This window comes from Centrocercus urophasianus, unplaced genomic scaffold (assembly GCF_019232065.1).
Source record: "Centrocercus urophasianus isolate 14NV4802_14NV808 unplaced genomic scaffold, USGS_Curo_1.0 seq_12, whole genome shotgun sequence".
NCBI classification, from domain to species: domain Eukaryota; kingdom Metazoa; phylum Chordata; class Aves; order Galliformes; family Phasianidae; genus Centrocercus; species Centrocercus urophasianus.
The window spans coordinates 42,307,032-42,379,120 of NW_024884364.1; the positions used below are offsets into that span (position 1 = coordinate 42,307,032).

General features: G+C 37.4%; 2 protein-coding genes across 6 annotated transcripts in view; one reads left to right on the plus strand and one right to left on the minus strand.

Annotated features, from left to right (window-relative positions):
- Positions 1 to 1,454: 1,454 nt before the first annotated feature.
- On the minus strand, positions 1,455 to 35,352 carry MBTPS2 (membrane bound transcription factor peptidase, site 2). Of its 3 annotated transcripts, none has more exons than XM_042809719.1 (11): positions 35,201 to 35,352; positions 30,400 to 30,548; positions 28,633 to 28,771; positions 24,658 to 24,761; positions 22,257 to 22,384; positions 18,921 to 19,039; positions 17,807 to 17,987; positions 15,266 to 15,360; positions 13,181 to 13,376; positions 12,984 to 13,048; positions 1,455 to 1,473 (listed from the first exon to the last, which is right to left on the minus strand). In XM_042809719.1, exons 1-10 carry the CDS (start codon positions 35,273 to 35,275, stop codon positions 13,017 to 13,019), a joined length of 1,218 nt encoding a protein of 405 aa, XP_042665653.1. In that variant the 5' UTR covers positions 35,276 to 35,352; the 3' UTR covers positions 1,455 to 1,473; positions 12,984 to 13,016. The 3 variants fall into 3 exon arrangements, with proteins under 3 accessions (XP_042665653.1, XP_042665652.1, XP_042665654.1); XM_042809718.1 differs by lacking the exons at positions 1,455 to 1,473; positions 12,984 to 13,048 and adding exons at positions 1,972 to 6,248; positions 7,407 to 7,482; XM_042809720.1 differs by lacking the exon at positions 1,455 to 1,473 and adding an exon at positions 7,404 to 7,482.
- Positions 35,353 to 50,290: 14,938 nt separating this feature from the next.
- The window catches only part of SMPX (small muscle protein X-linked), a 39,727-nt gene continuing 17,928 nt past the window's right edge, over positions 50,291 to 72,089 (plus strand). The window contains exons 1-4 of one of the 3 annotated variants that reach the window (XM_042811055.1): positions 50,291 to 50,356; positions 55,056 to 55,145; positions 58,795 to 58,945; positions 69,964 to 70,150. In XM_042811055.1, coding sequence (XP_042666989.1) covers positions 50,318 to 50,356; positions 55,056 to 55,145; positions 58,795 to 58,932 — 267 coding nt within the window. In that variant the 5' untranslated portion in view covers positions 50,291 to 50,317 and the 3' untranslated portion in view covers positions 58,933 to 58,945; positions 69,964 to 70,150. Of the gene's footprint in view, positions 50,357 to 55,055; positions 55,146 to 58,794; positions 58,946 to 60,050; positions 60,910 to 69,963; positions 70,151 to 72,089 lie in introns of those variants that run through there. The other 2 variants (XM_042811054.1, XM_042811053.1) reach the window with 2 other exon arrangements.

Below are 72,089 nucleotides of genomic sequence, written 5' to 3' on the forward strand. Positions count from 1 at the left end.
GGCATCCCATGTCAAATATTTCACTGTAAAACAAGCCAACAGAAGTCCGCAATGCAAGAAGAGAAGAATTACGTAGGAGGTAGCCAAGACTGAGGGTTGTGCTCCTAGAAGATGGTCATTGTGTACCTTGGGCACATTACAGTAAAGTTAGCTTTGCTCAGGAACAGTGTGCAGATGTCCCTCTGGATGCACTTCTAGTATAAACCTAACTATTACTGTGATAAACTGGTAAGTAAGAAAAAGCAAATTGGCAGTATTATTAATTTTAGGAGGTGGTCAAGTACTAAAAAGAGTAGTGGGGAAGCTTTTTTGGTACCCAGACAGAGAATACAGATTATGTATGAGAAGAACATAAGAATGTAGGAGAAAGAACATAGTAACTGCCATAAATACAGAATTATGTCACTTTACCTTATTTTTAAAAACAGATTTAAGCACATTCACAATCAAACAATGAATTTCTTTGCAGGATACATTTATCACACACAGTAAACAATACTTATTGTTTGGTTGATTAAACAGAGAAAAAAAAACACAACAAAAAAATACAATACATTATTCAAAGTTCTACATACTATTTGTTAACTGACATTTTGAGAATGAAGCTTTTTTGTTTTTCTTTGTAAAAGTGATCATGAACAATGCATAGTGGGAACAAAGGGTCTAGAAATCTAACATTCCACAGCTGTGAGTCAGCATGAGAAATAAGGCTATGCAGAGGAAAAAACATCAGTGGGTTTCAGAACAATACCTATTCCATTGGCAGACTTCAGATAAGAGCATATGAAAACTAAAACCAGAGTTTTGGACAGAAAAGAGGAATTAAAAACATTAACACACAACTGGAAAAGGAAGAAACTACATTTCTCTTGTGATGACTTGGAAATAGCCTTTGAACTTTGGAACTAATTGTCAGTGAAGGTCAATTGCAGCATGACGCTGCAAAACAAACCCTGGATGAACATCTACAGGTGAGAAATGTCAAAGACCATTTTTACTCAGTCAGCTGCAAATACCTCATCCATTCATTCAGTGCACACTTATCAATGGACCAACAAAGTATAAAAAAAGGAAGTTGGAGCACCGCTCATTGAATGATTTAACAAAGGGCTAGCAGATGTATCTTCATGCTCTGAAATGTTAATTACAAGGTTTGGGGTGGTTTTTTTTGTTGTTGGTTTTTTTTTTTTCCCATGCTTCATGCCAATGCAAATGCAATGAACAGAATTGCAGTGTTTTATCTTGCTTCTTCTTCCTATCCTTTCACACTGGGTTCACTGTTGGTGGCAGACCCTACAACAGTGCTTTCCAGATGCTTCACTAATACAGCAGATGTACCACAGGTAACTCAGCCACAATAGGTAACAAATCTGGATGTAGTGTTACACACATTTCAGGATAAAAGGGTATAAAATAACAAATCTTACCTGAGTTACATTTAGCTTCCTTGCTCACAAAGTGAGACAGGACTACCTGTGGGAATTAATGTGAATGCAAATGTGTGGAATGCTTTTTTTCCAAATAAAAATGCATTTCTAGAGTTAAAATCACAACTTCTTAAAACAAATGCAGCTTAGGCTACATAAACCTTCATAGCTCTTCTTCATCTGTCACAAATGATATCCAGATACAAATTCATACCTTTCAGATAAAAGATAAATCATTAAAAAAAAGAAAAAAGAAAAAAAGAAAAAAGAACAAACCACCACCTAGAAACAACTACTTGCTATATGGCATCATTCTGTAAAACATGTAGGAAACGGCAAATTTGGATTGGTGATGCTCTGAACTGAACAAAAATACATCCTTTAGCAAGGTAATCAAGAAACCTGGGACAGTCTGATGCCGTAGGAAGGTCTGCTCTTCTAAAATTTCTTCTGTATTTTCTGCACAGCCTCATTCATACCAGTTATCATTCTGAATAGCACAAACAGCAGCAGTGAGAGAGTGACAGATTCTAAATTTGACCTCTTTTAACCACTTTGGAAATCTTTATTTACCGTGCCTATAGCTGAGGCTTCTCATAAAGCAGGAAATGCATTTTGAACATCAGCTGAATCAAACTTAAGCAGCTGTGGTTACATTATGTCCATCACATGTCTTTCAGTAAGAAATCCCTACAGATCAGTTAAGGGAGGAGAGCACAGCTCCAGTTTTAAAATCCAGAAAGAGTCAGGGAATTCATAAAGAGAAAGAAAAATACCTGCATTGCGGAATATGGAGGATAGCTCTGTTATCTCTGAAAAAGCAGCAATACAAACTGTGGCTCCATACGTATCTACTATATGTATTTCTGTATATACACACATAGACAAAAAATTAGAATGACCACTTAAAAATGTAATTGTCAATACAGTTGGTTGTTTTGTTGTAATAAAAGAGCGAGTTAACACATTTTCCACTCCAGCTCATCCAGCTCATAACTTTGGACTGAAAAATCTGCAGGTTTGTCTGCAATTTCCCTAGCAAAGTTTTTCGATTTAAGTTACAAGGAAGCAAGCTGGTTTTAACTTCAAAGCTAGCAATGAGCGTGTAACATCCTATGTTCTAAGAAGTTACCCGTCATCATTGTCACACCATGCATTATGAGACCATGCTATGGAAGTCCTTGCTGATATTAAAAAAAAAAAAAAAAAAAAAGTCTCCTGAAAATAAAAACAACAAATCAGAACAATAATTGATTACAATTATAGAATTCTGACAATTTTCAAGTAAAAACTATGTACAACACTTCCCAATTGCTGACATTACTTCTTCCATCTGATACAGATTTTTAAAAATTGTATATATATAAATACTAGCATTCATCCAATCATTAAGAGCGTTCTGTTTTACACTTGAGAAAATAACCCCTATAACGATATCTATATATTCTTTATTACAGAATAAGCTCTATTCTGGGAGGCTAATTCTGAGAAGTGAAAAAGATTTCATTTTAAAGAAAGATTGCCTTTTAGTCTTCATAAAAATATAAATAGAAGAAACATTGCAAATAACCCAGAATAAAAAGGCATCACGCAGAACATGATGTGCCCTTCTGTGTTCTCCCTTGCTAAACAAAAAAAAAAAAAGAGTAGCAACAAAATAAAACAAAACCAACCATTCCAGTAACTGTATGTAGGTAAAAAATGGCACTTGCTTTACAGAATGCAATCCATACATTAAGATTATAGGATAATAAAATGGATCCACTAAACAACTTTTTCTTCACAGGATGGTCCACCTTAGCCATTACCTTTTTCCACAGTTAATCTAAGGTACGTGCTGGGTCACCAAAGTGATCTCAGTTTGCTTAAACCCTTGATTCAAAGTACCTACGCCTACCTAAATCAAACCCCATGCAGTAGAACAGAGAAATAGACCCATTAATTATTTTAAAACCCTTACATCACTTACCTCTACCACAGAAATTATACATGGCCTTAACAGTGTACTAGCTTGTCTCTTTTGGTAAAGCCATGATCAACAAGTCTTCTCTACCCTCATTTTGATTATGAGGTAAAACTTTCAGATTGAAATTCAACTTAGTCCAAGTTTGATTTTCAGAGATCACAAAGTGAAATCAATAGGATTTTTCATTTGTTAAATCATGTTTTGTAGCACATTAGATGACGAGGAACAATCTGCTAGCATCCATATAGTAGATGCAATGTATGTATTATTTAAAAACAACTTCTCTTTGAACTCCAGGAGGAGTTATTATGCAAAACAGATCATCCCAAGCAGCTAGAGTCAGCATGAATATATAAATCAAACTTGAAATGCTTTTCATTGGATATTTTTGAAATCACTAGATGCATTTGTTATTCCTCTAGAAATTAAGATAGCTCTACAACTCTGATACATAAACAGTATCTTTTTTGAAAAGCTAATATATCTGGTCTTATTAAATTGCACGAGAGAGCAAATTCATTTTGTGCACTATCGATTGGACAAGAAACAGAGACAGTGGAAACTGGCATGGTGCTTGGAAACTGGAATGGTGCTTGAAAAGAAGAGCTCAGATTAGTAAGCAGCTACTTAGGTGAATGAACAGCCTTCTAGAACATAACTTTAGCTCCAGCCTCTGTAAGAACCAGGTTGCTCATGTCACTGCTGCTTATGGAGAGAGGGAAGAAAGGCACATCAGAAACTGCTACTTTGAATCTTCTGCAAGCTACTGAAAGTGACAATGATCTAGGCTTTTCCTGGTGGCTCCTAAGAAGCCAGTTGGCAGTTTGTAATAGTTCTGTTTTCCTTTCCTGCACTGGATGACTTCTGAAGTCCCCAGGAGGACCAACTCACACTGAATTGGCTGAAGGATTTATTCAGATGCCTAGGCTTAAACAACTGAAAATCAGAGGCACAGGCCTGCATCCCACAAAGCTGAATTCAGGAGGCCCAGCTTATGCAAAGGCTACTATGCAAAAATACCGTAACACATCGGTAAGCAAATGTTAATATCAGAGTTATGTATCCATGCAGCAGCACCAGGAATAGGGCTCAACCCTGCTGTTAAAATTACCCTTATGGCTCTAGCACCAAGATAATGTGTTTTAGCTGATGATGAATGCCTCACAACCCCTGCAGGCCATTACCCATTAACTTATCTTCCACTTAAGTTCATGAATGGAAAGGCCATCTCCTTAAAGGAACTCTGAGCTGCAGAAGCTCCTGTTGGGAGCACTGGGTGAGATACAAGCTGCGGATGATTTTCCAAAATTTCCATATTTCAAATATGCAGGCTTCCAAACCAGAGCAGCATTATTGGAAATATGAGCCTGTATTGAGACAAGTGTCTCAATAAATCTGATTTATACAAAACAGGAGGACACAATGGTCAGTGTACAATCCTACTGAGATACCAAACATTACAGGTTTAAAGGGCTTCAGAATACGTCAGACATACTTGAGTCAGCAAAACAGTTTCCTCTTCCATTGCTCATTTAAAAACAAATATATGGTCCACAATAACTTCAGAAAGCAAAACCAAGTGTTAGAAAACTTAGATTCAGAATCATGTTCTTCCTCTAAACAATCCTGATCCCAGAGCAGCTTCAACAACACTTCAATTACAACACAGAAAAGCAACCCATTGAAAGACAGAGAAATGTCAGTGAGTTACCAGGCATACAGCATGCATAGCATCAGAAGACAGACACTATACAAACAACAGATTTCACTTTTAACTGTATGCAGTACTATTTTCTGAGTAAAAGGACACAAATATTATCACTCAGCAATAATTTTGCACAGCATTCTATAGCACTGAAAAATTAAATTTCAGTTACTGGTCTAGCTATTGTTGACAAATATTGCCTTTATGAAATCTTCAGCTGTGCAGAGTAATATGCAACCAAATGCCTAAGTAACACAGACACCTGGGCTTTGTTATCCTCCCACATATCTCATTCTCAACAGACACTGGCATTTCCCCTCTACATCCTGAGGACAGTATGCTTCCAGTCATTTTGGCCAGCTGTAAAGGAAAGATACTAACCCATATGGCCTCTCTCTCATTAATATATGGCAACCATTTAATTAGTTTTACACCATTTTGAGATGAAGACTTCAAGGCGTCTAAGAGTCCCATTTGGTAGAACACCAGATTAAAAAGCAGAACAGGCACTCAAGATAACACTGACTGAGAAACAATCAGAGCCCACATTTTTTTTTTACATTATTCAAATTATAAGATTTAAGTGTTTTCTCTTTCCACTTTACAAATGTCTGAGGCCAAATAATTCCCTTATTCTGAGATTTAAGTTAATAAATCAGGTTTTTCCAGTGAAGTTTTACAATGGAACTTCTCTGAAATTAATACAGTGCTTAAGTGGTACATTAAAAGGTTCTTCTTCTTTCTCTTATTCTTCCCAAGACCACAGACACAACACTGCACAGATTTAAGTTACATCAGGAGCCTCTAGTGATTGTTCTTTCAGTGTCATTTTAAGGGAATTATTTCAATTTGAGTACTGAACAAGTTTTAAAAGGCATTAGATTCATTATGTCCATGTAATACAAGGATTGATGAATATCCGGTGTCTTATCGTGCTGTAACCATCCAAAGTCCCAGTGCAACATTGGCAGCCAAAAGTGTACTCCCAGCAAGCAAAATTAAAAAGCCAACAAGCTCTCTGTTTTGTTTTTCTACAATCAAGGAGCTCAGAGTGGCTTCCAGGAAAGAATTTAATATCCACTGACCATCCAAAGCGAAGCAGGGTACAGCATTGATAACTGCCAGTGCTCCTGACAGTGAAATTAGGTATCTGATTGACAGTAGTTAAGGTCCATTAATAAAATCCAAGAAAATGTGAAACCAAAATCAACAAAAAATACATTTTTTATATCTAGTGTACAGGGAGAAACATTAAGTTGCCATTCTATTTCACGGAAATTATATAAGGACAATGAGTTTTACACCATAACACAATGGCTCAGAATACTGCCCTTATCAGTTCATGTTTTTAAGTGAAAAACAAGCGTTAGCTTTGGATGCTTTAATAATACTGTCCTTTTCACAACTCAGATAGGAGCAGGAGACAGCAAAACCATGCTTTATATGCCCATCTTCCTCCCTTGCCTTGTGTGGTTTTGGAGCAAGGTTATAGATCTGACATTATGCCTGAGGTAAGAAGGTATTATAGAGCTATGATCTAAGTATGAAATAATGATTAGGAATATTTTCCAAAGCACTCCCTTACTGGAGTAAGTAAACGGCTAAAATATGATTGAAAATCTGGCCTCCCTCCTATTTAACTGTTAGCCAGAAAAGTTAAGTGAATTTCTCTGCATGCAAGTGCATGTGAAATGAGTAAGGGTAGATAATTTCTATGGTTGGTAAAGCCTTGCTAAGGCTAAGCACTCTTAGATTAGTCATATTCAAGCCCATTAGCCTTTATTTGTGCATATATACAATCTCATTCATTAATAAGCATGTTTAAATGCACTATTACTCTGCTTTTTAAACAGAAAAATTTTCTACTGAAGATAAAAAAACACACCACTATCAACAAGAGCGAAAATGAACAAATATACTCTATCACTTAGTTGACCATGATGGCTCACGAAAGGTTTTAATAAAACTCTGACATAGCAAAGCTAGCAATAACATTTGTCCTGCCATAAATTCAGGATTACTTTGACTTTCTTGTCAAAACTGCTAAAAATCACTGTCAAGGAATAATAAAGAAAAAAAAAAAGCTGACCAAAAATATCCTGCTAAGCACAAGGAAGTGGGAGATTGCATTTGGGGCTTGGCACGTAGACAATAATCAATGCAGAGATGGGATAAATATGTCAAAACTCTACAGAAATGTTTCAGAGCATCCTGTCTAAAATGATAGCCAACTGAAATTTTGCAGGGTCACCGAATTCTATACAGCTTCCTTCTTGTCTTTAAAGAACAAACATACTTCAAAGGATACTTGCAAAATGTCTCTATCACCACTGGCAGATCAATGCTTAGAAAGTTATGTCGTGGTACAAAACTGCTGAGACTTACTGAAATGAAAATATGAAGATAGACAAAAAGAAAAAAAAAAATCAAAGCCATTCCAGAAATTTAACATTGTGAATTCTAGATTATAATTTTGCTGAACAATCAATTTGAAACGACATTTCTTCCAGGGTAAAGAACCAATCTAAATACGGTTTTGCTTTTTCTATTTCGGTTTTAGAAGACGCAGTGCAGCCATTAATTCTCTCTTAAACATACTAACATAGTAAAGACACTCCACAAAATACATTCAGCATTATTATAGTAAAAGTAGATCTAAGACATGTATTTTCAGAGACAAGAGGACATCTGTACTCATGAAGACCATATGGTGTAATTTAAGCTCTTTTCAAAAACAACGAAACATGTAAAAGGAGATTAAAGTTACCAGGAATTTTAACATATGCAGTCCATATATATATATATATATATATATACATACATTCATACTGTTGGGTGCACATGTGCTCTTTCTTTCAAGGCCCCCCAAATATTTTTCTTTCAGAAAATTCTCATGTTCTGCAGCTCAGCTCATATTGCATGGAAGGGGAACAAACAGGGAGCACAGATCCAGCGTCACTCTGAGAAAGGAAAGGCTGGGAAATGATGCACAGTGCATTGCACTTCTTAAGACCAGTTAGCCAGTGCATAAACAGCTTCTTCTGTCTTCAAATGATACCTTAAAATGATTCCAAGATGTAACTAAATACAACATAAAAACCCGGGTGTGATACTCAGCATCCTTCATATAAAGTATGGAAGACTGCAGTGCCAAGATCCACATGACCTTGAAGCACTCTTTTGGCACTGTAACTTCTTTAAAGATGTAAATGAAGTTTCAGTTGACTGCAGGTCAAATGCATATGAGAGACTTTCTCCTCAAAGAAAACAGGTAGCTTGAAGTCCCCCAGAGTGCACCCGGCTTGTACCAGGATGCTCCATCTGGGTTTTCTTAAAAGTAATCTTGACACAGTCTTTCAAATTAAACAGTTGTCTGTGTCTTTCAGCCTCAGGGACTGTATTAAAGCCTTAGTTCTTTGACAGCTAAAAGAGAGACTCCCTTCCTACCATAAAACTCCACTCCTAGCACAGTGAAGTTATCCCTAGAGCATAAAAGTTCAGATAAATTAAGATAGAATTAGAAAATTGTCTTAAGAATTTACCACAGTAAATGCAAGTGTTGCTCTGTCCCTAAAGAATAATTTTGCACAGAGTTGAGGCAAACCAGTGGCCCGAATTCCCCCTATCAATGTGGGCAAAAATTATCACCATAAGAAATACTGTCTCCACAGAAATAAGTAAGTGCTCAAAGCACAGATTAATGAGAGTTCCGAGAAGAAAAATTCAAGTCCTACTCTAAAACAAGCATCCCTTGGGAAAGGAACAGTTGAACCCATCCTTTTAGACATTTTAAAACCACAGACTAAGAGAACAATGGAAATTGCAGTGCTAGAACATAATATAGCATTACTGCTGCTAAGTGTATCTTCACTAAGAGGGAAATCAAATTTCTTCAGGTTCAATGAATAATTCCAGGAGACCAGAACAAAGGGAAGAGTATAGTTCCAAAGGAACACCAGGCAGAGAATTAGTCTGCTCAGTCAGATAAGCATGCTTTCTTCTCTTAATAGCGCCCTTCCGATGAGCCAGAAGGGCTAACGAGTACCACAGGGAAGCACACTGTGGGATGGGGAGACCTTCATAGCATGGGATGCCCAAAATAGAGTGATTTTGGTGTGGCAACAATCAGAGAACTTCCCAATACAAAAACCGTCTCATCTGGACCAAGATGGTTTGAAAATCATGTTCAGTCTTACCTTAGCTGAAGAAAGACCTTTGATTTAGGGGATCTGAGAGCAGGTAAGGTCTGTTGGACTACTTTGTGAAGAACATACAGACAAAAATCCTGGACATCATCCAGCTCAGAAAACCAGAGGCATCCAAGTCGAGTGATATCCAAGGCAAACAGTTCATTAAGTTGAAGGCTGGTATCAGAACATCTGATCAGATTTCTTGTTCATGAGCCAAAATACAGTATATTCAAAGGTTTCAAAAGAGACACACTGCAATATACCGTATTTGCAAAACCTGACTGCCTCTTGACAAACACCTAATGGTATCATCATCAGAACGGTTCACTGATCCAACAAACTGATACAACAAACTGCTTGTTGTCTCTAAGACAACATGGATCAAACCTCCAAAATTTGCTGCTGAAGCTCGCTCTCCAAAACAGTAAGAAACTCTTCAGTAAGTTGCTGGAGTGAGCTCTAGACACTGTAAGATGAAGTAAGGGATGTAGTAGACCAAATCTAACAGCAGGAGACAAGTCTTTCCCTTAAGGGAGACAAGAAAAGTTATAGAAATTATGGAAATTTCCTAGGCTTGTCTTCAAAAGGCACTGCTCGAAAGAGGAAAACAGTAGCAAAGCTGGGTGAGCAAGAACAGTCATTGCTTTCCCCACTTGGTTTGAACGACTCTTTGACCTGGAATTAAAATGCCTTTTGTTGGCTAATGCTGGATGGTGTTGCAAGTACTGAGAAGACTGTACAGAGGACATACTTTTAATTAGAAGGATTGGGAAACTGATTGAAGGTATTAACAATGGTGGATCAAAGATTTTTTAAAAATCTCTTTATGGAGAAAAATAACACACGCTACAGCATAAGGTATTTCTGTATGGTGTCCACAAAAACAATGCATGTAGCCCTTCACATTAGGGTAGAAAGCAAAGAATAATCATCCTTAATGATAAGGAAACAAATGTTAAAAGTTAAAACAAGTGAAACCAAACTCTTCCAGACAGAGATTATGGCAGTTGTTGCCTCCAAAAGCTAGAAAGTGGCTTTTGTGGGAAGGCTTGGATGAAGCAGAAGTAGGTGAGTGGTCCCATTTTGGAGAAGCTATCTTGAAGGTTAGTTCCACATTCTTTTCATGAAGGAAACCTTGCAGTTTGTTGATCCCTCTTCTGATGAGCAATGCAGATACAGTAACATTCCCTCAAGCAGTGTGAATTCCAAACAGGAATGTTAGCCTTCAGATTTTGCCCAAACAACAAGAGCCAGAGAAGGAAGCCAAGATTTTGCAATACCAGAAATGACATGAAGGAATAAAAGAACCCCACACATTGAAAATAAAGAAGAAATATTGCAAAGCTGAATGGCAGTAATGACAGAGGATCTCCATTTCAACCTTGTATATCATCATCTGTCCAACAGAAGGAGAACCTCTAAAGTATAATATGCCTGCAGTAAGCAAAGACTGAAAGTGTTGAGTTATACCACACAAATTAAACCCACACATAAATTTAAATTAGATAACATTAGATGCTCTTTACAGAGAGAATGCCAATTCAAAAGATTAATCAATATGTCCACACTAATAATTCCTTTTTTTTCCCCCAGTTTCAGCCAGACTTCCTGCACTACAAGTTAATTTAGGAGTGATTGTTAACAGTTATTTTATATTAGAAACAAGAGCTAAATAAAGATGTTAATCCACATTAACAAAAAATATTTTTTAAATAATATTTTACTTTGCAGAAAGTGGAAGGTTTAACTGGATAGCTTATTTCTTGTAAGTAGCTAATAAGGACATAAATTTTTATAAATATTGGATCCTGAAGCTGGCTTCGAATGAAAGTATGAGATAATTACAGCTCCTCAATAAATCAGGACTATCATGACAGCAATGCAAGCCTAAACAAAAAACAATACACACACTATCTTAATATTTTTCAAACATAACTTTTGAGGCATTACTAGAAAAAGTATAAGTAAAGTACACATTTCTGCTACTTTGATATTTGGTTGTATGTTAAATGTAGCATTATTCTAAAATGTAACGTTTCTGGCAAGCAAAAAGATTATACTAAAAAATGAGGAATATGGTTAAAATTTCTTTCTATTTCAAAGTTGGCACAGTAAAGAAAGAAATTATTTGTCCTCCGTAGCCATAAAACAAAAGCAAAACCCAAAATCAAACGAACATACCATATTGCAATCATCAACTCTAGAAAATCAAAGAAAAAGAAAACAAAAAATTGCAGGCCCTAATCCAATACTGTGCAAAGTAAGCCTGAAATATTTAGATGTTGTTTCACTGGAATGCATGTAAACCTGTGATGGTACACTAATCAACCTGATGCCCAGCCCAGCCCAGGATCCTTTAGCTCTGGTGTTTTTAAAAGTTTGTTTTAAAGTCACTGTTTAGCTTTCAAATTAACACATTTGATATGCAATTCTAAGATATAGAAAATATTTTAACGTTCTATTTCTGTAAATACACTGTAACTTCTTAAAGTAGAACTGCCTCTCTACATGAATTCAATGACACTGTTCTCCTTTCTGAAAAACTAACAGATTTGACTGTTTAGCAGAACTATCACTTAATAGGAAACACTGACTAAAATTCCATTGCTCCAACATGTTGGAAGAGAACAATATCAATTGTTAGAGTACGTATTGTTAAGCCAGAGTTGAGAAAGGGAACTTAATTATCAAACACTATTCTTACAAATTATGATTGCATGTGGAATAGATGTCAAATACAGAATTGTGTGTTGATGTCACACAGCTGAACAATGCTTTTCTTCCTAAATGACAAGAGGGCAGAAATAACAAATTGAGAGATCGCATTTTGTGCTTACATGAGGGTATAGTGCATACAAATAGAAGTCAATTAATTTTTCACTGAGTATCAAAATAATACCAGCACAGAAAGATAAAAACTAGCAGATTAACTAAAGATATGTTTATGCAAGAACACTAATATGTTTACACAACCAGATTTCATCACTGTTTCTAAAGCTCTTTTGTATCACATTCTAATGCTTATTCAGAAAAGCATAATGCCTCTCTAAGGAGGTACTTCAAGATGCCTGAAGCAAAACCTCTCCCTGTGAGCCTGTTTGTGAGGAACAGACAAGTTCTTTAAAGGAAAGAACAGTACTTTAAATACTTAATACTTTTTAAAGTATTTAAGTATATGAAGCTTATATTCAAACTGCCACTCAAGCTACTAAGTGAGCATGTATATCAGTCTGTTTATTCTTCCCATTCTTGCTCCAGTGGCAGAACTCCCTTTTCTTTGTATACCTGGAAGAAGGATACAAGCTTGTCCAAGGGAGAGCCACAGTCCATTTCAAAATAGAGAACTGCTATAGCTACTTAATTTAGGGCACTTAAAAAAAAAAAAACCAAAAAAAAAAAAAACCCCCAGGAAAAAGCCATGTTTTGATTGCACTTGTGGCTTAGTAGTCATGGGAATCTGACACAGATACTTGGATACTGGGTGTGATTTAGGCAATCATGCTAACGTTCCAAGCAAGGTGTTGGAGCAAGATGCCCTGGAGATTTCACAATACTTCATCTTGAGAATTGTACGTGTTAGCAAAATGCTGGTGCCTAGTTCCCATGACTAAACTCAATGAGATCTTCAACAGTAATAGCTCTTGCATACTTTTCTGAATAAACAGCTATCTCATATCACATATGTTTTCTATTACCTTTGTAACTCATTGCACTGTGCACATTTCATTTTAGGCCTGAGAAGTCCATGTCTCTCCACTGGCTGTAACAAGAAATGGATTCTGTATTAAACACGTTGACTGACAAGTGCTCTAAGACCTTGTTCAAGCAGCCAGGAAAAGTAAACCATATAAGAACTCTTTCTTGTTAGATTGCTTTAGTAAGTTATACAAACCTGTGTACTGAAGGTGCATGGGGTGTCCTACAAACAGCATGTCCATATGGGGTGGATGTTTTACCCTGATTAGTCTTGTTTGATTCTCTAAAGAAGGAGTCACACAAAAGCTTGAAACAATGTCCTTCTGACAGTCTGCATTGGTTCGACAAACTTTGCTGGCCTCGATAACTTTTCGTGCTGGCAGACAGGCATACTGCAAAGGGCAGATATAACAATTTAAGGTATTTTCCAACACAACAGAAAAAGAAAAAAAAAGGTAATATATGCACATATATTCCTTCTTCAATCAACGCAAAGGTCTCATTGATATGTTACCAGCTCACAAAGAGCTAGAATCTGAGGGATTATTGTTTAGGCTTTTTTTTTTTTTCCAGATCCCGCAGAACATTTACCTGTTACATATTCAACCTCTCATTCCGCTTCTGGTGGAGAGGATCTACATGCATCCAAATAAAAGCTGACATGCACAACAAAAATCAAGCCATCTGAACATAAGTCAGGGATTCCTAGTAAACAAAGCCTGCATCAACGAACTACTGACTTACCTAGTTAGGAGATTTCAGCCTTCATTGATCTAAAAGCTTATTTGGCTGAACAAAATCTTATGTTCAGGAAAGCAGCAAACCACCTCGCCCAAGCCATGTCATTGCTAAGTGGCCTTTTTTACTGGATGAACACAGCACCTGATGCAGTGCTATGTTTCTGGTCCTACCTATGTAATACTCATTCATCCACAGGCTGAAAGACCAGATCTTTCTTGCATGCCACCGGCCAAACAGAGAACAGTAGAAAGGAACAAGAAATGGTTTTTCCCCACATGTCTCTCCTAAAAGCTCCGTGGTAATTTTCCTTTTGTTCTTAAACACAAGCAAGGAAAGTTCTTCATCTATTGTTTGCCTTGGGAAAGAAAAAAGAGGATTTTCTTGCTTCTTAGCCTGACAATTACATTGCTTTGTAGATACATGTATGTCAGACAGACACTCTGCATTAACCTCAATACAAGCTCTTTCTTTTCTGTTTAGGAGGAAGGAGCACATTTTCAAACACTGCTCTGTAGCATTGAAAACACTATTTATTTTGTAAAAAACTCACAGCCATTCTAAGGACTTATGTAAGACAGGATTTTGGATGCTTTTATTTCGTCACTGTTCCTAAGTACCAGATAAGAGCATCAAAGCTCAGTAGAACAATGATTTATCAAACACTGCTGAACTCCAGGATGTTCCCAGCCACTACCACATTTCAAGCAAACTGCTGGTCCATGCTCAACTCTTGGAACCTAAATACAACAAGAGGACACTGGAGTGGGAAGTTTACAATCAGAGAATCTGAAAATATAGCAGATATATTTATCCCCACAGGTTGCAACAATAACAAATTTACACCTGTAGAAAAGTTTACACAGTTGCAACTCATGCTCTTCCTTACTGTAAACAGAATTGTTAAAAATATTCCTTCACTGTCAATATGGATCATGCTTTTTAAGAAACATTTCCATACTTTGAAGACACTAAGGCAAAATCCTACTGGGAAACTTATGATGTTTCCATAAGATAAAATCAGTGTGATAAAAAAGGAATCAAATGAAGGCCTCAATGTTGAAAAAATTAATCTCCACAATCTTGACTTACATGGTTTTAATTTTAAACAGTGAACAGCACTGCCAACTTCACAGAAAATAACAGAACAGATAGTCTGGTGTTTTGGTTTGCCTGTAGTGTTCACTACCTTTAAAGACTGAAGCTCCAAAATACAAAATGTAGCCCTCTTCTCAGAAGTTGTTTTTCTCACCAATATTGTACATGAAATGGTGAAGATAGGGGAAGTGTCTTTCTGCCTAAATGAATGAGGGGTAAAAGATCTTTTCTGCTTCTTCGAGACGCTGCTTGACTGATCATGGGAAAAATTACAGTATTTTGACTTGTAAGACATACAGGGGGAAAGTAATGTACACATATACCTTTAATGCAAACTAGAAGTATTCTTAAGCACTTGAGCATGCTACATACAAGTTAGTGAATATTTCTAACTTCACTTAAATTTCAAATTTACCTAGCAGAATAAGCACTTTAAATAACTTACCCGATGGCTGTCCAAGTTATTGTTGTACGAAAAGCAAATGTCTGTGAGGCTACTGTTACTACAACATTCAACTGTGCCATCAAGTCTTCTATAAACTAAAGAACAGAAGCATAAGAGAAAAAGATCAGTATTATAGTATAGACAATTCCGAAAAAGAAATCAAAGTTTCTAAACAAAATAACCATTTTGTAGCCCTCAAGAACTAAAGTAAACCACAGAGCCTAGCCATGGTTCATTGCAACTAAAAATACCACCCTAACAATATCGTCTGATTTCAATCATCCCACGTGCTGAATTTTTCATCTTAATAATCTTCTTGAGATCTAGTAGTAGATCTAGGGGATCTATTACTTCTGAGCTCTATGAAAAAAAAAAAAAAATTTAGCTATTGCCTCCAACTTGTATTAAGGGCTGGCATAGAAATTTATGTCAGCTATTGTAACAATTTCACTGGCAGACTACTGAAATAACCAAAGCTCAAAGTGTCTTATTTTAAATGTAAAAGCCCTTTACAAGATTCAGGTTCTGAAAGCGTTCTGAGCCCTGAAAACTGCAGCAGTGAAAAAATGATGCTTTAAAACCTGGTACAGGATCTTTCTATTCCATTCTATGCCATTTAAATTGTAATTCAATCTAACAGTTAAAAAAAAAAAAAAATTTGAATAGTCACTGTAAGAACCTGTGTCACAGCAACACTGCAGATCTTTCCTTAGGTAGATCACACCTGAGATGTTGGTTGCTGATTTAATGCTGCATAAACAGCAGCCCATTAACGTGGACCATAATGCCTGGGGCTTACAGGTGTGAGCACTGTACCATACAATTATTTCTTCAAGTACCCTAAAGCAATCAGAGATATTTTTGAATAGTGAATGACCATGAAATTAGTTCCCATATAAACTAAATTGAAAACACTGCTTTTTTTTTTTAATTTCAAGAATGTCCCTCAGGTACTGTTTTTTTGTGTAGCTTCATACTCAAATAGTTTATCCTTCATTTGTTTTATTGTCAAATAGATAGGGTCCATTTGCTATATACATTTTTATTGATACTCTGTATTTATGTTAGTTGTGAACTGTCAAGGTTTTGACAAATGACAGCTACTACAGAATGAAAGGAGTTCATTTAATTTCAGAGGAATATTTCTTACTGCTGGAGGCTTATGGCTCTGAAAATGCAGACAGACTGGTCTGATTAGAATGCAGCAATGGGACGAACTGCTAACACAATACAGCAACCGAGCTGGATGCAATGTTAAGTCTCTAGTATTAAGTCCTTACTATTTTAATCTAAATAGCACCGATTCTGGTGCAAAATAGTCAGTTTTATTATCCATGACTCTGCAATTACATTTCAGAGAACAGTAGAATCTCAGAATATATAGCTATGGCATCTGAGGATAGGTTCTTACTTGCCATCCCAGCCCAGCTGAAAACATTTGCCAGAAATACCCTCACTTTCAGAGGGATGATCCAAACTGTTACATATCAAAAAGCATGATCTTACCTGTACTCCACTAGTTTCCATATTAAATATTTATCTTAGTTTCATCTGTAAGATTACTTTCCTTACGTGTTAAAAAATTAAAAATCCTACTTTTTCAATCTCACGTCAGAATTATACTGCATCAAAAAGCATGGGTACTTGGCTTGTCCAACCTCCTGTTTACTCCCATTATGATGAAAAAAAGGCAGTGACAATTTTCTAGCTCTGAGTATCATCATACAGGTTTTGCCCAGCTGCATCCCCTTACCTCCAGAATTCAGTCTCCATGGATGCATCCATAAATCAAACACTGGAGAGCTATAGGGCATGTCTTGAGACACTCAGCCAATTTAGCTCAACTGCTTATTTTTGTTTCTACTTAATTTTTGTTTATTGTTCTAACTTAGTTTAGTTCACATTTTTCTTCTTTGTTGGGATAAGTTTTTGTAGTAACAAGAACTTTAATGTATAAATGAAAACAGAAGAAAAGAGACTGACTTCTAAAAGCAATATATGCAGTCCAGACAAATATGAGTTCATGGGAAAAGATACTGTGAGGCTGAAGAAGCAAATGAAACATAAAACCTCTTTAGTGAGAAACACCAGATGAAATGGCCATAATAAAGCACATCATTGGGTTAAGCCACACAATTTGTAATGTCATGCTGATCAAAGCAATAAGGTGATGTATGGAATTTACCGATGCAAAAGATCACTGAGTTTATCCATATAACTGAACCAAAAATGGAGGAGATAACTGTAAATTGCTAATAACCAAGTCATACAATATCCTGAAAAGGCAATTCTCATTATTCAGATCATACAGGACATTTGTACAGACTGACTGAAAGACAAGAGAAATTATTTTATCTATCCCCTCCCTGCTTTTGTATTTCACAAAAAGAAAAGTCATATTGGTCACTGCTTCAGACATATCTTTATCAGGCTCAATTTATGAGACACCTGTCTACACTAAGAAACCCTAAATACAAAGTAGTTTTTAAGACATGATAAAACTACAATAGAAAATATTGAAGAGAGTATCTAAAACCATACCTCTAGCTGGAAAGCTTAGTTGTTGTAGAGTGGCTGCATTTATACAGTAGCCAATCTGTGATTTCTGCGAAAAGTCTCCCAGACAGGAATTCCAGTCTTCTACACCATAGATTGAGCAGTCTTGTAGACTAGTGACGATATCTCCCACAAAAAGACCTCTTGGTCCATTGGCAGGAGAATCCTGAGAAGAAACACTGAAGTCAGTCTTCTTATTATAGTTAAAACAACTAGGATCCATTTACAGTTGAATGGATGCTGAATATCCATTAAACACTGAGGAAGGGTGTCACTTTCAGACTAACAGAAGATCTAAGGTATCACTGGAACTCATCATTTTCACTGGTAATAGAGCAATACAAAAGTAATATATTCCACAAAGAAAAAAATATTTAGTGCATAAAGAAAACAGGCAGGTCTCCAAGTGTTTCAAGGGATTCCTTAAAATCGGAGCAATTTTCATCCAACTTAATATGCTGTGTTTTTCCTGTCATTTTAAGTCGAAGAAGCTTCAGTTAATACCCTAAATATTCCAGCAATGCAAGTTATTCTTATACTGTTAAAAGTATAAAGCACAATAAACATCATTCTCCATGAGTTATATCTGCTCATTTTTAGATCTAAAAGACTGAATTCTTTCAGTTCTGCTTTTCTTCAACAGTGCTGTATTGGATTAAGTCAGAAAAAAATAATTTGTTTCCAGAAAATCAGCAGAAACTCCACTTTGCTTCCAGCTGACCATGCAAGCATGAAAATCAAACTAATGTCCAACATTAAAACCAGACAGCAATAAGGAGAGTAATAATAGATATCTGAGTAGACTAACCTGATAACAATATAAAAAAAAAAAACAAAAACAAAACCACACAGAAATAAGCTGCAAACTCATCTAAACAGTCTTAGAGTATGCTTAGTAGTCTTTATTCATGTCATCTTTGTTCACTTACTAATACATAAAAAATGAGATGGAGAAATAAACTTCAAACAGACAAGAAGGACAACATATTGGATTCTGAAGAGCATTGCATTGGTCATATTTAATTGTAATAATAAGGGACGCAGGTACACCTCAGATCACAAAACATATAATATGAAACCAGTAAAGAACTTTTCTTACCTCTTTTACTTCAGTGACAAGTGCCCCAACACCCGTGTAATAAAAAGGGAAAAGAAAGGCTGGCAGCAGAAATAAAACCATGAAACTCACAACACCGAGAACAAAATTATGCCACACTCCTGAAAAGAAAGGAAAAAATTGTTTCTAAGTAAACACTAACAACAAAAAGGTGCAAGATTTTAATGTTAACTTTTAATTAGCTTTCCTGAAATTATTAATGTAAGAATGGATGAAAAATTAATTCATGGCAGAACATTCAGAAGAAAAATACTGGCTTCTGAATCATTTTTTAAACTACAGTTTCTATCTATAGAGATACCCATGTATCATAAATATTTAAAAAAATAGTGGAAAGAAATCTATTACTTGTCACCTTTTTCTGCAATAAACTCACGAAGATTCTTAATAAATAGGTTTATACATGAATACACACTGAATATACACATTGTCCTAGTCAGCAAAAAGTACAACATTTAGTTGCAGTTCAGTATTTTTCATGGTTATTTCCACTGTAAGAAGAAAAATAATGACATCTGTGTGTGCCAAACAAGGTTAGAAATTTATTTGAAAAAAGGCTTCTTTTACAAGACAATCTGGGCCTAAAACCACTCCATGAAATTAAGTATTCTAACCAGCATTTTCAAACATTATTTTAGCAACGTATTTGTAACAGCACTCTTGACAGAACGCTGTGCTCCATAGGATGAAACAAACCTCTGTAAGTCACATTTGCCTTCCTTCAGCATTAAGCACTATGAAAATTTGTTCATTTCATTTACGCTGTTGGAAAACATTTTGCAGATCAATGCAAGAAAACTTTTCAGTGCTGAAGACTCTGTATATCTTTCTTCTTCAACTTTGTAAGAGGGTTTGATAAAATTCTATATTTACAGTGCAGTGTTTCTGATGCTACACAAATGGGAAACATTGAAAGTACTCAAGTACTCAGTACTCAGCTGAGTTTGTTCCCATTTTCAGGAGTAGTTATTTCCTAAAGTAATTTCTACTTCTGAGAGTTTTTGATCATATCTCACTGATGGATAATCAGATAAAGTGTTTCAGCATTCAGTTATTTTTATCAAACACACATAGGCTTATATGCACAAACAAATGCAATGAAAGAAGTATTAAGAAAATATTTTAATTGATCTTTTATCTTTAAACAAAACAAAACCTTTATTTTTTTCCAGCTTAATGAACTCTAAACATCTAAGACAGACACAAAATTGTTTAGTAACAGTGTGGTCATTGGAGCATAAATTGGAGGGAAAAAAAGAGTTGATGGACGTGTTGGAGGGTGACAAGAAATACTTTCCAACAGCCAACAAAACATAGTCCTTAATAGAAAAATCTACACAGTTTGCTGTGTGGAGTACAGCAGAAAAGCCTAAAATAGAAAAGCTTCAAGTTCATCCCAAGTGATCCTTAGAAAAAACAAACAGCCTAAAAATGAGAATAGCTGTAGAGGCACACTGGACACAACCTTTAACATACCTTAAATCATACTTCAAAAAAATTTTAACTCTCTTTTTCTGTTAAAGACAAGACAAAATTAAACAAAAACAAAAACAAAAGCATTGATTTGTACTAACTACAAGCAAGTGATGTACAGCAGTACTTTTTAATTACTAAGTAGGGAATGAAAGCTAAAAATATGTCTCACAAAAATGCCTGTTCGTTATTGTTGAACTCATGATGCCATCTGCTGTACAAAAATATATTCCTTGAACTCAGAGTAGAAGTGAACTACTAAAGGAATATTCAGTATATTCTCTACTAGTTCTCACATTTAGCAGCCATATAAAATCCAAAATATTGTATCTGTAAATGCAGATCTTCAGTATACTGAAGATTTGATATTAGATTCATTCAATTGCTCTTAAAATTATGAAAAACAGAGTGAAATTTACTGAATATTATATTTTAGCATCATAAAACATCCTAGTGCTGAAATACACATATGACTAATTGTAAAAAAAACCTACATATATTGTTATAACAAAGTGAGAACAAGCCACTGATGCTAAGCAGACTTGCAAGGTGTTTGTTCCTACCTTGTATAACCCTATTTCAGGTTTTCTCAAAGTGATTACAAGCGTTCACTCTTCAAGCTATGCAAGCAATTCTTTTCTACTGCAGCTTATAAACTAATTTTTTTTAGATGGTTTTCCAGAAATAAATGCAAACAACTCATTTTAAGAATTATTTCTTCTCTTTTGGTTCTGTTTACATCAGCTGAAAATGGAAATTGATTAATTTCAGAAAAACTTGCAAGTATGCTTTGCTAAGTGTTTCTGTGCTAGTCTAAAATCCTCTTTATAAAGCTTTACAGTTACAATATTCAAAAAACAGTGTTAGTATGTTCATAGTACAACAGGCTGGCTGTTTTCTATTGCTCCCTGCAACAGAAAATTATATTTATGATGAACTGAAGCATAACATTAATTTCTCTACCTTTCCTTCAGTATGTTGGAAACCTTCTTTGTCTCTAGAAGTCAGTAATACAAGCAATTGAAGCATAACACCATCTCAGTATAACTTCCCACAACAATGGTGCTCTAATTCCCAGTATCCAGGGATTTCTCTTTAGAACAAAAGACATCAAATAAAAACCATTTGGAAGCTTATTTGGAGCCATTAGCTGCTATTCTCTTTGGAGATGTTTGTGGTTTAGCCTTTATTTCCTTCTGATAGCAGCACCAAAACCCAGTCAATTATTTAATAATGTAACTCACACTTTATTGAAAATCACTCAAGATACTGTTGAAAATCACATTGCTCCTATTGCAATTGTGGTCACACAAGAATGTTCACTTGTGACAGCAAACAACATTTAATACCACCAATCTTTGGTTTGAGCATTTTCCAGCTTGCATGCCCCACCATTTCACTATTTAGGCCATTCAATATGCAAAAAGAGTTAAAGGAGCTTCTGTACCTGAGCTGGTCTAAGAGCTTATGCTAGTGGGAGAGGATGATCAGAAACTACATTCCCAGTCACATCTATGAGCATTCTGAATCAGATATAAAACTTAATATTTTTCAAGGCAGGAAAACAGTACTCATTAAACTCCTAGAAACAGAACTATTCTGCCTCAGAAAATAAACATAATAAGGAGAGTAGCAATTAAAAACAAAATAATGACATCACAGTTTAGGTTCAGAACAGAATGACCATCTTTAGGTAAAGAGAAGTTTTTATGCTTCTCCATTTTAAACTACTTTTATGCTTCTAACTACTTTATGCTTCTCCATTTTTCTACTAAAGATTTACATATGATGCCTGTAAAGTAACTGTGCTAAGCAAAGACTTACTAAAAGAGCAGAAAATATTACCTGCACAAAATATTCTTAGCTGCTGGACTGGTGATATTAGTTGCAAGTGGGTTGTGAAGAGATCAACAAACGCGCCAGGATAGACAATGAAGATAAAAATCCCAAATCCATTAAATCGTACTTGTTCTCTTAAAAAGAAAAAAAAAAAAAAAAGAAAGAAAGAAAAATGAGGAGTTATTGTACACTAGGAAACAAAGAACTGTGAGATTCTTCATGGCATATGTATTTTTGCCTATGAGAAGAACAAAAATTATAATTATAAAGGTAACTTATTTTTCATAACATGAAGGACAGAAAGATAATCAAACTAGAGGATACCTTCTGCACTATCTGCCACTTTTATGCAACAAGCAGTTATGAGCCTGGTAAAAAATAAACACCAAATTCAATGTCTTTTCTGCCTCCTACACAACAGTAATGCATTAAATACGTTTTGTTTTGTTTTGTTTTTTTTGAAGTAATAGATACTTTAACATATAAGTTCATATTAGGGACATCTTTTAAGTAAAAAGTGATTACGTTTATGACTCAATTTCAAAGTAATCTATGAAAAATTACTTGGAAAAGCTATGTCTTCCCTTTACCAGGTACACCCTTAAAGGCACTTTTTTGGTGCTCTTTGAAGTTACATATTTTATTAGGGACTTGTAGAGGTGTGGCAATCACATTCAAAGACAGTTGTTGCAAACCGGGCACAAATCAGCTAATTCTTTTTGTTTGTTTATTTTTGTGGATGTAGCATTATATTTAAATCCTTTTTAAACAACACCAGCTCCAAGAATGAGAAGACAGAAAATTATGAATAGAATTTATGCAAAATGACCCAGAGTGAACACATGAATTCCCTGCATTCAGCTCTTAAGACCTACCCTTACTACAAATAAGAAATTTGCACTCTCATAGGCATTCCATACTTCATTACTCAGATAGAAGATGGACAGAGAAAAGACTTCTTTGGCATAAGCTTTCACTAAGCTAAGACTCAAATACTTTAAGCTTTTGTAGTTCACAGCCAATACTATCTTGAACTGAAATTGGCAAAAGCGTGTAATAGATTTCAGAGAGTCAAAGTGATTTGCCTGAAAACATTACTATCATAGATGATGATAATAATAAACAGAATTTTTCCACATACAACTACTTAGTAAAACCTGAGGGTTGACTGCAACAACACTACACACCCAACCTGTACTAGAGGAAAAATAACAAATCAAAACGAAAACGGAAAAAACAGCAGCAGCAGAAGCAAAAAACTTAAGCCTTCCAGATTTTAACCAACAGCAACTTTACATTGGACAATACCATCTTTTTCTCCTAAAAATAGATAAGAATCAAATTTTAACAAAAATATAAACTCAAGCTGAATATTCAAAGCCATCACCCCAGATCTTGAGTGAAAGCATCATACTACTCTTATACCATACCAGGTTACAAACGTCAGAAACAGCTCTACAGTTACTCCTGAATTCTCTGCAGTTAACCAACAGCACCTGAAGGAAATTTTCTTATCTCTTCCTGTTGTGGGATGCACAAGTGTAAGAGCTTCTTCTTCCACCGATAAAAATATTGAACATAAGAGAAACCAAGCTTGCAGACAAATGGATTATATGATACATGGGGACCCACATCATTCCTTTGACTGAGAACATTCAGGACCATAGAACAGGTAGTAACAGGTTTAGATGTGTCACGTCTTCCTACGCTCAAGAAAAATCAGTGAAACAATTTAGGATTTCATGCCCATGGGACAGCTAATGCCTCTGATGATTAGGAGAAACATGGAGGACACTGGAAAATCAGTTCCAGGAAGCACCCTTAACCATCCTATGCTGAAGTGCCATTTAAGTGTAATGATTAACCAGGTCAAATAACTTTTTTTGTGAAGTAATCATCACAGTTAAGTAATAATAAAAATCTCATCTGTGATCAAAACTTCACACATCATTGAGATTAACAGGGACAAATCACATTTGACTGAATTGCTGCTTTAGCCCTTTTAGATGCTACTTCGCAAGCTGTGTTTAACAACCAAAAAAAAAAAGTATTTTAAAGTACCATCATGCAAAAGCATGCAAGTCCTCTTCAAATGCCACAGCTCCAGAAATACAACTGCTGTGTGAAAAACAGGATCACTCAAAAGCAGAATTATTTTAAACCTGATGTGGTGTGGTATATTTACAAAGCAGAATTCCTTTCTCACAATCAGTAGAATACACTTTTTATGAAAACTTTGTTCTTTATCGTACTTTAGAAACTTAAAATCTAAGAAAGCTATGAAATAAAGAATAAACAGATTGTCAAGAAAAGCTGAAAACATGATAACAACATTTCCCTTGTAATTAAATACTCTGGAATATTAGGCTTTGTTGGCACATAGTAAGAGAAAAGTAGTTTGTATTACCGAATAGCTGCCACCCCATGGCCGACTTCATGTATCACACCACTGATGAGGATTGCAGAGAAGAAATAGGTCAGCTGGCTGACAGGCAAATTTACACCAGGCACCTGTTCATGTGGGCATGACAACAAAACAAAACACACTAGGTACAAAGACAAATTATTCTGTCTCTAGCCTTGCTGTTCTCACTCAGCTTTCTCAGCCCACCAACACAGTAAGAGCCACTCACACAGCGCTGCTGGTTTGTAACTCCCCTCAGTTTACTCAATATATTTTAAAATACATGGAATATATATTTGTATGTTAAAGATTGAAAAGCTCTCTAGGAGAAAAAGCCTTCACTCTTCCTATTCGGTCCCCACAACCAAGACAGAGTGTGTCCTACTTTATATTAAGCTCCAAAACTTTATAAACATATACGCAGCCTTCAGCTATAATGAGAGAGGCTTGGCACTGTGAGAAGTGGTTTAAATTGTGCTGTAGACAGTCAGCTATTGAGATCCACTCTCCAAATAAGGGAAGGGAAGGGAAGGGAAGGTGTACTGCACTTAAAACATGTGCACTAAAAGTTAAAAAAAAAAAAAAAAGTTACAGCCTTCAACTGGAATTGTCAGTCTCCCCTCTCTCTGTATATAATGTATGAGATCACTCCAAATTTAAAAGATCACAAAAGGATAAGTTCTCTCTATTGTTCAAGTTTTGGCAGTCTACATATGGCAAATTAACATTTAAAACAGCGCTTGCAATGGATATATTATTTTGATGAAGGTATAACATGCATGCCATATTGCTGTGGATTCCCACCACACCTCAGCTCTTCTGAGGAACCATCAGAAGGAGGAACCATCTTCTCTCTCCATGCTCTCCATGCCAGATAGCTGCTCAGTTCTCAGATCTTCTCAGCTGCTGTGGCTGAAGTAGCAAGGCCACACCACTTGAGCTGCTGACATGGGGGGCAGTTCAGTCATCCTGCCTACCCTGCTGCTCTCCCATTTCTAAGTAAGAAATACTGGGGTACTATCAGCTGCAGCATACTTGGAATTAATTGTGCTTCAGTGGGAGAAAAGAGATGCTATAGGCAAAAATTCCTCACCTGCCTCTAAGACTCTTCAAATGACCTCGTTTTACACAAAAAGCTGCAGCTCCTGGCTGCTGTTCCAGCAGCAGATTCAACTGAACAGACCCCAGTCAACTCTACCATTCAGTCCAGCTCATTTTTCAACTATATGCATTTTACTACCCATGCAAAACTCTGCAACAGCTTGATGAGACTAACTTGCTAAAAAAAAAAAAAAATCCTTCAGAGGACCATATTCACTAGTATTATACTGGACCATTTCACAAATTCTGGTCAGACTGTGATCATGACCAAGGAATACTGGCACAACAGTCCTACCTCACTGTATGAAAATAGCTACTATTCACTTGTTAAGCATCCATTGCTGCTATTGAAGCATCAGCTGGTGGCACTAATGGATCACTAAAGTGGTGTTCTCAGTGGCTGTCTGCTCTATATATACAGAAGGACAGACAGCAACAGCAAAAGCCACCATCTTAGTGCCACCCTGAGTGTAGCACATGAGAAATGCTTTTCAGAGCACATGTCAAAGCAAGTTTAAGATACACGTAAAAGGGAAGCTAAATATCATGAAGGATTCATGCAGTAATGTGTGAATAGGCATTGCCATCTTATATTTCATGGTCTTCCAGTAATGCCTTTATTGAAAGATCCTTTCCTAATAGCTGATCTTAGCTGCTTTTGTTAACAGGCAGCCAACACAAGAAGGGGCAGCTACTGAGTTACCTACTGGTGGATAGTTTGAATAAAGTACAGGACTGAAAAAAAATAAGAGAAAAGGTGCAAAAAAAACTTAATAAATGGAATGCAAGCAGAACTGTATTTCCCCTCCCCCAAAACTGAAGGCTAAAGGCTACGCAGATCCATGCCAAACTCTGAAACATAGTTAACAAATTTATTTATTTTTTAAAGAAAGCACCTAACTTTGTCTCTTCCAAGGCAATCAATTGATTATGAAACATACAGATAACTAATTTAAATGAGGAGAAGACTTTCCTCACTTTTTCTTCATTATTTGCAACCTCATTTGGGTCACTTTTTAGAATCAACTTATGCTACCACATTCCCCTCAAACAGAATACCGGAATTCTTTAAAAGCAGAATTATACAACTGAGTACAATTCATTTCAGAAATGAAAGAATAAGGTAGGAAAGAAAGTCAACCACAAGTCAGCTTAGGAGAAGTAATCTCATCCCCATACATATGGCATAACACTATCCCTATAATACCCATCTTTTTCAGTACTGATCTGTCCTTGGTTTGAGTGCAGTGATACTGCCAATATGCAGTTACTGAGGAATCCATTCCACGCTGAAATTGTTCATATTATGCTATACTTCAGCTTCCATAGTTACAGTTCACGCCAGATTACTTCCAAGGGCTCATCTTTATACTTTCCTTTCCTTTATTTATGTCACTTACATAGAAAAGCTGAGTATTGCAAATGATCAGTTTACTCTGGTATCAAAAAAGTGGATAGATCCACTGAATCACAGAATGGCTTGGGTTGGAAGGGACCTTAAAGATCATCTAGTTCCAGCCACCCTACCACGGGCTCAGTAGCCACCCACTAGATCAGGAAATGATCTTGGAGGGGAGGGGAGGGAAGGGAAAAGAAAATGTAAAGGATGTTTTTCTCATTGTGGAATGTAATAAATATACATTCTTAGGATTGACCCTATTTGCAAGTAAATGAGAAATCTTCAGTCTCGTGTTCAATTTGTGCTCTCTTGGACACACAGCAAACCACCAAGACTTCCCACTTGCTCCTGCCTACCTCTAAAGATAATTCAAGTGCAGGTTGTGGACCATATGACCACATTGGCCATACCAGTACTTCTTTCCCAGGTTGTCTCCTTTTCCAGCACATACTGCATTTGCTATATTCACCCTGTATGTGTGAAACAAATCCAAACCATACCAATTGCACTGAATTTGTAGCACATGCTAATGTGAAGGTCTATCCTGTGAGCACGCAATCCCCAATTTCTGTTCACTTGACCGAATATTAAAATAGAACAAAATGGTTGGGTATCACTGCCATATAATAGAAGGCAGAGCAACCTCTGCCTACACATTGTAGTCAGAGAGAATTCTTGGAGAAATAAGGTTAAAACTAAGGTTAAAACTGTTCTAAGTTCAATGCCATTTCTTCTATTACCACCTTACGCATTTTGATGCAAGACATAAAAAAGACAATATTTGCAATCTCTCCCATTCTATAAAATACATTCCTTTCTAAAATAACATTCTATATTGTCATCATCAGAAATCCATGAAACAATAAAATAAATTGTTACCAAGCCTTTGGCTAGATATTGCCAGAAACAGGACCCTCAATTTCATACTGTAAATTAGGCAGAAGTCCTTGAACAATCCAAAAATACGCCATCTCCTCACTAATCTTTGCTTCTACAATAACACAAAGCTCTTTAAAATTCTTTCCCTTCCCACTAATACTTTTATAGTAACAAAGGAAAGAAATTACCTCTCTTCTTGTCAGTTATGGATTAGTTTTGCAAACTTCAAGACCACCATTGCCTCTACTGCTCAGAGAAGGTAAACTCTTACTGCTGTTTTGTATTCTTAGTACTGTGATTGCTGTTTTCTATTCTAGTATAATAACTTAAAGCTTTTCAAAAATCACTAGCCATTTCTCACTTCTGAGAGTATTTAATATGAGATCTTCCACATATTTGCCTTTATTTGTCCTCTCATTTTTTACCACCTCCATCTCACTTTTAAGGTTGATAATAAACCAGCAAATTTTTTATTTAAATGAGTATCAGCAGCTGGGTTATTCTTACATGGGAGAATTTGAGTATTGCATATCTCATTAAGAAGATGGTTAGTATCAGCTCACAACCCTCAAATGAAGACCTGAGGAGAAAACACTTACCACAACTTGCAGCATGCGATCATTCTGGGCTGTTGGTGCCTCAGTCAGCATCTGTGTCAGTGTTTGCATCAGTGTCTTTCCAAGAAGAATCACAGAGCCAAACATAGCAGCTATACCAAACACCATTCCCATGCTGAACCTACAAAACAGACAAATGGTTAAGAAATGCATAGGTGCTAGAATACACTTAACCACATTAGTACAACAGACAAAACAAGTAAGACAAAACTTACCAAGTGCTACTACTTTTCACACATCAACAATGCAGTACAAAAACATTAGCTATAGGAAACTAACAGTGCTAATAGCATATATCAGTAACATAAACTTGTGTAACACTGTCCTTGTTTAATAAATGTTTGACATCCAAATCACATCTCGATTCATTTTCAAATATTTTTATGCTGTTCTTATATATTCTAATCTTTATTCAGTTACCCAATATGAGTAACTTGTCATTAACCATGAACAAAAACATAACTTTACAATGTATAATTTAACATGCTGTACCACACCACCACATATTTAGTGCTGTGGATCAAGTGATGAGGTAGTACACATACATACTTGCATCTTCTTCACCAGCAATAAAAAAATAAACAACATTTACATGAGACTCAAACTTCCTTAAAGAAGAAAAATTAGGAGATACAAATGCAATGCTAGGTTAAAATCAATTACTTTAAAGACATTTTTCCTCTCATCCATTTAATTTATTAAAACCATTATGTTGAAAAACATTTCAATTTAGATCAGCCCATCTAATGGCTGATTTTTATTCATCATTATTATACTTTTACTCTATCATATACTTGAAGGATGTGATAAAATTTATTTTCTAGCTAAAGCATTTCAATTCATTAGCTGTTCTTTTCACAACAGCATAATTGTTCTTTTACCATCCTTAAAAAGGCTTACTGGAAATTAACAAATTTATTTTAATCAATATGTACCTATAACGTTAATTAAATAGAGTGGTATAAACATTATGCTGTAATAAATTATACACAGTAAAAATTGTGATTGACATTGAACTATTTAAAATCAAAGTAAAATCACTCCATGCTAGAGAAACCAACATGAAGCAGAATTCTCTTTCACATCTCTTTGGAGATAGCAATACAGGAAATGAAAATAAATTCAAGCCCTACTCCTTTTTTTTTTTCAGATAGGATAAAGACAGTAGGAAAGCAGTTCAGCAATAATTTCCTAAACCAGTCCAGAAGCATCCATACTAACCACTCTGCTAATTTACCCATTACTAGCAATCTGTGCAATCTTAGCAGGGAAAATAGTAGGTAAGTAAAAGAGAGAATGAGAGCAATGTGCTTCTGATTAGGTATAGTTGCTGAATGCCTGGGAAATGATTGGCAACAGGGGCATGATCAGAGGAAAATTCAATGTACAGTAATGGACAGATCTGGGATATGAGAAGCTGCTTTCACATCTGCGTCTTCACACAGTAACATATGTAACAGCTCTGTATTTAAGAGCTATGAATGGCTCAAACCACAGGTAGAAATACAGTTTACGGATTTCTAGTTTTATAGTATATCCATGTGTAACTTAGCTATGTTATTTTTAGCAGAGGAGATAGACTTATGCTGACACAGTACATTTATGGCTACCATGTTCGTTCAATTTTACTGTTAGTCTACAGTAATAACCAGATTTACCCATTCCACTGCTATGGATAAAAGACATACATATGGTGATAGTTGCTGCCTCTGTACTCATTTGACAGAAAAAAATATCCTGAATGTATACCATAAATACAGAAATCTGGGTTTCCACCTCCCCCAGTTGTAGAACTGCCGGTTGAAGAGCGTTGTTTGCCATCGCATGTGAAAAGGAGAGACACTCAAGCCATAATTCACCAACCAGTCTTCATAAGATGCCTTCAAAGAGCTGGATGACTGCAAAACAATGGAAAGTTAGGTTAACTCAAAAATGTAAGGAAGATTTGTGCTACGTGACGAAGCAGTAAAACAGATCCATTCGTATGTAAAGACAAACATATAACTTCAGGTACATGTAATCAAATCAGAGAATCATAGAATGGCCTGGGTTGAAAAGGACCACAATGATCATCCAGTTTCAACCCCCTGCTATGTGCAGGGTTGCCAACCACCAGACCAGGCTGCCCAGAGCCACATCCAGCCTGGCCTTGAATGCCTCCAGGGATGGGGCATCCACAGCCTCCTTGGGCAACCTGTTCCAGTGTGTCAAAACCCTCTTTGACTCATAGGTGTGAAATATAGTACAAAAAGGTATGCTACTGCTTTGAGTAAATCACTGCAGTCCTAGGATTATGAGAGAGATTGGGTATTCAGTAGTATTTATCAAATAAGATCCTTATTAGCTTTATTACAGTTACATCACTTTGAGTGATTTTTTAACTGTCTGGATAGAAGGCTACAAAAATGAACTTTTATGGTATTTCTTTTCTATATATTTTAGTAAATGCTTTTAAAATTGTAGTAAAGAAAAACACATTCTGTTGGCATCAACTTGTTTCTAATACTGGTAAGATGCGGATCAGTAGTGGGAGTATCCTTAGCAAAGGTGAAAATGAGGTCTACTTTTCAATCACAGAGTACTACTGAAGAGACTTGAAATACATGGTCATACTACCAAAAAGGCAGAAGGACTTTAAAATTACCAACCTGTTCTGCAATTGCAATTTCACTGATAATTTTACAGCTTTTCAAGATACTGTTGGTACACCTTCCTAATAGTTCCAAAGACTTCTCCTTATATTTGTCTTTGTAATGAATGCAACCTATGGACTGTATAATTAATACCTTATTGCATTATTACCCAGTATTATGAATGAACAGTAGCAGTTTTGCAACTGCTATTTTATAATATACGGTCCTGGTTTTCTCAATAGTCCTTCCTCAGCCTGCTTTCTGGAAGATAGTATTAGAAAGCCAAAGGACAGCTTTCCCTAGAGGTTAAAAGAGAAATTTGTAGCTGAGGAAAAGTGTATCAGAGCAGAAGTGTGTCTAACATAACCCAGACGAGTCTTCAGAGCTGTCTGAATGATAGCATTGCTCCTGAGTTTCCCTGTGAGAAGTAGAAGATGTCAGGAACGTGCAGTTCACAAGAGACTCCCCTGCGCCCCTAGATGGATCTTCACAGGTTCCTGGCTGCCTTCCATGGTTCTTGAAACAAATTTAGAACTTGCCAAGTTCCTTGCACTACTTCTGGCCTTCTGTGGTGGTGGCAGGAAACAAGCAGGGTGTCGTATCTTCTACAACCATACTCACAGCTTTTCTCATTTTGTTGAATTAATAACAACGTACACTAAAATTTACTAAACTAAAAAAATAGTTCAAGTAACAGCCCTCCATGTTATTCTTTCTACTCGTATGTTTCTGTGTAACTTCCATCTACAACTTGATTGATTTTAGTCATATTTTTGTTCAGTCAGCTGAGGACAACCACAGAAATTTTTGTTGTAATGTATCCCCTAGTCAATACCGGTCAGTCATTCCCTACAACACTGCTAAGTTTACTATCCACAACCACATCAGCATTTGCTAGCCTACTTTTAATAGAGGAGACGACAAAGAATATCACACTTTTACAAATAACACTTAGGCCAGAGAAGCAAAGAAAAATGCCTTCTCATATAATGTATCTGGTAATTAAGAACAAAAGTCTGCATGACATTAAATACATCTGACATGAGAAATCATCTTTTACAAATTCAGTAAACATATGCAACCCATTCAGTTCACACAGGATAAAAAACAAAACAAAACAACAACAAAACAAAAACAAACAGAAAAAAACAATCCCAAACACTCTGAAACCTAAGCAAACAAAAACCACCCAACCAAAAAAGAAACAAATAAACAAGCATTATAATCAAAAATAGAGATCTGGTACTTCAAAAATATCTGTTCTCTTAACCACATACAAAAACATCAACCACATTTCCCCTAGAATTTCCACTAATGCATCCCTTCAAATTCATTCTAACCAAACCACAGCCCTTCTCTACTAGCAAGGCATAAACAAATTAGCAGCTCTTAATGAGAAATGCAGGATTCTTGAATAATACATTTGCAAAGAGACACAAAAAACAACTTTGGTTTGTAAATGATATTCATAATCACTAAATGACAGCATCCCTTGAAACAAGTTACTACATTCTTTTCAAAGCGTATTAAAAAGCTCTACACAAACTTTTGCTCCTTCTGTTCTGAGTCCAATGATCACAACATTACGACACGCACCATCTTGCCCTGGTATGAGGTGTGTTATTACCCTTTGTTTCATCTCAATCCTCCTCCACAGACCTGGGTTCAGCTTCTCTAACTTGAACTCTAAGTGATCTCTGCTACATTAATTTTACTATAAAAGCGATACCCTTTTTATTTATGCAACCTTTCAAATTAATGACCGCCTACTAAATACTCCAGGAGCTCCATAAATATCTGCCAGCAAGCAGGAGCCCTTAACATTCTTTTGTGCTGACAAAGGCTGTTCAAGAGCCCTAGACCATTTCAGCTTCCTGACCTTAAAAGCTGAAGGCTCACCTCGACTGAATGGGCCTAAAACATTTTTTATTTCTGATATCAGAAGGAGGGACAACCTTCTACCCTTTTCACATCACTGGTCCTTCAGGCAAATAGGATGACTTAGCATGCTGGGGAGCAGCAATTCAGGGGCCTGCTTAAGTGACACCTTTTTGTAAGATCCAGCCTTCACCAGGAAGCTTTCTTATTTATCAGTGGTTCAAATGAAGAGCAGCAAGAGGAATTTTCCAGAACCCAGCTTGAGTCATTGTTGATTTGCTAACACAAATGTACCTTGTAGTTCAAGCAATATTAGGTGAGTTTATTTGTGCAAAATGTCATTTATACACATAGCTCTGCCTTTCATATTACAGAATCCCAAAGAGTGAGACTGTCTAACAGAAACACTTGAAATCTGAACAAAAATAATAAGAGATCAAATTAAGCAAGAGACATTGCACGTCTAAAATGTTTACAGAATAAACATCAAGTTACAGCCCATATCCTCTTGCCCAAAACACTATCAGCATAATGAACAGAAAAGCACTCCAGAAGTACTTTTCACTCATGTTCTGTATGTTCTTTTCATGCGCTTACACTGAAAGAGACTGGAGGTCTAGGCTGTTTGCTACAGTTGCCAGCAGTTCAGAGTTAACAGTGTGTTTGGAGATTTAGAGTACTAGCAATAAAACAAACATGAGTTTCCTAATTACATAAATCTGGTTATTTAATCCATAATTTATTTTGGCTGTGGTACTTGAAACTTAACAGATCTACCAGCAAGATCAACTGAAACCCAGCAGCTCCCACATACTTCCAGACGATTAATAACCATTGATAACTTGTAGCTAAAGCATCAAAGTTACAATTTAACTCCTGGACATTCCTGCTTGCAAGAGCATTCCTGGCATTCCCCTTTCTTTCTCAATATGAAGTAGATACTAAGTTGCCCCCAAACAATGTAGATATTTTTTTCTCCTTTGCTGCGTCTAGTTCTTAGAGAAGAACTGGCCCTTTTTACTTACAAAAAAGGAATTATTTTAAGCTCTAATTCTGAAAGAAAATCTTCCAAATCTCAGATATACAAATGGGTCTCAGCACCATGCTGTAAGAGTCTGCTACGTGAATTCAGTGATTGCTTTGCAGCCCAAGATTTTTCATCAAACACAAAGCTGCCACCAGAAGAACATCAGCTTGCTGACTGATCTTCCTGATGGTTTTTAAAGTGTCTCACTCACTCAGGAGCACGTTCTTCTTGTGTTCAGCCAACTCTCTAATGTGTTTCCAAGCAATGTTGTGCTTGTTACCAAATATAGCCTTGATATATTTAACATAGACATAATATAGCCTCGATGCATTAAAATCTGAAGATTAAAATGTACAGATTAATATTTGACAACTAGTGGCTCTCACCGTCGATTGTGTTTGTAAGATCCAGCCTTTGCTGAGTTTGCTTTACGACAATTAGCGGCAGGGGGAGCTACTTAATTTTCCAAGGGTCCTCACCAGCTAAAATAGCTTTCCTTATAACATTTTTCCCCGTGTTTCACACCAGTGACAAAACGAACATCTGTTACTTTGATACTGCTAGGCCCTATCCGTACTTGGTAGAAACAGAGCAGTTCCTGGACTGTAGCATCAATTTCAAAAAGCATGAGAATTCTAAATGGAACCTTTCGTTTTATATTTTCCTCGTATTTCTTGTGCCACCGCACCTCATAGTAGGAACAGCGGGGCAGCGCTGTGGGCCCGGCGGCCTGAGGCAGCCCTTAACTTTGATTGGCGGGACAGCGCGGGTAGCTTCAAGTTTGCAGGGCCCGCGCAGGGGAGCGGCGGCCCCTCGCGGGCGAGGCGCGGACCGTGGCCGGCCCCCGAGGAGGGAGGGGAGGCGGGGAGGCCGCTGGCTGGCGGCGGTGACGGATTCCGTCGACCCAGAAGGGGTAGCGGGGGGAGGGGAGAGGAGAGGAGAGGAGAGGAGAGGAGCGGCGCTGCTGACCCGCCTAAGGGCTCCCGGTGGGCTTTGCGCCCACAGCCCTCACCTTGAGCAGAGTATCCGCCAGGTAGATGGCGCACCAGCCCCCCAACACGCACACCACCACCGGGATCGGGATCATTGTGGCAGTTCAGCCGGCGGTTGCGGCGGCTCACGAGGAGGAACCTCTCGGAACTAAACCTGCCCCGGAACCTTTCTCCATCGGTTGCATTGTCCGCACGGACACTTCCGGGATCCGTATCGAGATTGGGCAGGCGACGCCGTGACGTCACGGCACTGGGGGAGTGCGGGGATACGTTGTTCCGCCCAGCGATGCGCGTGCGCAGAGAGGCGCAGAAAGCAGAGAGGCCGTCCGTCCCGCTCGTGCTGAACCCGGGCATGACCGCACCTGCGCGATTGGCTCGGGATGGGGTGGGAGGGGCAATACCGAAGGAGACCCCGGCATGCCCCGCCTTGCCTTAGGGTTGGCGTCCCGTCTGTGTCGCTTTCGCAATGGTCAGGAGCGTGGTGTGTCATGAGGTCACACCTTCAGAACTCACGTCTTTAACTCAAACCTTGAGCGCTAAAGGCAAACAAGTACAAAGCAAAGAGTAAGGACAAGTGATGCTTATTAGCCTGTACAAATGGTGACATTTGACCTCTTTCCCCCCAACCCCCCAATCTTCCCCCCCCCCCCCCAAACTGGATAAACAAAAACCACTGTTATGCTCTCAATTATCCCGTTATTTCTAAAAAGTTCTTTTTAGCAATGAGGACACCAGTGCTGGGGGAGCCCTTTGCAGTTTGTGGTTTCCAGTTCACCTTTCCCTGTGTGCAGCAGATATATTTGGCCTCTGTCAGCACTCAGGACACATCTACTAAAAAAAACTCACTCACTTGGCTCTTCAGCTCTGATGTGTTGGTCTGTGGGTTCACAGGCTGAGCTGTGGAACAGCTGGGAGTTCATAATCAATCACAATAGTCAATCATAGTCAATCACAATCTGTATTTTCCACACAGAAAGCTTTGCAGCAGTTGTGTTTTCAAGAGCTCTACCAGTGTCTGTGCTTTGAATCCAACAATAAGCTAAGCCTTCCCTTTGCTAGAGTTTAAATGTTTTAATGCTGTTTTTCAGTCAGTTTATCAGTAATTTCCAGCTCCTTCTGTGTTCTGCACACGTATTGCTTCATTCTGTCCTTCCCAAAGCGATCTGCTGAGAGTTTTCCTTGCTCCTATCATCAGGAAGAGCACCTCAGCTCCGAGTTCCTGGGCTCTTTCCTGCTCCCTTTCTTTTTACTGATAACGTGACATTGTCAGGGAGCTGATACACAGGAGATGGGTAGGCCAAGCATTCGAGGGAACACTAAATCTAGATTTTAGAATCATAGAATCATAGAACAGCCTGGGTTGAAAAGGACCACAATGATCATCTAGTTTCAACCCCCTTGGTGTGTCGCCAGCCACTACACCAGACTGCCCAAAGCCACATCCAGCCTGACCTTGCAAATTTTATTGTAAGGTAGAGTCCAGCTCTGACCAGTCACAAGGGACTGGCCATTGCAGGGGCAAAGGAGAGCTGGTAATAGACTTTTGGCCTCTCTTGTCTTCTGCTGAATTTGTCTTCCCTCTCGAGCTGGAGGTGCTTTTCCCACACACTTCAGATTTTCTGTTGTCCTTAAACCATTACGCTTATATAGGATCTTTTGACTGATGCCTCAAAAACTGTGGAAGGGCTTTCATTCCAATGTAAAAACAGAAGAATTATGGGGAATGTACTCAGCCCTACATGCAATGAAAATGACCAACATGTATTAAATATAAATATACAACATTTATTCTATCTGTGGTCTTTGGAAGCAATAATGGATGCTCACACTTATACAGTTATGAATATTAGTACTTAGAGTGTTGATATAGTCTCTGTATGAAATCGAGCATACAAAAATGGGCTCAGTGCCCTAAAAGATCCAGTCAATAAACAGCTTCTGCATTATACATTTTTCTTCAATGTTCACTTAGTATACCATACAGAATACAGAATTGAGTTTTATTGAGTTTGCACTGAAATTGGCAGTGCAATTAAAAAGGAATGTGACTAAAATACACAGTCTGTGCTTTATAGATAGAAAGTTCAGCACAATAAATCAAAGAAAAATGAGAATTTTCTGGAATGTATAAGTACTGAGTGAACTAGAGCACTCTTAGCCCCACTGCTTTTACTCACATAACTTTAGTGGTAGTTTACTGGTGGCTAGCAGGCAAAATTAACCCTCGTTCTCTTAGAATGAAACCATTGTAGACTGTAAAGTGTTACAGGAGAAATTGCATATTGTGTTTTTAAAATGAAGGTTTTCAAGATTAAAGATTTCTAATTTAAAATTATTTAGGAGGTAGCAGAAATATTGATACATGCTTTTTGCTACCACTTGTTTTTCTTCACATTCACATACTACACTAAAGTAGTGACAAAAACAAAATACAGTAGTTAGATCAGTGTGTAGTGTCTGTAAGTCATCAAAATGCTGACTAACTCTCAGAGTTTTGGAAGTTACAGCTGAGGTGTGCACTGATGGGAGGGCATGAGTAGACTTCTAAAGGGTGAATATATAAGAACATTAAAAAACGGTATACATCAGTCATCATGCAATGTCAAGTCCATGCAAAAACTTAAAAGGAAAAATTAATAGTATAGCAGTAGTGATTAAATGTAATTAGGCAAGTAAATACCAAACAAAATTTGTTAATAGTACATGAATTAAGATATTATCAAAAGCAGTTAGTGAATTAATATCATGCACATCTTTTTATAGACATAACAAATATCTTTTTCTAAAAATAATTATGAACATATCTAATAATTAATCTCTTCGACTTTCATTTATATTACTGAAGTGGATAAAGAATTATTCAGATTTTGTCACGCTGGATACATGACACATTGCAGTCTAAAAATAAAATTATAGTCCTAGTAGTGCTTTCAAAAGCTCTAATGTATCAGAGGCTTGCTGGGCCTCAAGGAAATTGTGCCTTCTCACAGTTCATTATTGGCTCACACCTAAAATCGGCTAAATGTGTATTTTGCCGGTTTGAAGTCAATACAATCAGAATGTGACCTGGTTGGAAATGTGTTTGAGCCTTGAGGACTACAAATGGGCTTTTAGGTATGTTTTGAGGTGTATTTGTTACTAAGTTGCTGGGTTTTAAGATGAGCTAAACAGAGGAAAGGAAGGCTGGAACAAAATGTGGCCTTGATTCTGCATTAAGTTCCTGTTCTGACTTGAAACGAAGGACTGGACTGCTTTCATGGAATGCATGAATGCTTGCAGAATTTCAAGCACAGAGAAGGATGCGTACAAGAAGAAATAAATGGGTAAAAATGAAATGGGTGATCCATTAAGCATGTATGCAGGATTGGCTGTTGCAGCTGGAAGAAATGTAAAGATCAGGGAAAAGAAGAAATCTGACGCATAAGAGATAAAGAGACTGGCACCCTAGAGAAATATATAGAGTGTTGCTTATAAGTGTTTGAACAACAAACACTCATCTCTTCAGTTGCTTTACTAGAATTGTTATCGAAAAATCTCAGAATGTGGAAAAAATTCAGTAATGAGAGTTCTGTAGTCATGTAATATGCACGGTATTTTAAACTGGAACCCAAACAAGGAAAGAAAAACTTTTGACCCTTGCTGTGCTTAATGAGCAGAATATCTTTTTTTTTTTTTTTTTTTAATATTTTATGTTCCAATTAAAATAGAAAACAATCTTACTTTATTCAAATACAAATGAGGTCAAAGCATTCTGTTTAGTTGCACCATTTGTTTGCATTTGTTAACCTGTGTACCAAAATTACATCCTGGAAGTGTGGGACTTTCATGTTTAAAACAAATGAAATTGGTTCTTAGGTTATTGTTTATATAGACAGTTTAAATAAAGGAAAAGTACAAACATTCATAGAAACATGCCTTTACTATGTTTGTCTGTTACAAAGAGTAGTTGTATATGCTTTTTCATCAATTGTTGATTACTAGTTCTTGATCTATAACAAAAGTTACAGATCTTTCTTAATTGCTATCAGTTCTCAGCATTTATTGATCTGTCATAATTCTTCCAGGCACATCACAACTGAAATTGATTGAAAAAGGTCCTCCAAAGCAGTTGTGCTTCAAGGAGAAATGGGCATAAGACTAAAAAATAACATCAAAACCCTGAAGGAAATACAGAGTCTTGAGATCTGTAGCTTGAATGTTAATCTAGAATTAAATTCTGTATTAATAATAGTTTTGGGCTTCCACTGCTCGTTTTAGATGGTAGTCTTGTTTGCTAAACTGTTTGGCTTTACATTCTCTGCAGTTGTTAAGACTTTACATATGAGGAAAAGCATAGAATTTCTACTGCAGAGTAGCTGTTTAGCATTAGCTTTTGTGCAGGGATACTTCTGTGATTTTATGAGTCCATCCTTGAAAATAGATTTATCTAAACTGCAGAAAACAAAGGGTTCAGACAGTGAAGGAGGAAAGCACACATGGGAAGATAACGCCAAACAGCTGTTTTGCTTTTCTGTGCTTTAAATTACTTGTGAAATCCCTAGGTACACAAATCCCTGTTCTACTGCAGCACAATAAATAAATAGTTTCCTTTTAATGGGTATTGTTTCATGCTCACTGTAACCTGAAAGAAATGTATGTGATAGCATTAGATCTATCTAGTCTGAATCCCAAAAGCTGCAGGGCAGCCCTGAACCCTAGGGAAAATACTGCACTATCTTGTGTAAGTCAGAGTGAGATAACACTTTGAAGAAGACAAAGCTGTTTTTGATTCACTGTTGAGCATATATACTGCTTGAATCGCTTGTATTAACCTCTGCGTATAAGGCATTTAGCTGTTCTAAAGGAAGGTCTTGCACAGGAAGAACGTATGAGGTTTTCACTGTCTGCCTTGCCTGCACGGAAGGCTGAAGTAGCTCCTGAGTCACTTCAGCACAACACAGCACTCACTGGTTTTGTTTTGTCTCAAGGATCATGCTGCAAGCAGCAGCTGTTTCATGTCCACTTAGCCCCCAGGCAACAGATAAACTGAGTTTTGCAATTTCCCAGTACTACAAATCCCCCCTGCCTCTTGTCATTCTATGTGCACAGGGATTGCTTGTGACAAAACCACTGTTTTGCCTTACATAAGTTATTCTATGTTAGGAACCTGAGCTAAGGACATTTCCTCTTCCTTGATAAATCATCAGTTTGAAAGCTGGTTCTAAGTAAGCTGTGAGCATCTTCCTGTAGCACTCAGAATGCAAATATTATATTCTAGCACCTCACTGACAGTTGGTGGGCACAGGAAATACAGAGCAACCGGCAGTTCTCAAAAGTCATATTCAGGACAAATGATTTTCAAGCACCACTGTTAGCTCCAGCCCTTGAGAATTGAACTGTGCTTTGAAGGGCAACCCCCTGTGTTGCGCAGCCTGATGTGAGTGAATCAAGCAGCTTAATATCTATAGCTTCTTTTTTGAGGGTTTTTGCTATCCTTGGACAGAAGATAATACCAGTCCGCAACCCTGCTTCATATAGGTATAAAGTAATACATGAACATTATAGAAAATACTTTGGGCGATTTCCTAACAGAAACTGTTTATACTATTTTTAACACTTGAGATTTGATACTGTGCTGAAAAGCATCATTTAGAAGTTATCAGCTGGAGAACTTTAGTGATCTTCCTGTGCCAACACTGATTTCTGTTGACAGTTTTTCTCTGAATGATTGCAAAGTTTGTGTGGCAGGAGATTGCAAATGACTGGAAATGTTACTGCATCAGGTCTGATTCAATAAAAATAAGGTTTGATATAGATCATGTTTGACTGCTGGATAGATAGGTATGACTAGTAGATTTATTCATATCTTCACCACAGAAAGCATTCATTCTTATTTTTTAAAACTTTGGAGATATGAGAAGCTCAGGATTTTTTTTGTTTTTTCTTATGAGTCATAGTAACTAAGATAAGTGTTTTTATATTGATTCAAACTTGAAAAATCTTCACACCTACAGTTTATCAATCTTCTGCTTTTATTTTCTGTTCAGCAGATACAAACCAAATATAGCAACTGATCAATCATGTGTGATTCAGCAACTTGATGAAGTTGTCCTTGAATTTGGTTATTTTTTATCTGACAGCATTAATTTCTTTTTAATGTCCTTGATATTCTGCTTCCAGTGCATTGCCTTGTCTCCTTCATTCTAGATCCATCTACCTAGCCAGGGAGATTTTTCACGTCTCAGCCATGCCTTTTTTTGCTGCCACGCAGATGAGGAATCTTTTTTGTTTTCTTTGTTAGTCCTTTGCTGAGTGCCCTACTCAAGTCATTTGCTCCAGGAGCAGGGACTTTGCATGTGAGCTGAACACCTTCAAAACTGAAATTTAATTACATGCTTTAGAAACAAGTACATTGCTTTATATGGTACTTAGTCCCTAGTTCCTTTGATACATCTGTGTCTAGCTCTTGTTCATCTTTGGACTAACTGGACAGAATGGCAAAATTCCTTTCTGTATGTCTGGTAAGACTTCTTAATTTGACCACTGAAGATGAGAGGTAATATTGTTGAGCATATGTAATCAACTGATGATTTAATCAACTTCATCAAAGAAGTCTCTTAGATACTACAGGCACATTTGAATTATCCTCATTTGTGAAAATGATGGATGGCTCTCTGCCCATAATTTCATTAATGATTCACTTATTTCCTTTTTTTTTTTTTTCTTTAATATTCAAAATTGTACGCCCAGATCAAAATCTGATGGTTCAATGTCACGCTTTTTGTATCATTTCCAAATTATGCTGAGTCACTGTAACAGGATGTTTACACAATCAGCATGTCGCTTAAAATTCATATTGCCCTCAAAATCTGCCAGTACTTCTGCTCTTTATTATGATATCAGCTTTTACTGGCTGAAATTTCCCAGGAGGAAAATGGAAACAAATCTGCTATTTTTATGTCATCATCACATTTCAGTTACTCAAAGCATGTACGAATTTTACAGAACAAAAAGCAACAGAGAATATAGCTTTTGGGGTAATTCGGTGGTCAAAGATGTAATGTTCTAACATTTGTGAGGGTTATATTCGTAATGCAGTTTTTAGAACTTAATACAAGTTCTTAGATGATGCTAACAAAGCTATTAAAAGATGCTGGAACTCGGAAATTTAGAACAAGGTCACTGGCAGCCTCTAGTGAGACCATCTTCTAATACAAGGCTAATTATTTCTTGATGGAATAGTTTGTGATAATAATCACCATGCTTTTATGCGGAAAAGAAAGAGAGCGTGCATGAGCTGAATTGATATTCAGCAGCTCAGAAACGTCACAGAAACAAAACCAGCTAATTTAGATATGTTTTTTTTCTTTTCTGTCCATTAGATAATAGAAAACATATTTGCACGCTTTTTTGATGCCATTCATTATTGAAACAGGTATTATGCCAAAACATTATTGAAATAACAATCTTGTTATTGGCAGAGCTGTACAAGTAGAAACTCAAAGTGATGAATTTCCCTGGGTACTAAGAAACATGCAGATTAGGGGAAACTGGGAGGAATAAACTGTACCTCAAATAACATTTCTTTTAACACAGCAGTTGAGATTTGTGAGTCTGAAATATTGGATTTACAGGTATTTTTAGTTTAAGACAAGAGTAAGAATTGGCTGTGAGAATGCCAAGTTATTGCTAGCTCTGGTGTATATATATATATATATATAGTTCTTGTTGTTCTGTCTAGCTTCATATGATACCACTGCTAAAATTCTCTGTCTTTCATCAAGCTTCTGTGCCAAATAGTTGTTAACTGGAGTACAAAACTCTTTAGTAGGGGGAAGGGCCCAAATAGTCAAATAAAATTTGTGTGGGTTAGAAAATACAGAATTCTTTTTTTTCTCCAGGATCCTCTAGGTTAGTCCTCTGATAAATTGGACTGATAACAGGTTCCTTATTTTTAAACCTTAGTCATTATTGTGATTTTTTTTTAATATCAGTAGCTTCCAAACCTATGTGTATTGAAGGAGGAGAACAGTTTATCTTGCACTGCAAAGAAAACTTGCACTCCTAAATCTTAATACTCTTTGCCAAAAAATTCAAATAAATATAATTAATTAACCAAATACTTCATACTCTCGTTCCACCATTTTTTTGCCTAGCAAGAAATTGTAAAAGAGTTACAAATAAAATAATCAAGCAAAGCTTTATATGGTCAAATATATTACAATATGCCAAACATACTAAGGTGCCAATTGCTACTATCCAGTAAACTGAAGGAAAGCTCTAGGGATATATTTGTTAACTTCTTACTGTAAAGAAGTTTTATTTCATGTGAACTGAGAGTGTGGCTACTCCTTTGTTTACTTGCATTTTTATTTGTATTACATTGCTTGTATCACACTACAGTATTTTGAACTATAGGAGAGAAATATTTTTCTTTCAGGAGCCTCAGGGAAGTTATATCTGTGCTCATGAGATTTCTCAAAGGGCAAAACATTTAAATAAGCATATTAAGTAGTGACAGACTAAAGAAACAATTCTGACATTACGCAGTGAAACATCCCAGTCAAGAAAGATACATACACATTTCTGTTAACCATCAGCTTTGTTTTCAAAACTAATAAGCTATTCCAGCATGTTATTTAGACAAACTTCTAGAAATGCAACAAAAGTATATTTTGATCTGTATTGGGATTTTCCAACTTCAAATAATTACATTACTATGTCTTTTTGGATCTTTGGACATAGGACAATAAGTTTACATACTGTGTGTCAGTGTACTGTTATCTGGCCCTAGCACACCATGCAATTAGTCTGTCATTTGAAATGCACTTATGTCTCATGATTTACTTATTAAGTCATTGGCTGCACGTATTTCGCAGACAAATCTGCAAGTCATGGGGCTGTGCATCCTAGTGACTATTAAAAGGCAGTCATACTCTACATTGTAAAAAATGTGTTTTGTTTTTTCTTTTTCCATTGACAGCTACGCAGAACTACATTTTCTTCTTTTAATGATAAAACTTCAATCACAACTATTTAAGACCTTTTAGGTGTGATAGTTCATGAGTGTTAGATAAGTGACATCGGTAAATTCTCTTCGTGCTTGAACATCACTGAAGTTACCTGTTGAATTACTATATTAAGAAAATGTTGCAAGAAACGGCATTGATCTTTCTCAGACATATTTCTAAGACACTGGGTTTATAAAATGGAAGCAATGGCATGGTTTGAACTACGGAACCTATGCTAATTTAACAGCACATGGATGAAAGAACTCTGTCTGCTTCCTGTACTCCAGAGCTGATTCTTCTTATGATAATTGTAACATAAATTGGAATAAATTAATATCCAAGATCATATTACAAAAACATACCACCTCTTTCACTGCCTTCTAATAATTTTATTCTAAATATGATTCTTCACGAAGAGGTACATAAAGTCATTTATGTAATGCTAACATTGCTTTAACATGGTCTCAACTACCTGGAAAGCATGACCTTGGACCCTAACAGAACAAATCTCTGCATTCTAGGGAAAAGACCTGCCTGTGAACTGTTACAAACTCTGCCAAGTTTCAAGTGCAATACTCTTCTTAAACCTCTTTAAGATGCTTCATAACAGTTATGCCTGCCCTTTCTGGATAGGTAGGCCAGGGGCCTCACTGGCAAGGCCTGATAGCTCTCTGTACCTCAGCTGGACTCGACCCAAACACATGTGCCTGTGGCATGCCTTCCTGTGCATCTTTCTTTGGAATGAAGGGGCTATGAATAGCCCGCAAGCTGCCAAAGCAAGTCATCAACTTTATAAGCTGCTTCCAGATGACAGCTCTTCTGGGAAGAAGGACAGCAGAGAGTGAATCACTAGCTTAATGAAGTGGTCTGGGATGTCATCTTCCTCTTTGAGGTAGTTGAAATGGAATGAGTGGCATGTCAAGTAAGTTAAAGTCAAGGGAAATCCTCCCTGAAATCTCTATTGCAACCATATTTTGGCATAATTTTGGAACTTGTTGACTGTCCTTGAAAAGTTGCCATATCCTTCTCCAGTCTGAAGTGGTTGTGCAGTATCATAGAATCATAGAATAGTTTAGGTTGGAGGGGATGTTAAAGCCACAACTCCTGCTGTGGGCAGGGCTGCCCCCCACCAGCTCAGCTGCCCAGGGCCCCATCCAACCTGGCCTCAAGTGCCTCCAGGGATGGGGCACCACAGCTTCTCTGGGCAGCTGTGCCAGCGCCTCACCACCCTCTGAGTAAAGAATTTCTTCCTAACATCTAACCTAAACCTGCTCTCTTCTAGTTTAAAGCCATTGCTCCTTGTCCTATCATTGTTTGTTCACATTGACTATGTAAAAAATTGGTTCTTTTCCTGTTTATAAGCTCCCTTTTAGTACTGGAAGGCCACAATGAGATCTCCCTGGAGCCTTCTCTTCTCCAGACTGAACAAGCCCAGCTCCCTCCACCTCTCTTCACTCCAGCTCTCTAATCATCTTTGTGATCCTCCTCTGGATCCCTTCCAACAGCTCCATGTCCATTCTGTACTGGGGGCCCCAGGTCTGGACACAGAACTCCAGATGGGGCCTCACAAGAGCAGAGAGGGATAATCCCAGTAACACCAGTAATGACACTGCTGTTGTTGCAGTTATTGCTGTGGGTCAGTGGAAAATAGGCATAGCAGAGCAAGAGGAAAGTTCATTCCTCTGAAGCTGTAATGGGCAGGAGGCTGCACTTATAGAAGTGGGAAATGAGGCTGTGCCCCATGCATGACTTGCTCGTCTCCTTCACTTAACTGCAGTACTCACAGGTAGTGTGAGCACAACTGTATAATAACTTCTCATGTTTTTATTAACTATGTAAGCTTTCCCACACACTTTTCCTTTGGCTTTTCTTCATCTATACGTTCTACCTTTTAACAACCAGCAGCCATGGCCTCACCAGTTCAGGAGCTCTCCTTCCCGTCAGCACAGACTTCCTGCATGCAGGAACAGCAAGCAAAGACCCTTGGACAGGTTTGCTCTCAATCCAGCAACAATATAGCAAATGCTGGTGTGACATTCACCTCCCCTAAATAGTCCCACTGAGGTGAGTTCTTCATAATTACGTCTTCATAATTATTTCTTTCTCTGATGTAGCAGGAGGGAGGGAGGCATGTGCTGCCCTACACGCCAGTGGAGGAGATGTGTACTACCTCCCACCATCATGTGCCTCAGGGAGAGGGAGGGCATGAAAAGGACCCAAAGGTGTGTTCCTTCAACACCTACTGCTTGACACTTGAGCCCTGGTTTTATGATGGTCAAGTGTCACAGGGGACCAAGTTACAGGGTGAATCAAATGCTATATTTAGGAAGAACAACTGGAAGCTATGACAGGAATTCTCTTTTACACTTTGCTTCTCCACTCCAGCCTGGAGCAGCTCTCGGTGCCGTCCAGGCTGAAAGCATCAGAGCTGTTTCAGACACATTTGGCGGATCACAGTCAATAATTCAGCCGGTAGAAGAAGATACCTCTTTCACCATCGGAAGGTGTATATACTCATTTGACGGTTTGGAACTTTTCTTATATAACTAGATAAGTAGGCTAATGTTGAAGGGGTCAATTAAAAAAAGACTTATGAAAACTATTTAATGGCTGGCTGCGAGTAGTACTGTTTTTATGCCTGTTTTAATGTCTTGTGCACAGTATTTAGAACAGATCATTATAGTTATTGCTCCATCTACTGCGAGGATCTTAAAAGATTTAAAACTGTCATTTAAATGCCTGCTGACTCATAAGAAGCACAACCGTATTAGCTTAAATGCTGTAGTCCATAGGTACATGCTTATTGTTTTCTATATGCTACATATAGTGAAATGTTATGGGAGGGGTTGATAATAAGAGAAGTAGTCTTTCACTGTTAGTTTAACAGGTAATAGTGATGGTGGGAACTGCATTACAGGAAATACACCATTTTCTTACAGCATGTACTAACACTCAGGAAGCTGCAAAGTGGGGGTTTCTTTTCTTTCTTTGTGCTAGCTGGGTTCCATAATGATGTGGTTCCTGTCTAAGCCTTTTAATAAGATAATACACTGTGGTTCTGTGTCCAAAATAGCCTTTGTGCTTGATGCTGTAAGTACAGCAGGGGGGAAAAGGACAGCATTCAGCTGGGGGGAGTCCCTCCTGGTGTGTGTAAGCTACTGTGCATCTCTTGTGCAGATTACAAAAGATGGCATTATGATACCTCATTGCATTTAAAGCAAATTGAATCAGTCAGCTCATTATCTTTCTGCAGCCCTGTCAGAAATTATTTTTAGCAGAGGGACAGTAGATAGGTCCTTTGTTTTTTAAAGGATCTTTTCACAACACAGATTTTTGTCAGCCTACAAAATGTAGTGGTTACTTTCACTGGGAAGTGAAGAAAGCACAAGAATTTGCAGGGGCTGCCTGGCATTAAACAGCTCCAAACTGAAATCTGTTGCTGCTGCTTCCTAAGTTTGGCTCAGCATGCAGACCATAAAAGGTAAGAGGTAAGGTATGGAGGGGCCCAAAAGGCACCGGGGCATAAAGGCTGTGTGCCTTTACTGCTTCTCTGAGCCTGCACATGGGAAATTTGGCTGTGGAAGTGACTGTGGAGAGTGACTTGTTTGAGTTTGCAGATTGGAGTGGAATGACAGAAAAAATCAGTCAATCAGTCAGTGCAGCACTCTTAACTTTCTGAGACACCTGGAAAAAAATATAGACATGTATACGAATACAGTAATTACTTCAGTAGTAGATACATCTGTAATGTGGGGTTTATTTTCCTATGGTTGATGGTCAGTACTGCTTGGGAGGGAATATCAGGTGAGGGAAAGGGCTGGGGAAGATTGTCTATTTTTACTCAGTGGTGTGCTGTTGTCCTGATTTCTCTAGCAGTAATGAGGACAGCATAAACTGATAGAAAAATCACCTCCTCCGAAAGCAGTCCTACACAACTGTATCCTACGTCTGTCTTTAGGAACAGAAGCCTGATTGCAATCATTGCAAGCTCAGAGGATCTAACTGAAGAACATGATTGCTTTTCTTTTAAAGCAGAAATTCCCTGTAAATCCCTACCCATTTGTTTAAGGTAGCCGCAGAAATGTGGGGCACTGTTTCTGCAATGCAGACACACAAGATGGAAGAGTTTACCTTAGCTTGAATTTTTTTGTGACTGTGTTTAGAAAGTAGACCCGCAGTGTTTTAAAATGTTTCTATTAATTTCCTGCCCTTTTGTTTCCATCTTTCCATTCTAATTTGAAAGAGGAAAAGATAAGAAAAAATAATTAAACTTTTCTGTATTATGAACCCTGTTTTCCAATAGCCTGGTGGGTTGTTCTGTATTTATTTTTGGAATAAAACTCCTGATTAACAGTACAATGCATCAGTGTAAGCTGTGTGGCAGTCATAAAAAAAAAATGTTTATTTCTATGCATAGCAAGGACTTTTAAAAAGGAAAGAGAGTGCAATAAATCTATCAGTTGAAATTTTGGCTTCCTGAAATCTTAGCAAATGTTGCTATGAACTTCAGTGACTAAGATCTCATCCCTCAAACTGAATTCTGAACTTTTCTAAACTATCTCTGATTTCAATATAGTGCCACAATGTATGATTCACTTGAAGCATGCTGTTTGCATTTTGTATGGATGGATTATTTTTTTACTGATTTACAAATGTCAGTTCATCTGTTTAAATCTGAAGCCTACATCCTGAGTTCGGGGTGAGCTAGGAGTCGTACAGCTGAGTGTGCAATCAGAGAGAGACCTCTAATGGCAGATCACCTGCATTTTAAGTTCTCAGAATTAGGAACAGATTTAAAGCTGATAAGAGAGTATGCAAGAACAATCTTCCATGCAGCTTAAGGAATATGACTTCGGACTGATACTCTGGTCTGAAGGCAACCTACAACGATCAGTATTTAATTTGTTACTTGCCTCCATGGGAGAGTTATGGTCTTTGGAGTCACAAAGTCTTTGGCTCACTTGTGATTTCTTACTGTATTTCTAAATTCTCTCCTATATCGTTTATTACTATTCTCAATATTTCATTTTCAATGTTAGGTAAAATACTGTAGTCAAAATATGTTACAGTTTGGTTGTTACCACTGAGTTCTCTGATGGATTTTCAAGTATTTACTGATCAACTTTTAGTATTACTATTCTTATTTTTCATTATAGTGAGATAGTGATGAAGGACTAGTCCAATTGAAGTAATAAACCTCAGTGAAATAGTAAAATGCTGAGACTATTATTCAATTAAAGGGTTAGTAAATTTCTTTTTCATTCTTTTCCCCTTTGCTTCCTCCACCCTTCCCCTTTCCCTCTTCCCTCTCCCCCCCTTCCCCCCTTCCCCTTTTCTCCCCTTCCTCTTTTCCCCCCTTCCCCCCTTCCCCCCTCTCCCTTTGCCCTTCCCTTCCCTTCCCTTCCCTTCCCTTCTTTCTTTCTTTTTCTCTTCATCTTTTCACCAGTCTGTATTTCTGTTTGCATGAAATTATATGAAAAATGTTTTTTAAATTTTTTTAAATTTTCTGATTGCTAAATAAAATTAATAAATCTAAATGATCTAAAACTTTGAAGAGATGCTGCTTAGTGCCCTAGCAATATTTACAGAGAAAGTTGTAGTTTAACCATCTTGATTTTCAAGATGGTTTCATCATTTTTAGTCTGCACGTATGAAGAAATTACAACGATGTGTGAATTAAATGATTATATCTGCATTTATCAATGCTTTGTGACAAGTTATGCTTTATTTGAAAGAAGGTTTAAACTTAGAGTTCTAATAATTCCTGCACACATACTGTGTCAGTGATAATCATGCATTGTTTATTCTCAAACACTTCCTTTAGCTCATGCTCATTTACGATGCCATTAAGGTTTGAGAGATTGTTTATCTGTACTCACTATTGTTTTAAATGTGAAAGAGAGAACTCCATTTGTGGCTATAAAAGATTAATTGGAGAAGCTCAGGTGTTCTGTCTCCTTTTGATATTCAGAAGGAATACCTAAGCAACTCTGAAACTGAAACGGAAATAGGAGATGGGCAGGTGAAATGGATGCCTCTCAAAAGGCAGCATGGGTTAAGTTCTAGTTTATCTCCCCTAGGTATCAGAATGTCACAGCCTGTAACACTTTCCCATTTTGCTTGCAGGGATAGGACACTGTCTTAAAAATGTCAAAACAGCCAGCGTCACATGTCAAAGCCATTCAGGTAAGAGACAGTATTTATGTTTCTAATATAATAAATAATAAATCTCAACCTCTGTTGTCTGACAGACTGCACTTTGCTCCTACAAAACCCTGCAGAAGTGCTAAATGGGGATTATTCTTTCAGAGTTAAAAGCTTGGTACTGAAAAATTTTGACCTGAACAAGATCTTATAATGTGAGCTGAAAAAAAAAGTGAGTCAGATAGGCTGTTTGCTCACTTTCTTGCTGATGTGTCCTTTTCAACACTAGCTTATGTCTGTTGGTGGACCAGCAAAGTAAAACATGGTGATATATCTACAAAAGTGATCAGCATTATGAGTAAAACTAATTATTGCAACTATTGTCTTTTCCATAAAGTTAATGTAATTTTGGGAAAACTTTAGTCTAAAAGGATAGCAGAACTATTAAGGTTTTTAAATGCCTTTATGTCCTCAATAAAAAGAAAAAAAAAAAAAAGGTAATATTTGATTAAGAAAACATTTTGTTTAAAGCATAGATTGTGAGAAAAGTTTACGTTTTCATTAGAAAAGCCCTTTGTGTCATATACTTCCTCAAATGGGTTATTGTCATAAGAATAAAGCTGGTTGTTATACTGTTGTAAAAGAAACACTTTGAGAATTTGCCCATTGTCATCATGAAATAGTTAAACTGTACTTAATTCACGCTATCATTGATTCTTGTAAAAACAATTCCTGAGCTGCAGAATTTTACAGTGTTCTTGTATTTTGTAAAATGCACTTGCAACCAAATTTTTGCCACAAGTTCAGGTTCCCTTTAAAATATGTAAGAGTCATAAAATGGATTTTCTAAAGTCTGACCTACCCTCTGTTTCCCCAAGGTAATACTAACTTAGTGGACTAAATTATCAAGAGGATTAGTTATCCGGTGGCTAGACAGCATACTAAAGTGGAAAGACACTAAAATGCTAATTTTGGTCATCATCACATGTACTGGAAAAGAGGTGCAAGTTGATTCAGTTGAAATCATCAGAAGCCACTGATTTCATGTAGTTCAGATTTTTATCCCTCAGATAATGGAAATATTTATGTGATTAATGAAAAAATGTAGATAATTCATAGATTAAAATGTTTTACATTTTACTTTTAAACTTCATGAGCATGTACAAGTGTTTTTAAGGAATGAATTTAGTTTGTCCATTAAAAATGGATTAAGTTTAAGCAATGAGTTTCATATATTATGAAACTTTAATTTTTACAATGGTAATTTGCACTAGGAAAATTACTGTACAAACTTTAAAATAAATCTATTAAATATTGTATCAAAGGTTACTCCAACAGGGAGACTTGCTCTTGAGTTGATGCTTGTTGCCCTTGGAGCACTCTGAGAACCACAACTCAAAACGTCACATTACTTTCATACTTTGTGATTCATATATTATGTATGATCCTTTGCTGTTAGATGTTACTGCAGTAGGACTGACATCCTGTAGAAAATATACGTAGTGCTGTAACAACAGAAATGTAATGTCACCTCACTGACTGAATTATCTGGTGATGCTGCATGTCAGGAGTAGCTTCTTTCTGACTGTACAAGATGTACACTGAAGTCATCACATGCCAAGGGCCACTAAATACAGACACGTTAAGAGTAACATCTTGTTCCTAAGAGTAGTTTGGGATCAAAGGGGACCAAAGATGTATTAACTTCTGGTAACTTTCGCTTGTTTCCCTTTACTCTCCCCCTCAGTGCATAAAAGGATGTTTATAGATCTCGCTGACAATTATTCTCCCCACAAACACGACTCTTTTTTTTTTCTAGTTTCTTTCTTTTCTTTTTTTTTTAGTTATATTCAGTTTTTTTCCCTCCCCTCTTTTTGTTTTGTTTTGTTTTTTGACTTGAACATGTTTATGTTCAAGGAGCTCTCCAGCTTATTTAGTAATGCTTCTGGACAAGTAGGAATTGGTATGATAGTGTGAAGAATTTATCTAAGGTCATGTGCCAACATAATAATACAGGAAGCATTACTTTCGGAGAAGCCCTCATTCTCACAGAATCACAGAATCATTTAAGTTGAAAGGGGCCTTTAAAGGCCATCTAGTCCAACTCCCCTGCAATGAACAGGGACATCTACAGCTATATCAAGGTGCTCAGAGCCCCATCCAGCCTCACCTTGGATGTGTACAGTGACAGGGCAGCCACCACCTCTCTGGGCAACCTGTGCCAGTGCTTCACTGGTTCCAGTTTGCTTCACTAACTGTTTCAAAGCCCTTTGTTCCTGAATACCTGAACATGATCCCAGCCAATTTTGGTTAAAATACAAGCAAGGCTTAGGCTTTTGATTACTACTGAATGAGCAACAACCATTACCAACAAATAGAAGGGACACACAATGTTTACCAAACTAATTTACACATACTCCACATTCATTCATAGTTCATAAACTTGTTATTAGTTGCAGCAGAACTTAGAAGGTGGCCTTGAGAAAGACAAAGATTGGATGTAGCTTCTCAGAAAGAAGCCACATACTTTTAGATGTGTTCCCTTTAGAGTGTTCAGGAAGACCTTAGTAGAGTGCATTAAGACAAATTTCTACTCATTATGAGAACTGCAATGACATCCAAACTGTGATAGGCACTTTCCAGAAACAAAGAAAGATGTGAGCCCAATAAGAATCAGTATTATTAAAAATAAGTAATGCAGATACAGAGGTCTGTCTACAGCAATTATAATTTACAGCTTCAAGAGTTTGGAATGAAAAATGTTCTATTTAGCATTCCACTGGATGGGGTCAGAGAAGAAAGAAGTCACCAAGACTTGTGTCTCCATCCCAGCAGCCAGGTAGCAAAAGCCCCGAGGAGGATTTTTAAAAGCGCAGTTATACACTTGTGTTGATTGCAATACAAACAGTCCTTCCAGAGCTACACTGGCATGCAGGACTCAGTCCATTGCTCATGTTTTACATTGGCTTCTTATCCGTGATAATGGACCAGCCTTGGGTTAAGAGGAGATTTATGCTCAGAATCCTGGCATCTCTGGTCAGGAGCTACTAGAAAATTAGCCATTAGCCATTAGCCAAATATTTAAAGTTATCATGTGTTATAATGTAGTGTGCTATCAATTCCAGACAATATTAAACTATGTCTTAAAGGCTACTCATTTTACTAAGTAAGTATTTCGTGTCTGCATCTTGTCTAAACTCTGAAGTGAATGCATTTATTGCAGGAAAAATGATTCAAACCACAGCAGTGTGACACAGATCAGTCTGAAAATGCTGAAGTGGACCAAAGAATCGCTTCTTTAATTTGATTAGCAGTCTGGCACTTACCGATTTGCTTTTGTTTCCTGAACCATTTTTAGTCACCGCTGTCATCAGTCCCCCACAGGAAGAAATACAAGGATTTACGGTTTTGTGGTCAGCCTTGTAGGAGGCTGTTTTATGCTTTTATTGTCCAAGAAGAATAGATGCTCCAAAAAAATGAGGAGGATAGATCCATCCTGGGAATAGTTCTGGTGATTCAGTTCTGCAAACCTGTGTGGCCACACTCTCTGTAAAGTGCTAAGCTGTTTCCTATTCCAAAAAAAGCATCTGGCTGGAGGTACCAGAGACTGTCTGGGGAGATGCATAAAATTATAAATAGCAAAGCTGTTTTTTTTCCACTGCTAAATGAAATAATGGGTTAAGTACTGTGAGGCTGAAAATGCCCTGTCTCCTGGGAACTTAATGAGTGCAGACGAAAGGTTTCACAATATCTAAACTAATGCTCAGCGAAAAAGCATGTGAAATGAATCCCTATTTGTCTCTAAAATACATGGCTCTACAGATCTTTGCAAGCCCCACTGAAATGGAATCAGCAACTTGCATAAATAGAAGTGTAAAAAAATGGAAAAAGAGAAAGCTGCTTATTTCATATCAATTGGATTCTTAATTCATCAGGTGCTGAATTATGGCCAGAACATTTGTGGGCTGTGTTCCTGTGGTTATCCAACCTGGGCGCAATCTGCAGCACCATGATTTGAGCAGAAGGATGGTATTGTTCATCCTCATTTTGTGCAAATCAGTCAGATGGTAAATGACAATAAAGCAGCTCACTGTGTGAAGGTTCTCTGCTTCAGCTCAGTGGCATTACCAATTCACCCGCTGGTTTTCGAAGTGGGAGTCATGATATTTTGATGACATTTCCTATGAGCAGCTTCTTTTCAGAGATCATGAGATAAGAATAGGTTTAATTTGTGCACTTAGTTGATCACGCCATTCGACTTTTAAAATGATCCTGTGTGGGTCACACAAGGACAGATACATTTTAGCCATTCTTTCCTAAGCTGTCCTTCCAGGAGGCTTTATTTTTAAAAATGTATTGCAAAACGCATTATTATTATGGCTACTAGCTTATCTCACAGATGAAAAAACAGATTTCTGTAGTCATATAGGTAATATTTGAAGGAATGCTGTTGAAGCCAGGGGCTAAGGCTCTGTCATGTGTTTGACCAGGATTGGGCTGATTTGAGAAGTGGGCCACTTTGGGGCTCCTCCTACCCCGGTCTGGGTAGCTTTGTTTTTTCCATCTTTGAAATAGAATCATGGAATTGTAGAGATGGAAGTGTTTCTCTTTCCCACGAAAGTGTTGTTACAAATGTCTGTACAATAATGTCTCTGCTCCTGTTGCACCCTTTTAGAGTTCTGCCGTTAACCATGTCTATATATCAGTCATTATTATAAGTGTTATGATTTCGTCCTGACAGGCTAATATTAACATCCCCATGGGAGCTTTTAGACCTGGTGCAGGACACCCTCATAAAAGAAAAGAAGTAACACCTGAAGAAGTGGAGGAGGTAAGAAGAAGTGGGCTTTTTGGTATTTTCTTTTTTTCAAGGGAGTCCCTGACATTGATGTAAGAAAGCATTTAAATCAATCTTACAGCACTACCTACCGATCATAGGTACCACAGCTGATGTATGGAAATGACTCATGCTAGTAACTGATCACCTATGAAACACCTTGTAAAAATGTAGCTTTTGCTGCCAAGGTATCTGTAGGAACTCTAAGTATTTTGAGGGTCTGTAGCACTACTTCAAAAACAGGATGAAATCTGCTATCAGGACCTCATTAAAAGTATTTATCTAGGCTGAAGCTGGTGGAATACAGCAAGTAAAGTTATAGCAAGGCTTTGGAAGAGTCCATTGGTACCTGCTGCCCTGCGGTGAACTTTATTGTTACACCTTAACAATATTGGACAGGAGTTCAAACCTGACATTTGGAAAGCTTTTTGGATTATTTATCAACAAATAAAAATGGAGTGTAAAGACTAAATGTTTGCAAATTAAAACCAGAAACTGTAAACCCATTTACCTGCAGATGGAAGAAAGTACTCCTTGCCAGACTGAATTCTGTGTTTTGACACCTGTAATTTACAGGGAGCATTTAACACTGGATTTATAACAGGAAGTGTAATTTATACCTTAGCCAACAAGGGTCACAGATGCCATATTTCTGGGTGATATTAGAGCATTTTATTTACCATGAACTTTTAAGCATCTAAAACCAACTGTGGAGAGATAGAGATGCTCCAAATATGAAAAATACATTAGTTAGGATGGCTGCCTATTGCTCCTTGGCCAGTTGGCATAGTCTGGCTGTGTAATCCCCATCTCAGAACTGGTCCTTCTGTGCCAGAACTAATGATGTTCTGTGGAGCCATGGACAGCAGGGCTCAGATTGACCCATGCAGCCAGGCCAGCTTGGGCAGGACTCAGTGCTTACACTGGCTGAAGCAGAGCTGCTGTTGTTGGAAAGAGCGTTCCCTATTCAACAGCCTGGTTCACTTTGGGCAAATCCTCAGCTGCTTATGACAAGGTACAAGCACACACAGTGGGAAATTTTGGTTAAGAAATGCTTAATTCCTTTTCAGCCTAAATGAGACAAGTTTTCTTTTCTGAATTTCAACATACTCAATATAAATATTGCTCTGTTTATACAAAATTATTCTTACCAAATTCAGCCTGATTTAACTCTTTTTAAGAAGATTTAAAACAAAAGAATACAAAACAGAGAAAGTGGCCTTAAGCACGTACTGCTTCCTGTAAGGAAATAAAAACACATTGCTCTACAGTAATTAAATTGGTGAGGAATTAATATTTTTAAGCAGAAACTAATGTAATATGAGTGAATTATGGTAGTATGTGAGAAATAAAATAAATGACAGGTACTGAAAATTAATTTTTGTTGGATAATTCTGTATTGCTTTGCTTTACAGAATTACATAAATACTATACACCAGACAGACATTACAAAATGAAAGTTCTTGGACCTGATTTTATATTCATCCAATCTAATGGAAGTAGAGACTACAGAAACAGCTTTTGTCATGGGAATAAAATAAAAATGCTACCAGTGAACTTGTCTTTTTGCATTCTCCCCTGGTTAATCTTTGCAGTCAATATAGCTCATGAGTCTTTAGAGCAGCCTTAGACAAATATATCTTTTGCTAATAGTCTTTTGCTAATAGCATTTTTCACTGCATTTTAAAACCTTGGCAAAGGACATGAGAGAAGTATGGCTCTTACTCAAAGGGTTGTTATAGTCCAAAGGAAATGCATATTTGTGAAGGTCAAAGGAAAGACCTTAGTGACATGCAAAAAAACAACAACAACAAAAAAAAGAGGTGGGGATTTCAAGAAACAACTTTTCTTCACTCAGAACAATCCCATGCATGTATCTGTTAACTCTTGTCATACATCTAAATCATTTTACAGTGTGCACCATTTTTACTACCGGAAAGAAGAGTTTTGCAGAGATGACTTGAAATGGTCTCTATAGTATATCTGCTATGAACTAGTAAGAACTGTGGGGTTTTCAGGACAGTAGCTAGGGGTAGTTAGTAGTTTTTTTATGAGTTTTTTCAAATTAGCAAGCTGTGCAGTATAGCTGCTAAAGGAAGCAATACAAGCTCATGGCACCTTTAACTGATACAATTTTGTGCATCTCTCCCAACAATTTCTGTGTCAATTTAATTATTCTCCTGCTGAGTTTTTTTCCCAGATGTTAGATCATAAGCAAGATACTAAACAGTTCATGTAGTATCTGGGGCTGGACTACTGACTGGGATCTTAAATGACCAAAACAAAAAATGGTAGCTTGCAATAACTAATACCACATTAACTAAAAAAATGGGAAAAGATAGTAAAAATCTACTAAGCCAAGCAATATAATTGCTCCGGTTTTCTTTTATATGGTGATCTCTAAGAGGCTCAGATAAAAAAAACAAACAAAAAAAACAAAACAAAACAAAAAAAACCCAACGCAACCACAACAGAATAGAGGATACCACATAAAAAGAAACCTGGTTTTCTAAAATTCCTTTTATTTGCTTATTTGCTTTTAATTTGTTTATTTGCTACTTAACATTGTAGAATTCTGCTTCCTAATTGGTATGTAGTCCCTTAATCATAAATGGATTTTACTGGCCAATAATAATTAACAAATAACTCTGAAATTTTAAAAATGAAATTAAACGTTAGGAATTGACTGATCAAGGGCTAATATATAAATACTGAATTAACTTCAAAGTCCAAAAAGCCCATCCAAGCGTAATTTAAAAAGAAAAAATGATTTGTGAAATTATTTGCAGTAAAGTATTCAGTCACCTCTGATTCTACCTGATTCCCTCTATGTGTTCAGTCTATAAAATATAGAACAGGCTGGATAAACCTTAAACTCCCTACTGGAAAGCTACACCTTCAAAAAATTGCTCAGTATAGAATAGAAATTGTCTAAAATACATGCTCTACCTCACTGAGGAACAATAGTACAGTGGAGGAACCACTGAGGGGTGAAATGCTATCAGGTCCATCAGGAATATTTGCTATATTTGCTATTGCGTTAATGCTGCTATTTAGCCTGTATTTTTGCAGTGCCAGCAAAATACCATTAGACACGACCCCATTTCAAACATAAAGTGGCAAAAATCCCTTCAGAAAAATTGAACATCAACTCAAGCTGAGACTGGACAGAGCTTTTGGGGATAGCTTACTGTTGATATAGTTGATTTCCAAATCTGAGGAAATGTATGATGTTTCTCCTATCCAGGAGGCCAGCAACTATGAGACTGTAAGCAAATGGATAATAAAAATGATTCCTTATCCTTTTTTTCCCCCAAAAATCAAAGATCTGCAGTTGCTTTTAATATTCTTTTGCTTTTATGCTAACAAGCTGACAGTGTAAATTCCTGTCCATTTACAGAAAGATCCACATTCCTCTGCACTGACCATTTTTTCCAAAATGCATGGAAAAATGCATTTGGAAATTCAAAACAACAACCAACAAAATAATCCATCTCTTCCCACCCTCCTCCCCTTCTAGTATTTTCATTGTGATTGCAGTTAGTATAATATCATCCTTTACTGTTTCTCAAATAATTGACCTGTGCTTAAGCTCAAGAGCTTTCTATTGCAGCAGCAAGGTGACTGATATCCTTTTGTGCAGAGTGTACCTGCTACAGAAGAGGAGAAAGACAAGAAGCATCTCCCAGGAGCTGTAAAACTTCCAGGTCCTGCTGTCAACTTGTCAGAGATTCAGAACATAAAGAGTGAGCTGAAATTTGTCCCCAAAGCTGAGCAGTAATTGGAAGAAGCAGGTGAGTAAGAGAGGTTCTTTCCATACTCTTGGAAAAGCAGGGTGATCTAGACACATTTTTATGCCGAAAGATGGCTTTCCAATTATTTCAAAAATCCTGGAATCACACCCCATATTTCAAAGATAAAATACAATTTGTAGAAGAAGAGGTCAAATAATCCTTGGAATTCTTCTTTATTTCAAACATGCAGCATGCAGGAGACTGTATCTGATGATACATGATGTACTTCAACCTGCCTTACAAAGAGTGTGTTTTGCTATTAGGAATATTTTGAAGCCAGCTAAAGAATACCATCTTGTTCCACAAGCACAAGTTCCAATTTTATGGAGTGCAAGATTTGTACACTCTAACTACAAATAAATGTATTATAATGCAAATAAATATGTTAAAATGATGGAGAAGTAGGTCAGTATTTTTAAAAAGCTCCTTCAGAACACTAGAGATTGGATATAATTTTATTTATGTAATTCAAAACTAATGTACTAGTGCTTCCAATCATTTTGTCACACAAATGCACCCAATGCCACTTATGGCATCCAAGAACATGCAACATAGCTATCTGGTGCTCAGAAATATGATGTGGGACCTCAAGAACCACCTCCTCTGGAGTGACAGCTGGAGACCAAAGAGGGACTCTCAGTTACTACAGACAGCGCCAGATACTACGGATTGAGGTGCTAATCTGATCAGCACCACAACTCATAATTCATCTTGGTTATATTCATCACTTTAGAATCATAGAATAGAATTGCAGTAGAATGGTTTGGTTTGGAAAATACCTGAAAATCATCCTGTTCCAACCCCTCTGCCATGAACAGGGACACACACTTTCACTACACCAGATTGCCCAAAGCTCTATCTAACCTGGTTTTGAATGGGGAATCCACAGCTTCTCTGGGCAACTTGTTCTGATGCATCACAATCCTCTGAGTTAATAATTTCTTCTTAGCATTTAATCTAAATCAACATTCTTTTAGTTAAAAGCCATCACCCCTTATCCTATCACAGTACTCCTCAATGAAGAGTCCCTCCCCATCTTTTCCCTTAGGCCTTCTTTAGGTACTGGAAACTACCTGAAGGTGTACCTTGGCCTTCTCTACTATAGGTCGAATAACCCAAATCCTCTCAGCATGTCTTCATAGAAGAGGTGTTCCAGTCCTCTGATCATATCTCTGGATGCACTCACTCCCCAGGGCTGAACATAGTACTGCAGGTGGAGTCTCATGGAAGTGGAGCAGAGGGGGAGAATCACCTTCTTTGCCCTGCTAGCTATACTTCTATTGGTAAGGTTTGCTCTCTGGTCTTCAGGCATACATTGCCATTTCGTGTTGAACATTTTGTCCATCTGTAACCCCATGTACAGCTCTGCAGTGTTACTCTTTCACTTATTGCCCAGGCTGTATTCCTATTTGGGATTACCCCAACCTTGCACATTAACACAGATTTCGGAATCATTTGCACCTGATTTCAAACAAAGCCAATAAATCTCTGTTCTACGTTCTGAGCCATAGAAAAAAAAAAAAAAAAGAAGAAAAGAAAAGAAAAGGTCATTTCCATCCCTGAAGTTATCATCTAATTTTCTTTGACAAGCCTTAGTCAATAAAGATATATCAGGCAGTTATGATGAATGTTCCGCTTTGCAGAGGAGTTTAAATCAAAAATAACTGAAGACGGTAAGATACTCGTGTCAGATTGTAGTCATCTGAATTGCCAGCTGTGGCTATTGACACAAGTCCTTTTTATCATTAAGAGAAACAGAAGAGCTAAGCTGAGTAAAAGAACATCGTCTGGAATTTACTGCACATAAACATTAAAACAAAACAAAACAAAAAGCAATGCAGAAAGATTTTGTGAACACAGAAGTGCTACGGTCCAGTGATCTTAAAGGAAATGGCTTATAATCTGAGTGAATTGTCTCAACATGCTCTGCAGCATTAATATATTTTTTTAATGTACACTATAAATATGCCATTTAGAAGAAAAATGTGTTTAGTTTTTTTCTTGCTTTTACCCTGCTGTGTCACAACGTGCCTGTTATTTTAAAAGAAATAACAGCCTTTCTCTTTGGGAAACCTGGGAAAAGGAAAACTAACATTTTGTAAAATGTAACATTATAGTCATCACACTAAAGGAGTGCCCAGAGAAATATGAATTTTTAATGCCAGGCTTTAAAGATTTTTTCTCTCTATAAGAGGTATCTATATAGAAATGTGACTCCATGTTTTGTCTAAGACAATTGTTGTTTTCAGTATTTAAATTTGTAATTTTATTACTAGCTTATGGAGCGTCTGAAAGTAACAATTAGAGCATGCACAGACATTTCCTATACAGAAAAGATTTTGACAGGAAGGTCAGTAAAGTAGAATAATAGAATCATAGAATTACCAAAGTTGGAAAAGACCTACAAGATCACCCAGTTCAACCGTTCACTTAAAAGTAAAACAAGTAAAAGGCATCCTGAAAGCTGTGAGGTCATTATGAAGTCATTTCCTTCTCCATGCTTCTTTTGATGTTGCGTTGCTTACCACGTTCTGATGGTGACACAAATGGGAAGGCAGATCACATTGCTTGTGGGGAGGGCAGAAAGGAGCAAAGGGTAAAGGGGGCCCTGAAGTACAGGAGGATTTCAAAAGGGAATGGCTGTGTGAAATGACATAGTCCTGTTGGTAGCAGGAGGTGATCAGAAGTTACACATGTCCAGCCATTAACTATTTACCTTTGCAAGGGGAAGCAATTGATTAAAGGTATCTCTCCCAAGAGAGAAACTGCTGGTTGTTTTTGATTCCAGATACTACTGCAGCGATGCTAAATATGATCGCCATTTACGTATTTATCTGACTACTGTGAGAAATACCACTTTCTAGAGTATGGATAGTAAAGTCACAGATCATTTCTAAAATGATAACTTCTAGAAGACTTTCAGGCACAGCACTCACTGGAGATTAGGAGTTTGGTTTTGATTGCAGTGCTGAACTAAGCGTATGCATGAATTCTACATGATATTGAAATGCAAATCAACTGTATGCCACATCCAGTGGCCTGGAAAGGTACTAAATCTAAGGATAATGCCCCATATAAGATATTCATATGTTCAGTTATTTTAGTCATGTCCTGCAGTCTCATATAAAATATGAGGCAATCACTGAATTGTTTTATGGCTGACCATTTCAAGCTAGTGAAGATTATCTGTATTTGTGAGAAGTTCACATTCACATCTGCCTCGTACTTTGCTTCATGGCCAAGAAGAGGTTACTGACCATCATTTGGATGTGATGCTCTCTACAGAATGGTACATTGATTGGTCAAAAGAATATGTCTGTTCAGAGTGCATAGTGATAAATGGGTACATTGCTTGGCTTTCATAGTTTGGAAATGAATTATCTCTCACATTAGTACAATAAACTCTTCAGATATTCACAGTTGAGGGATTTCCCTTAGTTAGTATTTTTATGTTTCTCGTGGTACTCTGTAGATAACCACTGAAGCTAGTGTAATAATTCCAAATTCTCTAGATAGTTTCCATTACGTTGTAATTATATAATGCAATATCATAAAAGTATCAAAAACATACAGAAATGTATCAAAAATACCAGAGGTTTTATAACTACAACAATTATTTCTAACACTTCCTTCTAATACTGTCGTTTTCCAAGGCATAGTTTCAGTAACTGGCGAGTCAGTGTCGTCGATTTTGTTTAAATTTTGATCCACGTTGTGCTGTTTTATACTGCAAACTCATCAACAAAAATAAAGAACTGAAGAACAGTAGGTTGGTCCATTATTTACAAATTTAATCCTGCAAAATTTGTACTTTAAAGTAACTTCAGTTAAATATCTTTGGTTTTACTCTTTCACCAAACTAGGAAATACGGAGAAACTACAATCATAGCTGTGAGTCTTAACAGTTTGTGGGATGGATATAATTAGTAAGGTGTCATAAAGCTGGATCCAGTGAAGGTCACAGAGTGCTTATTAGTTAAGATATTCCTGTAGTCATCTCTTACTGCTGATCTATCACCTATAAATAGCCCATTAGAATACTCTGTTTTATTATAATGATATTTTTTTTTCCACAGAACTCTAAATGTTGTTTGATGCAACTAGTTTTATTATACAAATATGATTCACTTTCCTTTTCTCACCTTCAATTTTTTTTGTTGTTCCCCTTCCACATACCCATTTTTACATGCACAAGAACGAAACATACACAGAGTAGAATCACAGCATAATAGCACACACTAATCAGCTAAGTATATGTCTTGCTGAGTTAAGCCATGCTACGAAGCATTTAATTTCTAATAAATGGAGCATGCTATGGCTGTGATTCATTACTGATTGTGGATATATCTCATAAGGTAACTAGCATGGTGATTGCAAATGGAAATATGACAGCACAAATTGTCATTTCTCCTAAATAGAGTGTATATTACTTGAAGACATAGAATATAGAATATTTGGGTTCTTTCTACATTTTATTCTGCTTTGTGTTTTGTGTCCTAAAAAGTGGATGTTTATGTAACAAGCACTTGTACGAGTACCTTGAAGGACCATGGAGTCTGAATACTGGGCTGTAGTTTCAAAGGGCCCAAGCCATCAGCTAATGTGGTCCAGTCTTTTCTCTTGAAGTAGATTTTTATACAGCTACTGAATAAATTTCTCAAAAGGGAAAAAAAGGGAAATTTACTGCCTTGAAGTTACAAAAAAAAAAAAAAAAAAAAAAAAAAAAAAAAAATTCCTTGTCATGGACATACAGGCAGCACTGCTGGCATTCCTTTCTGGATGTGTTTGGGGAAAGCTCTCACTGCAATCCCAATCACATCCCTACTCAGAGTCTGGTCAGACACGGTTGCTAAGCCATGTCAGGGCTGTTTCTAACAGGGTGCCTGTCTTGTTTGAGGTGTGAGAAACACACAGCTGGTACTCGTAGATTATCCCTTGTCTGGAATTCTGGGAGAGTGGCTTAACTGCCAAATGAGCAGTAGTTCTGTTGTCAGGTACAGAAGCAGGTGAGTTCTCAAGGAACAAACAGCTAGCAAGAACTTCCCAGGGTAGCTTAGACTTTGCAGTCCTTGCAACATTACCTCCTCTGTAACATACCAGAATAATTTGCCTCACAAAAAATGAGGACTCTTGTCAGCAGAGCAGCTATGCAGATTGGCATCACTTAAAGAAGAAAGAGAGAGGAAGGGAAAAAAAACGGAAGTCCCTTAGAGGATAGAACTCTTATATGCATACTTAAAAGACTTTCCTTGGTGTTGCTATTAATTATTTACAAAAAAAGTCAATTACTCTGAGCTAAAAATACACATTATAATTTTTCCCACTGAGTACTATGGATGTTAATTACAGCTTCATGCTACATACTACATTTAGGATGCATCTCAGCTGAAAGCTGTTATGTACTTCTCTTTATGTCACTGTTTTGATACACTTTTCAGTGATTGTGTCTTACTTCTGTGCTCAGGTAGACCAAAAGAAGATGGTTAAACTACTACAAGTCTACTTACTTCATTCTTTCAAACTTTAAAATAGAAGACCTAGAGATTTCTTTTAAGAGAGAAAACTGGGATCCCAGGAAACAATTCCATTTTAGAGGAGCTGTATTAAAAAAAAAGAAAAAAAGTTACTCACGTTTTGTTTCCCAGTGTTTCTGGGTTTTAAAGTAAAAATTGAGTTAATCCCTTCAGCTGTCCATTGGAAACCAAGTCTCTTCGCTATCACTGCTGAAATGCTGCAAGCCTCAGCATGATATTCTTCAGGCCTTTGCAAATCAACTAGAGGTTGCCTTCATGTTCACTTATTAAATGGTGGAAGTGAGCAGGAAAACTGGCTGGAGAGACTCTGCTTTCTAAATGCCTTGGGTAGCTTAAAGATCTGCATTTGTAAAGCAAAGAACAAGATATGCTCTAAAGAACAACAAATACTTCCATATGAAGTTGTTACACAGAAAATTACTGTGTTTTGTAGTTTTGAAAACTAACAGCTTCAAAGCAAACACTGTAAAATCAAAAAGCATTTTGCTCCAAAGGAAACTACAAGAATGGATACTTGAATTTTTTTTCAAAGCATAAAATATGCAAAACATTTCTGTGCCAAGTTGTGTCTTCAAGCAGAGTGTTTTATTACTGGAAGAGACAAGCACAAAGTAGTAACCCAAAGAGCTCTCATTTTTCCCATGGGTCTGAGTGTGGCAGCATGTCTCTATTAATTTTTAGAATGTGACCATATTATTTACTACTCTGCCATTGCTGTGTTCAGGGCTCCCTCTGAAAGTCTGCAGACATGTGGAGGTCAACAGACCTCAACTAATATACAGAAGAAATTTCTTTGTTGAATCTCCTGCATCAACCCATTAATGACTTTGAAGTACACAGTCTCACATTAGCAGGGTGGTCCTGCAAATCTCTGCTCCTTTCACAGATGAGAGCCATTAGTCTTCAAAATGAGAGAAAGGCACCAGAGGGCTGCTCTAAAAGTAACGCCTTCTATTTTGTTATGTTGCTCCACTATGCCAGAGGTGAGTGTTCATGGCATGGCAGCAGAGGCTGAACCTTCCCACCAATATCCCATTGCATTTTGTTGCCATGCAACAGATGGCAGTAGAGGGACAGTTTGACAAAATGGAGTCTGACATGGAAGTGCATATGAAGCAAAGGTGTGTCACTGAATTCCTCTATGCAGAAAAAATGGCACCCACTGACATTCATCAGCACTTGCTGAATGTTTATGGAGACCAACCAGTGGACATGAGCACAGTGAGACAATGGGTGGTGTTTTTCACCAGTGGCAACAGCAATGCAAAAGAAAGGCAAGCCATGCTCCAGATGGCCACACACAGCTGACACACTGCAAAATGAAGAGCATCTCAAACAGCTGATCCATATGAATTGGATCCGGGTGGTGACTATGTTGGAAATTTGTGTTTTGTAGCTGAAAATTTGATCTTTCAAATAGTGTTATTATGCTCTTTGGATGTGTTTTAGTTCCCATGGAAATAAATAGGAGGTATTACTTTCAGAGTGACCTATGTATTTGCTTAGCAATCTGAACCTATTTATATAACCTATGTTATTACTAGCTGCCTTCCTATAATCACTCTGTTGATTAGTTAGCCCTGTACTTTCATCGTCAGACTCTTTAACAGAGAATCCCCTGTGCTTCCACCAGTGCTGCTCTTGACAGATTTTGTAAGAACTAAACTTCTCAGTGAATTCCTCAGTTGGACACTGTCGTTGGGTCCACACTTCTCAAATTAAGCTTCTAAAGGCAAGAAGCCTCCTAAAGATGTTGAATGTGAAGGAATCAGTGAAGTCTGAAGATGGGATACAGTTAGCAGGCTTTTTCTTGTTTATCATGGCTATATGTAGTAAAAGGTATTATGAATGAATTGCAGAATTTAAAAGTACAACTGGAATGCATTCCTCCCAGAAATCCCAGATAGGAAGTCAGAAATCCCTAAAACTCCCTATGACTCAAATGGCATCTACTTTGAGGCATGCATGCAGGAGGCAGTACAGGGCTAGTTGGGATCTATGTGCATTAGAAACCATTTGGACAGCAGGAAAGGGATGGTACCAAGCACTATGAAAGATTTACAAACGAGATGAAGGAAATACAAGTGGAAACTCTCCTGTCAGCTTTTGGTATGTGTTGAGTCCTCAGACATTGTGATGACAGGCATCATCAGGAACCCAAAATAACAAATAATTCCGGTTACTAATCTTACACAGTTCACAATGTGTTCAGCACAAGGGTTTTCAAGTTCCTCTGTAAGAGCAAAAAGGCTAACTGCTTTCGAATACATGAAGCACAACTTCCTACATTATTAACAGCTCAGCTGGTTTTATCAAACCTACATAAATTGTAGCCAATTAAGCTGACAGTATGATCTGAAATATCATGGCTCTGATGTGATAATCAAATGAATTTTCTTCTAAATTTAGTGCCTCATCATTTTGTTTTATAGTTTTTATTCATTTCATTTGATAAGAGACTACCTAATTACATTTTCACAGCCTTGTGCTCAAGAACTGCATAAATTACTATATCAACATGCTTTGGAATTTTTGTCATCTTACACAGGATTTTGGCTCGATATTGTGTGAGCCTTGTCATCTGTATCTGGGAGCAGACCAACCACAAGTGTCATGGGCCATTTTTTATACTTAAGATTGGGCCTGCTTCAGTAAATTACTCTTCATGTGCCTTGTTTTGAAAAGGGAGCTTTTTAGTACCAAAGCTACATCTTTTCTACATTTGGTTGAAAATTCCTTCTTGGAAAAAAAAAAAAAGCATCATGTGATGACAGCTATAGGTAAAGCTCACCATGACAGCGATTCCAACATCTGTTAGCCATTCGGCAGCACTACTGAGGAAATATTATTCTGTAGATGCTTGTTGTGATTTTGGTGGGGCTTTTTTTGACACTATCAGCCTCAGTTTTGAGCTCCTAATTCCCATTTGATCAGCAACAACAGTCTCAATACAATGTATTTCCATGCACTAGAAGAACAAACTACACAGCATAAATAAGCATTTCCTATGAGTCATATTTATTTCTCACATTTGATTTGCAGCAGCTTGGAGCTACTTGAAAGGAAACTCAGCTGAACTAACCTTCATTTAAACGTGGAAATGAGTGTAAACTTTGGTTTTCTTGTTATTCTATTTTGTGGTTAAATTACTGAGTCTGTGTTTTGTTTCTTACCACAAATGGTTGAGCTCCATATACAGATGTGTATTCAATAGAAGCAGAATAAAACCTTCTGACATGGTGCTCAGACCTCACACCCCCACTTTGGCAAAATTGCCATAGCACTGCTTTTAATTTAATAACACAGTTATTTAATTGATTAAAAAATAAATTGAGTCCTTCAGCTTTTCATTCTCCCAGGTCTCTGTTCCTGTTTGCTGCCTTGGAGTGAACCTTGTCTAGAAATTGCTGCTACCCCTGTATGGCCTTCCATAGCCTTTCACAGCACAGCAATGTAATAACAGTGTGAACAATAGCCACAATTGGGAATGCACTTACAGAAGAAGTGGGTAATAACCACACTTGCCCAGTTTGCTTGCAAATGAGCCCAGGGAGCGACGGGCTAATTGACCTGCGTCAGCAGTTGCATGAGCACATTTTGACAGCAGAGACAGCAATAGTGGTGTACACAAGCAGAGGTAGGCAACATTGCTTTTGCTGAGGAAACATCACAGCATCATAGCCAAAACATACCTGTTCTAAAGGAAGAACATAATGACAGTAGCTAGACAGTGTTATTTCAAGGCTTTGAAAGATGCAGCTTTTATAGAGATACAATTTGTGCACTGAAATGGAATAAAATACAAGTATGAAAAGTTCAAACAAAATTTTTGAGCTTAAATAGGCAGAACGGAAGGAAAAGCAAGACTCCAGTTGTTTCTGTATTTGCAAATCACACTGTTCTTAATTGCAACAGCCTTCTAATTTTTGTCAAAGACCAGGATAGAGGATAACCTCTGCTTACAGAGCATTTAACTAAGGATTTTTGATCTTATACATTTGAATTTCTAAGTCTTGTTGTATAATCAATGGATATCAAGATGTTACAACCACAATATAATCAAGAGAGTTAGGCGAAGTGGACCATGACAACAAAAGAGAATAAAATGGAAGGCTTACCCTTCAGCTGGGCTCACCACAAAACACCAACTGAGGCAAGCTCCAGAAGAGATCCTTCCCCTCTCGTAGCCAGCTCTTAAATAGGTCTTGGAGGGGTGCAGCCAGGCTTCACCCCTTCCGGCAGCACAGGTGAATTGCCTTCACCTGTGCTCCTCTGGCTGACTCATGGCTCGCCTCAGGTGATCAATCAGAGGTTCAGGCTGTGACTCAGCAGTTCCCATGCACTTGTTTTGTCTGAAAATAGTTAAATTGATCTCTTCAGGGTTTGAATGTTTTTATGTTTGAAAAAAAAACAAAAACAAAAACTTTTTCTGTTTTTCTTAAGAAATGCTCTCTCTGTGAAGACAAGAGGCATGTTCACTTTTTTCAGCCCCATTTGCTGACAATAAAGTTAATTCAGATGAACATATGTGACACTCTTAAAAAAAAAAAAAAGTTTAAGCCCATAATGCAAAAAGTATCAAATTAGACATAGAATTTCAGTGTCTTCTACTCTGCATATGCTTTTCTCATTTTTCTTCTATGCTTAACTGCATGTCTTGGATTTGCTATTAGTTGTTTGAAAAATTACTTCTGGAGCAAATCACTTGTCTGTCAACTTAGTTAAACACACCAGTAGTCAACACCTGAGTGTCATTGATGAGCATGTGCATGTTTCTCACTCTTTGACAAATCAGTAGAAACCTCTGTGAAGATGTACATGTTTTGCTTTTCTTTTGAAGTGAATAAGAGGCTGATCCTGGCAAAAAACCACAACTCAGCTGCTTGTCAGCTTGCTGAGCCACAGGATAACATGAACAAGTATCCAGATGTGAAGTTACTTGGTTGAAATTAAAGAAATGTATTTCCCTCCTGCAGGATGGGAAATAGACCAACTAGCTCTCCAACTTCTTAAATGCCTTAACTTAATATGTACTGTGAAGGTGGCTGGAGAATGGGTCTCAGTGAAGCTCGATCTGAGCCTGAAAGTCTCATCCTTGAGCTGAAGCTTCATTGTCCTTCAGCAATGGAAAGTTCTCAGCAGTGAAAGTTTTGGCACCTAAACTATTCTATGAAAGCAAGCCTCTGGTATGGAAATCATGTGCAGTGGCATTAGTGTGTCATGAACCCGTGCAGCTTTCCTTGATGTCCCTCACCAGCATTTAGAATTTTCCTAACAGCACAGAGATTGGAGACATGTTGGGCAGGATGATGTAGGCAGCTGTTTCTGGAAGCCATGGAGAATGGCATAGCTATATACCATATAACTCATTCGCCATTGTGGTGTCCTAAATTCCTTTGTCATGGACAAGTAGATGGCCCAGAGCTGTTTAGATACAGATATTAGAAAAATAATTGAAAATAATCATATTGCCTTCTTCTGTAGGGCTTCAGCAATGTCTTCAGTACGGCCAGGAGCCATTTCTCCTCACATTGGATGTACAGTGTGAGCCATCAACTCCAGGTTTGCAATTGACTACCTTCTTTATAATAAACAGAAAAGCCATTTGAAAGCACACCAAGAGAAGGAACATTGTGGTGGCCCCTCCTGCATTGGCTCGGTGATTATCACACACATCCAGGATGTATGAATAAAGTATTTCAATCTCTTCTTTTCTTCAAAAGGATTAAAGCCCGCATTTCTTGTCTCCTTGGACACTGAAGACTACTTTGGCAGGGAAACCTTTTCTAGACTTTGAGTTAAAGCAAGGCTGATTGCAGAAATGAATTAATCTGTAGACAGTGTGCCTGACTGCAGCTTAACAATGCAGTGCTCGGCTGGCAATAGAGAAACCTACTTGGCTGTGCCTTAGCCTGAAGATCTCTGTGTGCTTTGTCTCAAGGTTACTTCGTGTAGCAACAGTTTCCTCAAACTCTACTTTAAAAGAAACCAGGATGGCTGTCGCTGCATTTTGTGCAAATCCTGATGCAATTAGATAGCTGCTGAAGAGGAAAGTCTCTGTGGAAACCCAGCAAGTTTCTGGGTGCTGCTCTGTGTTACATGTCTCCAAGGTACTCAGCAGGTTTATCCAAACTCAGGTATTTGTAGATGGGTGTGATCACAACTTGAGGCTATGGTGTAGTTAGATTACAGTTTTGAGAATCAAAATTTCAGAGGTAAACACCTAAGACCTTTTTGTATCGTGGACATTCAAATCATTGGGGTTCTAACCCTCGTATTTGGGAGCAAAATCCCATTGCCACTGAGCAGGAACTGTACTCATAATTCATAGGATCATAGAATCATTTAGGTTGGAAAAGACATCTAAGATCAAGTCCTACCATTAACCTAGCACTTGGATGTTTACCACTAAATGATATTCCTAAGCACCAGTGCTTCTCAAAACGCCACTCCAGATTTGCATGTGCAAATTGCATATTATTCATTGTTAAGAATGAATGAGCCTCTGCGTCTTTCTGCAATCAGAGCCAGGATACTAACTGATACAGCTGTGTGAGCACTCTGAAAGGAACTGTTTTACTTAAATCCAAGAAAAGCCTGTAGAGCTAAATGAGCAGAATAAGTCTTTTCCATAAAAACCGTAGATCATGTATGTAGAAATTCAAAACAAACATACAAAAGTGATCCTGGAGGCATGCCTTTCTATTTATCAGTAGAAAGCTTTTTTATTTTTTATTTTATTTTATTTTTTTTAGTAAAAAATCAATTTCGTATTGTGAAACACAAACATAGAAAAGTTTGGTTTTCCTATGTAATTTGCAATAAATCCTTATATCACATTTCCTAATGTTTTTAAGAAATCTGCAAAATCAATAAATGTATTGACAGTGTATAGACAACATGAAATTATAGAATCGTTTGAGCTAGAAGGGACCCTTAAAGTTCCTCTAGTTCAACTCCCCTGCAGATAATGGTTCTCAGAGCCCTGTCCAGCCAGACCTTGAATGTCTCCAGAGGCAGAGTATCCACCACCTCTCTAGGCAATCTGTTTCAGCACTTCACTTATTATAAATGACTTCTTCCTTACATTCAATCTGAATTTCCCCTCTTTTAGTTTGAAACCATTTTCCTTGTTCTGTCACCAAAGACCCTGCTAAAGAGTCTGTCCCTTTCTTTCTTACAGTCCCCTTTTAGATACTGAAAGGCTGCTCTCAGGTCTCACTGGAGCCTTCCAGGCTGAACAGCCCCAGCTCTCTCAATCTGTCCTTGTAGGAGAGGTGTTCCATTTCTCGGATCACTTTTATGGCCCTCTTCTGGATTCACTTCAACAGGTCTACATCTCTCTTGTACTGAGAACTACATATCTGGATGCAGTACTCCAGGTCTGGCCTCACCAGTGCAGAACAGAGAGGCAAGATCACCTCTCTCACCCTGCTGGCCATGCTTCTTTTGGTGCAGCCCACGATACAGTTGGCTTTATGGGCTGCAAAGGCACATCACTAACTCATGTCCAACTTCCCATGCACCAGTATCCCCAAGTCCCAGGGCTGTGCTCCATGCTTACATCCCTCACCCTTTACTGATAGTGTGGGTTGCCATGACCCAAATGC

Excerpts from the sequence above, each read along its gene's own strand:
- MBTPS2 (XM_042809718.1), bottom strand. The coding sequence starts at position 35,275 with ATGATCCCGATCCCGGTGGTGGTGTGCGTGTTGGGGGGCTGGTGCGCC. Across the intron at positions 28,772-30,399 it reads CCCAGATTTCTGTATTTATG|GTTCAGCATGGGAATGGTGT; the intron begins GTATACATTCAG and ends TCTGTTTTGTAG. Across the intron at positions 24,762-28,632 it reads ATCGCATGCTGCAAGTTGTG|GTGCCTGGTGTAAATTTGCC; the intron begins GTAAGTGTTTTC and ends CCACATGAACAG.